The 71147-nt window shown below is 48.4% G+C and overlaps 2 protein-coding genes and 1 pseudogene across 3 annotated transcripts in view; 1 reads left to right on the top strand and 2 right to left on the bottom strand.

Moving 5' to 3' along the window:
- Positions 1–10415, bottom strand: part of Mpc1 (mitochondrial pyruvate carrier 1) — an 11742-nt gene extending 1327 nt beyond the window's left edge. Inside the window, exons 1-2 of the mRNA XM_032894686.1 lie at positions 10225–10415; positions 2773–2776 (exon numbers count right to left, since the gene is read on the bottom strand). Of these exons, the coding sequence (XP_032750577.1) occupies positions 2773–2776; positions 10225–10295 (75 nt within the window). The 5' untranslated portion in view covers positions 10296–10415. The remainder of the gene's footprint in view (positions 1–2772; positions 2777–10224) is intronic.
- A 19811-nt stretch (positions 10416–30226) lies between these two features.
- LOC116893508 lies at positions 30227–30792 on the top strand (annotated as a pseudogene).
- A 5643-nt stretch (positions 30793–36435) lies between these two features.
- Ccr6 (C-C motif chemokine receptor 6) lies at positions 36436–58852 on the bottom strand. Of its 2 annotated transcripts, none has more exons than XM_032896340.1 (2): positions 58594–58852; positions 36436–37656 (listed from the first exon to the last, which is right to left on the bottom strand). In XM_032896340.1, exon 2 carries the CDS (start codon positions 37648–37650, stop codon positions 36550–36552), a length of 1101 nt encoding a protein of 366 aa, XP_032752231.1. In that variant the 5' UTR covers positions 37651–37656; positions 58594–58852; the 3' UTR covers positions 36436–36549. The 2 variants fall into 2 exon arrangements, with proteins under 2 accessions (XP_032752231.1, XP_032752230.1); XM_032896339.1 differs by lacking the exon at positions 58594–58852 and adding an exon at positions 49434–49556 and having other exon boundaries at positions 36460–37656.
- Between the last annotated feature and the right edge of the window lie 12295 nt (positions 58853–71147).

Here is a 71147-nt window from a genome sequence, read left to right as displayed (position 1 = left end):
ACATTACAAGCCAGCAATCTCTCATTACCCACTTAGGGAACTGAAAAATGATAGCAACTTCTTACATCATCTATTCCCACATACTTTAAACCTTGTTATAACTATTGTCTTTATGTTTCTATCTGTCAAAATGTGTTTTCCCAAATTTTCATTAAGTTATTAGTAAAATACAGAGCTTAAGTTGGATAACTTTTCTTTCCTTTTTTAAAATTAAGACTTATTTGTACATATGAGTGCTCTATCTGAATACATGCCAGCATGCCAGAGAGGGCATTGGATCCCATTACAGATGGTTGTGACCACCATGTGGTTGCTGGGAATTGAACTCAGGACCTCTGGAAGAGCAGCCAGTGCTCTTAACACTGAGTCATCTCTCCAGCCCTGGCACTTTTTTCTAAAGAAATGATACATTTTTATTTTTTTAAAGGATACATTTTTAAAGATTGATTAATTTTTTATTGTTGTTGTTTTCTTTTTCAAGAGCTGGGGCTTCTTCTCTGTGTAGCCCAGGCTGTCCTGCAACTCACTCTGTAGACCAGGCTGGCCTCAAACTCAGATCCACCTGCCTCTACCTCCTAAGTGCTGGGATCAAAGGCATGCTACACCATCATGATGTGGCTTGATTTTGTTTATTTGAGACATGGTCTTACTATGTAGCACTGGCTAGCCTAGAACTTACTATGTAGACCAGGCTAGCACCAACTCACAGAGATCCCTGTTTCTGCTGGGATAAAAGGCACACACCACCATCCTGACTTAGAAGATGTTTTAAAATTTTTGTGTGTGTATTTGTGTGTGTGGGAGGGGTATCTATAGAGCTAAGTGTGGGTGCCCTTGGAGTTCAGAAGAGGGCATCAGACACCCTGGAAACTAGTTACAAGTGGTTGTGGGCTACCCACCATGGACACTGGGAACCAAACTCAGGTCCTATGAAGAACACCTGCTTTTAACTGCTGAACCATCTCTATAGTCCAAGTAAACACATATTTTTTTAGTCTATACATGAACTTGGAAATCTACAGCCAGAGTCCCACACATGAAGACTGTTTGAAAATACTTTTGAAGTAATATTTTTAAAAAAGTATATCACTTTCCATTCTAAAACAAAATTAAGCCATTTAATAGCAGCCATGCCTAATTTATTTTCATTTCTGAGGAAAGATGTATTAAACCAATGGTTTTTGTCAACAGAATTAAAATTGTTGCATAGAGTTTGAACACATTAAACAGTGAGACTTGCCTTCTGGCTGCCATAGATTGTGACAGATACAGGCTGTGAAATACATTTGCAATCTTAAAAATCCTGCAGGAAGTGGGGAAAAGGGCAATACAAGAAAAACAATTTAGGAGTACATTTAGCATGATACGAGACTACACTGAAAGGTAAGCTAGCATGTTTAAATGTAAGGTCTGAGACTCAGGCATAGCAAGGACTGCCCAACTTTCCTCCTTTCTTTCTCTACTGGGTCTATTTCTATCTCTCTCGTTAATCTCTTTCCACCACTCTGCACTGTATGATGGTCTTGATGTCTACTTTACCATGCACAGATTGTGATCAAAGCCTGTACATTTATTCTAAGAGGGGCTTACCAGCCCTGACTACCACTAGGTATAACCTGCCTTCTGCCAAAGTAGGGACAGACAATGGCACAGATCTGAACCCATCTAGAAGCCTGAAGGTTTCCTACTTAAATGAGGGCAAATTCAAGAATAAGAAGTTTTCAATTATATGATGATATAATTTGAATTCTGAAAGCTAAGAAACACCCAGAGAACTTTATCATTGAACTACATTTAAACACATTCCCTAAAAACACAAAGGGTGCTAGGTATGACGGTATATGCCTCTAAATCCAAGCACTCTTGGCATCTACAGCAGAAAGATGGTGAGCTCAAGTCAACGAGCCAGGTATGGTAGTGCATACTTAGTCCTGGCTTTGGGAGGCAGAGGGAAGGGGAATTTCAGTTTGAGGCTAGCCTGGTCTATATATCAAGGTCCAGACCAGCCAAGACCAACCGTGTCTCAAATGACTAACTGGACAAACAAGCCGATAAATAATAAGTCAACTTGATCTACACAGTCAGTCTCTGTTACCAACAAACACACATAAGGCAGAAACTATTTCAAAAATGAATGCTTACAATGTATATTTGTTTTCTTTCTTTTTTAAGATTTATTTATTTTATGCATGAGTACTCTATCTGCATGTACATCTGCATGACAGAAGAGGGCATCAGATCCTAGCACCATGTGGTTGCTGGGAACTGAGCTTGGGACCCCTGGAAGAGCAGCCAGCACTCCTACCGTCTGAGCTATCTCTTCAGCCCTATAATGTATATTTTCTATCTGGTACAAAATTTTAATTCTCTCTTCCCTGTTCTAAATAAGTGTCTGGTCTAGGCTGTCAGAGATTAAAGTCAATTTATAGAAAAATAAGGGATTTTTGTCATTAGTATTTATCAATTACATAAAAAATGTTTTTACTTTGCAATTTTTCTCTCTGTATCAGAAAGCAAGCCATGGGAACAAGTTCCCTGCTGTGGAAAGAACCACCTCAGTGTGCTCCTTCTCTGATTGGCTGCCAGTTTCTGAGGTGACTATTGTTACAGAAGTATTGCAGGCTCCTTTCTAAACACAGGAGAGCTGTGGTCCACAGAGGTGGGACCCAGAAAAGTGCTTCACCTACAGCTTACCATCTACCGTGGGAGTCATCTCTAACTCTATGAAAGCAGAAAGTCCACAAGTGCCCAGAATGGCTACAGTTTTCTTACCGTACTATTTTGTGGAGTCATCAAGTTTCACACAGAAGAGACATGGAGGGAATAAAACAAAAAGAAAAAGAATCAGGCACTTCTAAATCATTCTAGTTCAGTTCAAACTCACATGCACTTAAGTTTTAGTCGCATGCTAGACACAGTTTGTTTTTGTCCGAGAATATAATAAATCATAGTTCACAAGTGTACTATGACACACTAACCCCCACACAAACAGTTTTTTAAAAGGAAACATATGTAATAACAGGAGAAATTAAATTTTATTCTATGAAAATAAGCTTCATCTTTAGATCTAGAAGCATAATAAAAATACAATGTGAATAAACACTTGGGCTGTATATGTAATTAAAATTTTCTGCAAGTCATCTTAACAAGACCAGGGTAAGGGGTTCACATCTATAACTCTAGCACTCAGGAGGTTCAGGCAGGAGGATTGTCAATTAGAGATTACTTAAGGATACAAAGCAAGTTTGAGACTTGAAGTACATAGTGAGACCTGGTGAGAGAGTGTGTGAGGGATACAAATTCTCAGTTATCCTAGTATGTAACACTTTAATCTGAACATGTGTCACCACCAAAATTACAATGAGCTATATACATACTTTTTGTGCTCATTGTTTGATGTCTAGTGTCAGTGTACACTTCATGAATATCTCAGTTTGGACTTGCCGCCATTCAAATGCAGGCCAGTGTGGCCAGCACAGCCTTGGAAACACTGCTGAACTTTTATAGAAATGAACTTTCACTGTCACATAAAGTTACATAAAGTTTCACTGTCTCACCAAAGGTCTGTATTCTTCTGACAACTGAAATACCTAAAGTGGCACCTGGTGTGCAAAGCAATTGTTGAATAAATTAGTGAATGCATGAAGCTATGGTGGTATTTTCCTAAATGTTGACTTTTCTATCTTTAAAAAATAAACACAAAACTTATTTTATTTTCTGAGAGACTGGGTTTCTCACTGTTCTAGAACTTGCTTTATAGATCAGGCTGGCCTCCAACTCAGATATTTGCCTGTCTCTGCCTCCTGAGTGCTGGAATTAAAGGTACGCACTACCACCAGCACCACCACTACCAGCATCACCAGCACCACCACCAGCACCAGCACCAGCACCACCACCACCACCACCAGCACCAGCATCACCACCACCACCACCACCATCACCATCTGGCTTAAAAAAAAAAAAAGATTTTTAAAACAAAAGTTTTGTAGGGCTGGAGGACAGATGGCTTAGTTAAGAGCGTCTGCTGTTTTTACAGAGGACCTAGTCCCTAGTACCTGTATACAGGCTGACAACTCTAACTCCAGTTCTAGAGGAGCCTATGCCTTCTTGTGGTTTCATGTGGGCACCTGCATACAGGTGGTACATAGATCTACTTCTGCGGGCTCACAACCATATACATTTTTAAAAAAAACTTAAAAAATAAAACAACAAAAAAATCTGAAAAATGAAGGCCAGAGAGATGACTCAGCTATTCTTCTAGAAACCAGAATAACTAATGTTCTGTAATTCTAGTTCCAGGTGATCTAATACTCTTCTGGACTCTGCAGACACCCACACATTTAGTATACACTCATTATAGACTCACATAGAACAATTTAAAAAGTACATTCTAATGTTCCATCCCTCAGGTACATACACTTTATGCGTTCTGTATATATGAAAAGCATACTTGTCCCTCCGGCCATTATATAACAGTACATGCTCCAGACAAAGATAAATTTATAAGCAACATACACATTACAACTTGACTTCTGTGGTATAATGGCAAGCATGTCTAGTTTCCAAATTATATCTTAGAGCAGTAATGATAATCATGTGGAAAATAAGCTTGAGTTTCCCTTTATTGATCATCTGATTTACTTCAGTTGAATATGAAAAAACCGCATTGCTTTCTTGGGTTGACACAGTGAACTCCAATTGTCATTGTAGAGAAACTGTTCTCTGGACTTGGAAGCTCTCTCAGACAATGTCACCAGTAGTTCTTCTGCCCTAAAAATCCTCCACTTTCTTTTTGCCCTTAACTCCTAACCCCTTTCCTGACTCAAATTTTGCCTTTCTCAGAATGTCATGCAATTGAATCCATTCTTGTTTGTTTTTTTGTTGCTGTTACAAAGAACATAGCCAAAAAAAAAAACAAAAAAAAAAAAAAACCCAACTTGGAGAGGAGTTTATTCCATATCATGGCCTACAATACACCATGAAGGGAAGTCAGAGCAAAAACTCTGACGGGAACCTAGAGGCAGAAACAGAAGCAGAACCATGGGAACACTGGTTACTGGCTGCCCTCCATAGGTTGCGCATTACTCACACAACCTAAGACCATGTGCCCAGGGGTGGCACTGCCCACAGTGGGCTGAGCCCTCCCGTATCAACCAGTAATCAAGAAAATGGACCACAGACCATTCTGATGGAGGAATTCTTCAAATGAGGTCCCCTCTCCCCAGTTGACCCTAGTTTGTGTCATTAGGCCTGAGTAAGGGTTCCCACAGGCCAGATTCGGCTACTTACAGCTCTGAGAGTCAACTAAAGATATGACATGAAGCACTTTATTCCATATAGCTGAACAGAGGAACAGGGGACTATCGTTTTAAGAGTGGCCAATAGGTTGAAGGTTCTATTGGTGAAGGAATAAAAGCAGAGACAAGATGCATTCATAACAAGCGGATGGTCAGTTGTGTTCTGGTTGAACGTTTTCTCAGGTCTGCCTCTGTATTGTCTTGCCATGGAAAATTACTGTGGTTGGTGGAGGGTGTTCAGCTCTGGCCATGAACTAATTTCTCCCACTCGAGGGGGTTAGCCTCAGTTCCATCATTGGGTGAACTGTTGGCAAGTCTCATTGTTCCTGAATTTTTGAAAATATCTTAGTTCTCCTGATCTTGGTGTTCTCAAACTTCAGAGGGGAAGAAGAAAGATTAGGTCACTTTAGGATAAACCAGCCTTGTATTACTAGTTTTAGACTAACACTCCTTAAATAATTAACATGTTTACTTGCAGAGCTGGGCAGGAATCTGACCTCAAGTCTAAGGTGGCAAAGAAGATGCATGCAATACCAGGCAAAGATGTATTTCTGTGTGTGCACATACATGTGCACATATGTGTACACCAGAAGACAACTTCAACTATCATTCCTCAGGTGCTCCCCATCTTGGTTTCTTGTTTGCATTGGCACGGAGCTTGCAAAGTGGACCTGGCACACTGGCCAGCGAACCCCAGAAATCTGCCAGTCTCCTGCCCCAGTCTTGCAGTAACAGGGGTGCCACCGTATCCAGGCCAACCCCCTTTTTGAGACGGGGTGTCTATGGTAGTTTGAGTATGCTTGGTCCAGCGAGTGGCGCCAGCGAGAGGAAGTGTCACTGTAGAGGTGGGCTTTGAGAGCTTCCTCCGAGCTGCCTGAGGATGCCAGTCTTTCCCCAGTGGCCTTCAGATAAAGATGTAAAACTCAGCTCCCACGGCACTATGCCTGCCATGCTTCCCACCATCCTGATGACGGACTGAACCTCTGAAACTGTAAGTAAGCCAGCCCCAATTAAATGTTGTCCTTTACAAGAGTTGCCTTGGTCACGCTGTCTTCAATGGAAACCTTAATTAAAACAGTCTCATTGTGCACCCTTGGCTAGTCTGGAATTCATAGCTGTTGTACACACCAGGCTATCTCTGAACTTGAAGAGACTCACCTGCCTCTGTAGTACTCCCAAGTACTAGGTTTAAGGAGGTATGCCTCCTACCCAGCTTCACGTCAGCTCTTTTTAATGTTCTAAAGATCAATTTTGTCTTAGTTAGCATTTGTATTACTGTGATAAGTGATAAATCACCATGAATACATGAGTACACATCCAGGTAATGGTCCATCATCCAAGGCAGTCAGGGAAATTCAAGTAAAGCAGGGGCCTTCAGTAAAGGGAGGAGCTGGTGCAGAAGCCAGTCATGGAGGCGTGCTGCTTCCTAGCCTGTTACCTCTGGCTTGCTCAGCCTGCTTTCCTTTAGAGCCCAGACCCACCAGCCCACAGGTGGCTCTAGCCACAATAGACTTGGCCCCCCTACATCAATTACCAATTAAGAGAATGCCTTACAAGCTTACTCCAACTGTGTTACAGAGACATTTTCTCAGTCAGGTTCCCTCCTCCAGCTTCTATTAAGTTAACATAAAAACTAGCCAGCACAAAATTCAACTATCACCCCAGGCGAACGCAACCTTTTATCCTGCTTTCAGTTGCCCACTGGACAGCTATTTGCAGACTAAGAGCTTTCAGCAAAAGCAACCCTAAATCCTGATTACAGACTCATGTATTATTTGCTATTTTCAAATTGACTTATTTCATTTAATAATCTGAGCTTAAATTTCCTACATGTCTTTTTTATTTCATAGCTCATTTCCTTTGGGCAGTAAACAATATTCTACTGTCTGGATGTACCATTAACCACGCACCCACTCCCAACAAGACAAATTGTTTGATGTTCAGTTTGGGCAATTATGCATAAAGCTGCCATAAACAGCCAAATGTAGATCCCAGTGTGAACATAAATCTTAAGTTCTCCATTTATATCAAGGAGTATGATTTCTGATGTACAATTGGAGGTCAAGTTTTTCAAGAAAGGCTGAGCCATCCTCCAGAGCAGCTGTACCATTTGTATTCCCAGGAGCAGTGGAGAGATCTTGTGGCTCCAACACAGCTCCAGGGCTTGCACGGTCAATGTTGAGACCGTGCCCAATCAATACTGGGCAGCTATTACAGTAAGTGCATTGCCATATTTCAATACTTTGATGTGCATTTACATGATAGCATGGACTGAGCAGCAACTTTTTGTGTGCTTATGTGCTGCTTTCTGTGCGCCTTTCCATGGTGTCTGTTAAAACATGTAGCCCCTTTCAATATAGTTGTCTTAGGAAGTCCAGATATTTTGGATAATAGTCCTTTATCAGTCTTTTTCAAATACTTGTTTTCTTTTTTTTTTTCCGGAGCTGGGGACCGAACCCAGGGCCTTGCGCTTCCTAGGCAAGCGCTCTACCACTGAGCTAAATCCCCAACCCAAATACTTGTTTTCTATTTCACATTTTAATTGTTTCCTGACACCGGGTCCCCTCCTGTAGCCCAGGCTCATTTGGAATTCGCAGTCGTCTCACCTCTACATCCTGAGTATGGCATTTACAGGCACGACCTGAGTGTACAGCTGAGCACTGTAGTCCTAATGAAGGCTGGCCCACCCATTCTTTCTTTCATGGATCATGCCTGTGACAGTCTATCTAAAGAGTCATTGCCAAATCCAGGTAATTTAAATTTCCTATAGATTTGTATTCTATAGTTTGCGTTTCATGTTTTAACCTTTAAGTTGGGTAATTTTTTTTGTTAAAGACATAGGATGTGTCTAACTGTTTTGTTTTAACTTGGATGACCAGTTGCTCAGTGCCATTTGTTGAAGGTTATCTTTGTTACATTGTTTTGTCTTTGCTCCTTGGTTAATGTTTGGTTGACTGTACTTCTGTGTGCTTACTTATGACCTGTCTGTTTCTGTGCCACTGACCTGTTTGTCTATTCCAGTGTTAGAAGCACAGACTACTGCACTGATTCTCTAAGTCAGGGAGAATGGACATCTTGAAAATAGTCTTTCCATCCATGGACATGAAGTAGTTCCTCTCCACTTGATACCTTCGTTATCTTTTATGTTTTTTTTTTTTTTAAATAGCTCTTACATATTGTTTTGCTAGGTTTTTATCTACATCTATTTCATTTAGGGACAAGGTATGTAGCTTAATGGTAGAATGTATGTTTAACATGCACAAGGCCCTGGACTCATCACCCTCCAGCCTTTGAATGTGATAATGTAAATTACATTGTATTTGAACTTCAAATTGCATTTATTAGTTGAAAGTATGCAGGAAAGCAATCGATGCCTGTTCTGGCCTTCACAGGCACATATACTCAGGCACACATCAAACACATAAAATAAACAAAACAAAACAAAAACAAAAACAAAACCGAGGGCTAAGAGTATATATAACTTTGTAGGCCTTGAAAGGCACAGGACCCGAGTGAAAAAAGAACTACTAAGAAAACTATTAGAGGGTTGGGGATTTAGCTCAGTGGTAGAGCAAAAGGCCCTGGGTTCGGTCCCCAGCTCCGAAAAAAAAAGAAAAGAAAAGAAAAGAAAAAAGAAAACTATTAGAAACCTAGAAAGTTCTTGATTTGAGAGTCTTATAAAAAACCAGGTGCAGCAGCATGGTGCGCTGGGGGTTGAAGGTTCAAACTGAGTCCAAACATGAAGGTAGGTCCCAGGAAAATAGAAGCTCCTCTTCTCAAAGGAAAAGACATACTTATCAAGATGGTGAAGACTGATGGGTAAGACAGTTATAGAAACTCCACGCACTAAATATATACTATTAACTACAATACTACAGTAGACCAGCTGGCCTTGAACTCAAGAGATCCTCCGGCTTCTGCCTCTCTTGTGCTGGGATTAAAGGCATTTGCCACCACTGCCAGGCTCAGTATTGACTACTGAAAAGGAAATTAAAAAGCAGCACTCCACTTATCTAACTTTAAAAATCACAAGAAAATAAAAAACTATGTTTGGAAATACTGTAATATTTTTTAGTTTTGTGAGATACTTATAAATAGAACGAGGCACTGCAAGATTATAACTGAAAAACTCTGGAAAGGGCTTCTTTAATCTCTCAATGTCAAGCTCCTCGGGACACACACCTTGCAAATAAAAGCCCGCTCTCAGATGCACTGCGTGGTTGTGACTGATCAACAGTGGTCGTCTCTTCCCCCTTCCCCACGCACCCATCAAACGGAAAAAAATAAATAAATAAACGACCTCGGTGCTGCGAATTCTAGCTCCCATTACCCGGCTCCCGGCACATTCCAGCACCGCTTCCGCCAAGTCTCGGGCCCGTGACGATGGGGAGACGAAGAGGGGGGATGGTAGCACCCAGTGTCCCCACGTCAACCCATACAAGGGCACCCTGCCTGTCTGCCTGCCCAGGAGCGGTATTCGCCGGGTCACGAGCCGCAGCGGCGTCCCTGCAGTCAACACCGCGTCCTTCTGCGTCTGTCAAGGACTGGAACTCCGTTCCCTGTCACCTGCCATTCCCTACGTCGTCCTGCCCAGAAGCGTTGTCCCCTCGGTCACCTGCTGTCCCCTCTGACACGGATTGGGGCGGAGTCCCCACAGTCTTTCAGTTCGCGGGGCAGAAGCTCTGTACCCTGTCACCTGCCATTCCCTAGGTCGCCTTCCCTAAGAGCACTGTACCCTCAGTCACCTGCTGTCCCCTCTGGCACGGGTGGGAGCACCGTCCCTTCAGTAGCCTAAGTCATGGGTGGAAGCGCCGTCCCTTCGGGCACAGGTAGGAGCGCGTTCCGCCGGTGCACGGCTCTGCTTGGCACCTCGCCGCAGGGTTGTCCCACGGCGGTCGTCTCCCCCACAACCTACCCGGACGCTCACCTCATGAGATAGTCCCGGAAGTCCTTGCTCCGGACATAGTCCGCCGCTTTGCGCACCAGAGCTCCAGCCATGGCCGTGCTGTTGGCGGTGAAGCCGCTTCCTAGACAGATGACACCAGGGTCCACCCGGCCGGCTGAGGCCCTCTGCGCTCTCACCCCCGCTCCTGCCTCACGACAACCAGAGAAGCCTTACGGCCGCTCGGCGCTCCGCCAATGAGGACGCGCTAGGCCGCAGCGCGCGGCCATGATTGGCTGGCGCTGTCGACACACCCCTCGCCTGCCCTCGGGGCGGCGCGCGCCGCGGGGCTGCCGTCGTAAAAGGCCCGAGCGGCCAGGACGGCTGGCAGTTGCTAGGGGCTGCGAGGGTGACACTCCTCTGCCTGGGGGCCCTGGGCAGGCAGGCATGCGGGGTTTCTGAGGGGCGCGGCGTGCAGGTCGGGCTCCCGTCACTCCGCGCCGGTCCCTTTGCCCCACGGGCGACTGCACAGTGGCAGTGAGATTCTGCAAACCGGTGGCTACCGGCTTGGGAAGAATTCACAGAGTGCAGAGGAGGGAGGCAGTTAAAAATAGCTGGGAACCTCAGTCTCCAGAAGTGTGACTGCCCACATTGTGGAAAGCACAGGTTACGTAAGTCCCCCCCGAGCCCGCATACTGCAAGAGCGTTTGCTGGGACACCGGCACAGACTCAGAGCCACGCCCCAGACATGGCGGGGGGGGGGCAGAATGCAGAGCGAGTTGAGCTGGAGGAAATGAGAAGGGCCTGGCCACATTTCCTGTCACCACCACCAACCCTGAGGAAAGGAAAAGCAGTCGAATTCCTTGGTTTTTAAATCAGATCGCAAGAAGAACACAACTGCCTTCAATCCTCACTATGGAGAAAAGCCGCTCTTAGCCACACCTGAGTAGGCCTCCCATACCTGCTCGTTAAAACCTGTCCCCCTGCAAAAGTCTTTGTTTACAAAAAGCAGACTGAAAAAGACATCCTCCCCCGCTCCCCCTTTTAGGGCTGTACAGCAGGGACTGAAGAGTTCTTGCCAGGTTTGCTCCGGAAGCTCTGGCTAGGTTCCATCCCAGGCACTGCCATAAACCGGGTGGGGTGGTGGGAAGTTCAAGGTCACCACTGAGTCCTTAGGGTGGGGGTTGGGATGAACGCTATTAAGCGAATGGTAATCTGTGGGTTTCCCCCTTTTGCGTAGAGCAAATATGTGCAGCTTTTCTCAGATTTCATTTTTGCCGGTTTATTCTAACAACCTTCTGAGAGAGTAGAAGGGGACTCTTAGGAAATCCGAACTTGAAGCTGGATTTGGTGGCACTTGACTTTGATCCCAGCACTGCAGAAGCAGAGGCAGGAGGATTTGAGTTTGAGGCCAGCCTGGTCTATAGATCTAGTTCTGTATCCCTGGCTACTCAGAGAAACCCTGTCTCAAACAAAATTAAAAAAGAACAACAAAAGCACAATGTGGGGATTATGTCCCCAAACAAGGAAACTTGGCTAATTAAGAATGCTTGGGGGCAGGGGGGTGGGGGTGTTGGGGTTGGGGATTCAGCTCAGTGGTAGAGCGCTTGCCTAGCAAGCACAAGGCCCTGGGTTCGGTCCCCAGCTCCGAAAAAAAGAAAAAAAAAAGAATGCTTCTGGGGAATATGGACTCTGGAAAGCACTGGCAGAAATGGATATAGGAAGGTAAACCAAGCACTCACGGGAATGCTTAAATATTAATAATGGGCATTCCCTTTGCCCCAGCAATTTCCTTTCGAGAGCTGTCCCTGGATAGGCTAGTTTGTGAAGCTTGTTTTAATATGGAAACAATCCTCAAGGGGCTCCAGCTTGTGTGGGGATGGGTAACTCAGCAGTGAGATATGGAGAAAGGAGGACCAGGAGTTCAAGAATGGCCTGGGCTCCATGACATCCCGTCTCAACTAGCTGCAAACTAGTAATAAGCCAGGCTCGGAGGTGCACGCTTTTAGTCCTAACAGGTGGGAGGCAGAGGCAGGCAGACCTCTATGAATTCTGACGCCAGTCTGGTTTAGATATCCAAGAAAACAGGAGTTATTTATGTTTTGGTGTTAAGTAATTATAGTATTTATTTGCAGGGAAAATGTGGTGGACTGTTGTGTAAAGTATACTACTCATTTGTGCATAGGGATGTCTGTGTGTGCAAAGATATTGGGACAACATTGCAGTGGCTACCCCTAAGTGTAACAGAAGGGATATGAGATGGAGAAAAGTAATTTTTTTTTCTTATTGTATAGCCCTGTCTGGCCTGGAACTCATGACAATCCTCCTGTCCATCCTCTGAAAAAAGTTTTCTTTACAATCCGGGCATGGTGGAGAACCCCTCTAATCCTAGAACTCAGGAGGCACATCTCTGAGCTTGAGGCTAGCCTGGTCTACATAGTGAGTTCCAGGACAGCTAGAGCTTCATAGCGAGCATGTATGTATGTATATATGTATGTATCCATCCATCCATCTCTAAATAAATAAAATATATATGTTTCATTGTATGAATAGAATAATGCTTCTGAGTGTTTTCTAGATTTATAAACACATTTGAGAGACTAAGCTGCAAGGATGGGAAGTTAGTTCACACCAGGTCGGGCACAACTGTAAAATTCTAGGTAGCTTAATGTCTGAGTTATGATACCCACAGCAACCAAGAAAGTTCTGCTGTAGCCTATGCCTATACATGTCAATACCCTGGTTGTTGGGAAGCATGAGGGAAGGTACTGGTTGTGGGTGGAGAGAGATGCTGCCAGAGCCATGTGGGTTACCTCCCTGTGAGCTATTGACCCTAGGAGGCCCTAGATGTTCCACAACTGATCAAGGCTATTGCCACTGCTACTGGTTGCTTGCCAGAGTTAGATAGTAAAGTCCAATTGCTGGAGACACCACACACTTTGGTTGTAAGACTTGGATCTATAAAGCTGGAACTGAACTAGAAATGCTCCCTATCTGCTGACTAGCTTTCACAGTGCTAGAAGGTGTCCTGACCACTGAGGAGATTTATGGTCCAAAGCTCTACTCAGCTGCGGACACTGCATGCTGCACCATGAAAATGCCACACAAGGTATGGCATGTCATAGTGGTACGAATTTTCATGGGCACAACCAACTTTCTGATTGGTCTTGAGGACCGTGTAAGCTCACACAAAAACATATGGCTGGGATCATAGTGTGCTAGGTCACTTTATGTCAACTTGACACAAGCTAAAGTCTGAGAAGGGAACCTCAACTAAGAAAATGCCTCCTTAAGATTGGGCTGTAGGCATGCCTGCAGGGCACTTTCTTAAGTAGTTATTGGTGGTGGACCATTGTGGGTGGTGCCATCCCTAGGCTTGTTGTCCTGGATTTTGTAAGAAAGCAGGCTGAGCAAGCCAGTAAGCAGCACCCATCCATGGCCTCTGCATCCGCTCCTGCCCTTGTAGAAATTATTTAATCTCAATCCAGCTTCTACCCTGCCTTTGATCATTCAGTTCCTAGAATGATTCCACACAACTCTTATTATTATACTAAGCCTTAATCAGCACTGGAGCTGGGCAGATATCTACTCTCTATGCTATTAGAATCTATAATCTCATTAATAACCTGGGATTATAATTCACCATGTTTTGTCTGGGCGGCTCAACTTCAATTGGCCAGTCCTTCTTTTATGATTCACCTAACTCATGGTGTCTTCCTCCTCTCCTTCTCCTCATGGTTCTCCTCAGACCCAAGCCCAGGAACCCCAAGCCCTGCCTATCTCAATTCTGCCCAGCTATAGGGTAGAGGCATCTTTATTCACCAATTAGGGATAACTTGGGGGCCAAGATCACTTGGATCTACATGGGAATTCTCTCATCTTTGGGGGCAACCAGGCCTTGGGGGCCAATATTTAGCATTATAGTACATTGCAAAAGACCCAACCTCAACAGCTCCTGACCTGTTTGATTGAGTTCCTGTCTGGTTTCCTTCAGTGATGACCAGTCACGTGGAAATGTAAGCAGAATAAACCATTTTCTTCACAACCTGTCCTGGTGCTTCATCAGTGATGTCTGCTTGCAAGACAACATCGAGAGTGGGTCTGCTGACTGACTGTTTACATTGCCTTAGGGGAGGATGGGACAAAGAAAGTCACTGGAGCCTCCCAGGAGACTCCAACTGCTCCTTCCTGTCTTCTTGCAGCCATTTGTATGCAGTTCTGCCTTAACTGGACTTCTCCAGGTCTCAGAATGGGGTGGACTATACAGGCTGGAGAAAGGCAAGTGAAGGAGGACCCCCATCTGTGTCACTGTGGGGAAGCTGTCATCCTCTGATACTGTTTCCTACACTCACCCATGCTTCCTAAGTCCAACAAACTCATTGGTTCCCAGGTTGGACTTAAGTGGAATTATACTTATATTGTCTTTAGGGCCTTATAAGAAGAGGTAGACCTAGTTTATATCTCCCCAGGAAAGCAATTCTCAAAACACCAGCACTGACCTAACTTCCTTCTAACTAGTCTTACCCCTTAAAGATTCTACTGACTCCATAGCAGAAAGTTGGGGTCAGAGCTCTCAACACATGGACCTCTGGGACCTTCCTGATCCACGCAGTTGCAACCAATTCACATTAGAGAATAGAAGACAAGTGCTTAGTGACATTACAGACAGAAAACACCTTTGAGAATGAGTATTGTTGACAGGCTTTGATAGAACCACATGCATTTTCTCTAAGCTGTGAAAGTACATGGACATACACTATTGCAAACCTATGATAACACCTACCCCATGGTATTGAAAGAGCGTACCCCTAAACGGGGGACATGTCTCTCGCTCCAATTGTGGGATGGGGTGCCCCCAGGAACCACGAGTAGCCATTCTTGATGTAAAAGCACGAGGTAGCTTTTTATTAATGAGATCCCGGTCTTAAGCGGGATCCCGGTCGACACGTGATCTCACACTGAGACAGAGGGAATCACCGAGCTTCCAAACTCGGGGTTTATATAGGGGCATTCATGGGGTTACACATGATTGGTCAATTCAAATGGTGCACAGTTACTTTCGGCGCGAAATTACATCAGCAAGGTGTACGTGCTCTCTAGCAGCTTGGCAGGCAGGTGGGGTGGCTCATCTCACTCAGGGAGGTGAAGGAAGGGGAGGGGGTGGCTACAGATGGTCAATGTCCTTGGGGCTGATAGCTGGTTTGGCAAGTCCTATCTCTGGCTCTCCTTCAGGCACGTCCGGCCCTGCACATCCGGACTCTGACAATGAGTAACCTTTTTAAAACTCTAGTTCTACAGTATGATGGGGTCAAGTCTATGCAGACTAGGAGGCAAAGGTCCTTGGTTAGTAGTAGTACTTTTGAGACAGGGTCTCAGGCTGACATCCAGTCATGTAACCTAGGACGACCTAGAGCTTCTGAATCTACTGTCTTTATCTCCCAAGTACATGCCTAGTTTATGCAGTGCTGCGGATTAAACCTAGGATTTTGTCCATGCCTAGCAAACACTCTACTACTGAGTCACCCCAGTTAGTCCTCTGTCACCAGTGGCATTATGAAGAGCTCCTATGTACTTACCAGCATCACGCATGTGAGGTTTCCCCACATCATGACAACTCAGAACATGGCTGTAACCAAGTGCCATGGCTTCTTAAGTAAAACTAAACTTTTATAGGACGAGTGAGGAGATTCCCCTGCAAGGGCTCTTAGACTGACAGCTGCTGGGCTTGAACCCAGGACCCTGTGCATGCTAAATATATACTCGTCATAAGCTGCACCCCGAACCTCAAAACCTCAGTATATATCTGGTGTTTAAGGACCAGATCAGGATCACTGGTGAATCTGTCACCTCATGCATTCATCAGCTCTGTGTGTCAGAGTCTGAAAACATTTTCCTATGTCGTTAAAAATGTTTTTATCCAGGGATCATGGTGCATCCCAGCAGTGGGAAGGCAGAGTCAGACAGAGCTTTAAAATCGAGGTCAACCTGGTCTATATAGTTAGCTTTGGACCAGCCAGGGTTACACAATAGATTCTGTCTCAAAAAAGGGTACTTCGCATAGTGCTGGGAGAGCGCTCAGGGCCTTTGTCGTTGTTATGTCCTGTGTTCATGTCCCCAAAGGGAAGTAACTGTGAAATGACCGGTGTACCTGTGTTGTTTCTGCTTCCTTCAGCTCTTCCATATCTGCTGCAAACCATCTGCTTCGCCCATGAGAACACTTTAGAGCAAAGTGTGGCCTGAAGGATCCCAGACTAGAAAATAAAGCCACTTAAAATGGGGGCGGTAAGTTGCTTGTGCCCTGGTGAATTATTGCACACACACTTGCCTTCCTTCTCTGTCTCTGTCCCAGGTTCTTGTTCTTACCCCACAGACACGTCACAAAAGAAGGCTCTCTCAGGCAGGCAGCTTTGTGAATGAATGGCAGAGAGACAAAAGACCCCCAAGCACCCCCAGTCCACGGTCACTATGGAGGAACTTATGTACTAGTCAGTAAATGCTAAAAATCCCCCATTGAGAACTCAGGGGGACTAGATCATGGCACAGTGCAGGCCTCTCATCCAAGCCCCGTAGTCCACTTTAGTTCCCACCCAGACACGGCCAGTGTCCTCAGGAGCTCAGGCAGAAAGGGGAGCTTCCTGATCATGTATGTAGGAAGCCTGCTTGCATCAGAATGTTTGTTAGTGGAGTTTCTCCAGGAGACTCGGTGATCTGAGGGTCTGAGAACAGTCTGCATCCAAACTTCCCCAACCCCAGAGCCAGTCTGCAGAGAACTTCTTATAGGTTGGGGTTAGTGATCCTGTCTCCACCATTTGATCTTCCTGAATGGGGGCAACCCAGAACGCTCAGAGTTGCCCGCAAGTGGAAGCCAATAAATCCTATGGGGCCTCGTTTTCCTAATCTACGAAATGGGCACAGTAACTCTTATGTTAGGCCCTATGGGTTACTGAATTCTTAAGAAAATACATAGGGCTCTCCGTTTAGCGCCATCTTCCTTGAGACTCCTGCGCCATGAGAGCGAAGTGGCGGAAGAAGAGAATGCGCAGGCTGAAGCGCAAGAGAAGAAAGATGAGGCAGAGGTCCAAGTAAACCATCTTGTGCACCCATGAAGCCTGTGGGAGCAGAAGTAAGGGATGCTGAAGCCCGGAACGCTGGGACAAGTAGTTGGACTGTATGCTGCTGTCGGTAATAAGTCTCAGTGGACCTGGAACGTCACCTCGCCGAGATCAGCTGGGAAAATGACTACCTTCCTCACAACCAAAACAGTCCCGCTGGCCCTCTGCCCTGGACCTTTGGCATTCTAGACTAGTTCTGTTCTCTCTTGTGGCCAAGTGTAACTCGTGTACAATAAACCCTCTTGCTGTCAGCTGAAGAAACAAACAAATAAACAAACAAACAAAAACCAACATAGGGATAACATCCACGACAAATAGAAAACCAATGATAGAGCATGTGCTTATGGTGAATTGGAACCCAGTTTGGTTCCCAGTACCAACTTGACAGAAAGAAAAGGAACAAGGGCTTGGTGCTGTCATATACAGCACAATATCTCCCTGCCCCTTCCCTCCTCTCTAAGGAACCTCAGGCCACTGTACCTGCTATCCTCCTCTGGTTAATAAGCTGGGTCACAGCCCTCAGATGCTGCATGCATTAGCTGTCCTCTCACAGGGCAAAGGGCTATGGATGGTGTCCCTGGTGATTCCTGACCTTGGGGAAGGTCGGGGCTGTGGCTACTCTTGCTGTTTGTCCTGCTCTGCATGATTGCGTCTCTTGCACAATCCCCTGTTTCCATGCAGGTGACAACCAAGTTCCAGGAAGCCAGATCAACAGCAAGTGACATGTCTCTGCTCACAGAGCTTCCATGAGGGGGCAGAGTCCCCTGGCTACAGCCAGTAGGAGCAGGGTCTGTGGTTGTCAGAGTGCCAGACATCCCCCCAGTCTGCTCAGCATACTGACTGGAATTCTACCAGTAGCAACCGAGCAAGCAGGATGCCGTCTTTTAGGGGTTCCCAGTGGCCACACATAGGAGAATGTGAATATTGAAAAGAATATTGAAGCACTGACATAAAATTCTGTGAATTCCTGGGCCTCAAAGGGAAGAATAACAAGACTGTAGGAGGGGAGACAATGTTTTCAGGTCACCTATCTGTTAAGGGAACCATATCTAAAATGCACAAGGCGCTCAAGAGTGAGGCAACCCGTCAAATCATAGCAGAGGGCATGGAGGCCTTCCTCCAGGGTAAGCCAGCGAGCACAGGAAGGTGCAGGTGCTCAGGGCTCCAGGGAGCTGAATTGAACTTTATTTTCCTTTTGTCCTATAGTTTCCATACATGACTCAATCCAGATGCTAAATCTTAACTGACAAAACTTGATCTGAGAAGTCTTTCAGAACGGAACCTAGCCATAAAAGCATCCGGTGCAGTCGTATCGACACTCTTCTTCAGGAGAATTGATACGCTTTGAAGCAAACATGAGACTTTTAAAGTCACAGCACTTCATGTCAATCCTTACCTTCTGTCCCCTCCTCTCCCTGTCCTCCTCCTCCTCCTCTCCCTGTCCTCCTCCTCTCCCTGTCCTCCTCCTCCTCCTCTCCCTGTCCTCCTCCTCTCCCTGTCCTCCTCCTCCTCCTCTCCCTGTCCTCCTCCTCCTCTCCCTGTCCTCCTCCTCCTCTCCCTGTCCTCCTCCTCCTCCTCTCCCCTGTCCCTCCTCCCTCTCCCTGTCCTCCCCTCCTCCTCTCCCTGTCCTCCTCCTCTCCCTGTCCTCCTCCTCTCCCTCTCCCCTCCTCCTCCTCCTCTCCCTGTCCTCCTCCCTCTCCCTCTCCTCCTCCTCCTCCCCTCCCCTGTCCTCCTCCTCCTCTCCCCTGTCCTCCTCCTCCCTCTCCCTGTCCTCCTCCCTCTCCCTGTCCTCCTCCCCTCCCTCCCTCTCCTCCTCCTCCTCCCTCCCCTGTCCCTCCTCTCCCTCTCCCTCCTCCCTCCTCCTCCCTCTCCCTGTCCCTCCTCCTCCCTCCCCTGTCCTCCCTCCTCCCCTCTCCCCTGTCCTCCTCCTCCCTCTCCCTGTCCTCCTCCTCTCCCTGTCCTCCTCCTCTCCCTCTCCCCTCCTCCTCCTCTCCCTGTCCTCCTCCTCTCCCCTCCCCTCCTCCCTCCTCTCCCTGTCCTCCTCCCCTATTTCCCCCTCCTCCTCCCCCTCTCCCTCCTCCTCCTCTCCCTGTCCTCCTCCTCCTCCCCTTCCTCTTCCTCCTCTTCCTCCTCCTCCTCCTCCTCCTCCTCCTCCTCCTTCTCCTCCTCCTCCTCCTCCTCCTCCTGTCCTCCTCCTCTATTTCTCCCTCCTCCTCTCCCTCTCCCTCCTCCTCCTCCTCTCCCTGTCCTCCTCCTCCTCTCCCTCTCCTCCCCCTCTCCCCCCCCTCTCCTCTCCCTCTCCCTCCTCCTCCTCTCCCGTCCCTCCTCCTCTCCCTGTCCTCCTCCTCTCCCTGTCCTCCTCCTCCTCTCCCCCCCCCCCCCCCCCCCCCCCTCCCCCCCCCCCCCCCCCTCCCCCCCCCCCCCCCTCCTCCCCCTCCTCCCCCCCTTCCTCCCCCTCCTCCCCCTCCTCCTCCCTCCCCCCCTCCCCCTCCTCCCCCCCCTCCTCCCCCTCCCCCTCTCCCTCCTCCTCCTCCTCTCCCTGTCCTCCTCCCCTCATTTCTCCCTCCCTCCCTCCCCTCTCCCTCCTCCTCCTCTCCCCTGTCCCTCCTCCTCCCTCTCCCCTGTCCCTCCTCCTCTCCCTGTCCTCCTCCTCCCTCTCCCCTGTCCTCCCTCCCTCTCCCTGTCCTCCTCCTCTCCCTCCCTCCTCCTCCCTCTCCCTCTCCCCTCCCTCCTCTCCTCCCTCCTCCTCTCCCTCTCCCTCCTCCTCTATTTCCCCCCCCTCCTCTCCCTCCCCCTCCTCCTCTCCCTCTCCCTCCTCCTCTCTCTCCCCACAGGGTTTCACTTCTCACCACATAGCCCAAGCTGGCCTGGAACTCATGATCCCCTGTGCCTGCTTTCCCAGTCCTGGGATCACAGGCCTGCACCGTCACATCCATCCGCTCTCACAGCAGCTCAGCTGCATCAACATGAAACCCACGGACTATTACACAGCTGAAGACCAGCTCTTCAGTCTGGGGACCAGTTTGAGTGTCTAATGCACACAGTGCTGTCTACCACAGTTAAAGCCTGTGCTCATGCTGAGGTATGTGAAGCTGCTCTTACTGACTTGTGTCCCAGCAGTCTTAGTGGCAAAGGCATCCTCATAGCTAACTCGGTCCTAAATGAGCTTTCTCGGGATACCCTGTACTCCTGTTCAGTCTTTCCTGTGTTCGGGGATTTGGTAGGCAAACGTCGCTGCCATTGTCACCTTTGATTTCTTGTATTTGTCAAACAAATACATTGCAGAAATTCTAGAACTAGACTCAGAATAAATCCTTATAAAGCTCTGTAACAGGACCCCAGGTCTTAGCACTTCTGACTCCATGATGGAAGCACCCTTCAGGCCATAGAACTCAGCATACGGATAGCACCACCTGCCAAAATGAACACAAAGACCTAATCCATCAAAGTCCATAGTTCTGGGAACGTGTCTACCTTGCTCTTTGGCTTCTGTAGTTCCGCTTCTGGAAACTGTTCTTGGTAGCTGAGGTATGTCAACCCAGAACATGGTTTTGTGTTTAAAAGCTCACCCCGAGAAAGGCTTGGTGCTACATTGGGATCCCGAACACCCAGTGTTGTTGCTGGTTAATAAAGACTATCTATTGGCTTAAATTCCCAACCCAACGGTCTTCTTGGGCGACTCATATCAAATTCATTAACCAGTACAATGGCCACATTTCCCCCAGAGCTCCCGGCACAGCTGACAGTCAGCACTGGCCCCCAGAGACATTACTCCTTTAGCGTGTATCCTCACTGTGGGGTTTCAGGTAAGTCCAGCGTGTCAACACAGCAGGACACCTCTGTTGGGACAGAATCAGTCTGTCCACCTGTAGCTGATGTGCTGGAAGGTCCCGGTATCTGTGCTCTGTTAGGCTGTCTTCAGCAAGGTTTCTGTCCATGCCAGAGAGCCAGCGTACACCTGGAGTGTGCTGGCCTCAAGTCTCCATTATCCAATTCAGATTTACGTGGCGTAGTTTAGGCACGTTTGGGATGTTGATGCTCCAAGCCATATTCAAGGAACTTACCAAACTCCAGAGGCATAGAGGCTAGGCTCCCTCTCCTGCAGTGCTGTCCCCTTAATCAGAGGCTCCAGCCTCTGCTCTGCAGGGCACCAGGCAGAGCATGCTGGTCTTGGCACAGTCTGGCTTCAGCTCTGTCTTCTGTTCCCAAATGTAGGCACGTTCCACCACACCTGGAATTCTCTAGGAATTTCTTATCACAGTAATTGTATCTTCCTCCCCCTGCTCAGATTTGCCTTGGTTGAAGCCTTTTGCATTGTTCAAGATGGCACCGTGCCCCTTTAGCAGGAAGCCACAGAGCCGCATTCGGTTCTGAGGACTCAGCCTCTGTGGGTCGGTTTTCTAAGGGTAACAAAATCAAGGATGCCTACATTTCCAGCCGGACTCAGTGTGATGTAGGAGGACAGCTGACCTGGCCACCTGGCCCTGTGTCTGGAGGCTGAACCTAGAGGAGCGCAGCACCATCCACAGTGAGCCACATACTTGGGAGCGTGGCGGTCTCACCTGTTCTCCAAAAACAGGTCGAAGTCTGACTGGGTTAGCTGAGCTTACTCAACTTCAAAGGCACTTCCACGTGGAAGGCAGCCCTGATGACCAGAGCGGCTTATCTGCAAGCTAATATTTGCTGTGTGCTCATCAGTTGTCCGAAGGGGAGCCGACAGACGGCAGCCACATTCCAACATCCCACTAGTGAAGAGTGCTGCCCATGCCCTCCCCTGTCCCCTGGACCCCTTAGCTCTGAGAGAGCCTTGTGACTGCATGTCACAGCCCTCCTCCCAAAAGCACCTGGGACAGGATTTCATCCCCACAAAGGCTTAGGGCTGCCGCTTTAGCCTGAGATACCAGCCCAAGCACACACGTTTTCCCCCCACACGACTGATGCCAGGTGCCCATGTTAGGTTTCTCGGGGACTCTGCGGGGACTGAGACAGGAGCAGAAGGCAGGGGAGTCTTTCCTAACACATTAACTTCAGATCAGACCCATATATGGCAGATCCTTGTCTGATTTTTTATCTCCCCCATTCACGTTTAATCCTCCCTCTGCCTATAAGTGTCATCAGACATCAAAGGCTGGTGCCAGGTGGCTTTGCAGCCAACACATAGATAAGGGTTCTTCAGTGCTCACATCCCAACAGAAACAGAGAAGCTGAAGGGGGAGGGGTGCATCCACCCCAGGCTCTGCTGTACACCGGGGATGAGGAATGACGGAAAAGAGACTCATGGGAGGTAGACAGGACAATCAGCACGCTTCTTTGAGGACGTGAGGCTCAAACCTTGAGGAACAGTGCTCAGAGTCATGGGAAGTGGTGTTAAGTAACTGGCAGAGCCATGGGGCCACAGGGACAGGCATCTCACTGCGGGGAGGGACATGCTATGAGGGCTCCATCAGGGATGCAGGACAAGCAAGCACAGAGCAAGCTGGCAGGAGCTCTGGTACCTACAGGACAGCGCTGCTACAAGTCTCTCTTTGGGTCAATCAGCCCCAAAGCTTCAGAAAACACCATGTTCCCTTCAGCAAGTAAAATAATGGTGTATCCTGTTATACACAGTGCTATTACATAAAGGCCATTTTTCTACAGATCTATATTGTACATTATGTAGATTCCTTCCATGGCTCCCTACTCTTTCCCCTTTCTGTTTTTGAGAACTAGCTTCTGGATTTTTCCCAGGTCCCGGATGACTCTGGAAGCACAGTGGTTGTGCTTTTAGACCCGGCCTGACAGTTGACAAAATGCAGCAAGTGCACTTGGGTTTGCATGTGCCCGGCAGGGGTGCCTCTTGACTGGGGTGTGGATATCTTGGCTTCCAGCTGACCAAGTCTCCAAGCAGAGCTTCCTGATGTGAGAAACAGCCTGCGCCCTGGGGAAGCTGCCTACAGGCCTTTCCCTGAGGCCTCAGGAGGTGAGCACATGCTCTGACAAGGAAGCTGGGTCTGTAGCCAGCTCTGCATAGCGAGCATCCCAAGGTGCTGACCTGTGGGCTCCTGGGCTCCTCCACAGTGGAAAAGGGGAGAGGACTCTCCCTGACCTGCCTTCCTGGTAGTAACTTACCATCAGAGACATCTACAATGCCATGCACAGGAACCGGAAAATCACACGGAAAGTCTCTGCTATCTTAGGGATCTGGAATTCCCCCCAAAGACTGGCACACAATAAAGGCTTTTAGTCCTTACTTTGGAGCTCTGGGGAGGCTACGGAGGGTTTAGGAAGTGGGGTGGAGATGGGAGGTTATTGGAGGCATGCTCTGAAAAAGGTTATGAGATTCACAGCCCTTCTTGGAACGTGCTCTGTAGACCAGGCTGGCCTCGAACTCACAGAGATCTTCCTGCCTCTGCTGGGGCTAAAGGCATGTGCCACCACTGCCTGACATTTCCTGTCTTTAATATGTCGGTTTCTGTTATTTTATCATAGTCACGGGATGCTAACACAACTCCCAAACAGGTCAAGTGACAGGTGGGAAAAGGAACACAGGACACGACACTGTTCAACTGGGAATACCAGTGGGCCCTGGGCCCTATTTAGGGGATGAGGACCATGTATGGAGCTGTATGAGAGATTTCTAGGACGTTACAACAAACTCCCACGAGTGGATGGCTTAAATAGACAGACACATTTCTCACAGTCGGGGAGGCTGGAAGTCTACAGTCAAGATGTCAGCTGGAATATTACTTACTTCTCTCATCAACTCATTCATGATACCTAAGAGAAACAAAGAGGGACAGCTTATTTTAGCTCATGGTTCAGCCTGAGGGGCTCGATCACAGAGACAGGAGAATGGAGTGAGATGACTCATGTCACATCAGACTCGGAAAGAGCGAGACAGGCCAGATCCCAGAATAGGTGTCACCAAAGTCCTGCCTCATGTCACCTGCTTTAACCAGACAGCATTGCCAACTGGGAACAAAGCAGGAAGCCGTGAAGGACATTTCAGAGTCAAACCATTAAGAGCAGCAGGGTTGGGTCCTCCAAAGCTCCTTCCTTGTCTTTGCTACTCTACACAGCATAAATTGTATAAACGTATCTGTATAAGCTGTCTCTGTATCCAGACTTCCTCTAAAAACAATCTTTAGATATGTATTTATTTAATATTTATATTTATTTGTATGTGTGTATGTGCACTTGTGCATGCAGGTGTGGGTGCCTTTACTGTTCTGAGAGGCCCGGACTGAAGTGGGCAGTAGCCACATGTGGGGATGTCATCAGCTCACACTGGATAGAGACCACGGTTCTGTCAGAGTACTGAAGCAGATATGACCGCTGAGGCCACGCGGGAACTGAGCGATTCACAGAGTGCAGAGTCCTATAGGCTGAGCCTCAAGTAACACTAGTTCTTTACAGCCACACGGCCCCGGGCCAGATTTCCTGCCTTCTGAAAGTTTTACAAGCTACTTGTAGTCTTTCATTGTTCCTCTTCTGAGAACAGCTGGAGCCGTTCCTGCCCTGTAAACCCTGAACAGAAGATGGACAGCGCATGCGCCACCTGCCACCCTGGGGGCGGGGACTGAACTCTCACCATCCATGCTGTCTACAACAGTGGCCACAGGCCTGAGGTGAATAAACATTGGAATGTGTCTGGGTAGCCATGAAAATAAAATTGGAATCGCATTTAAGAAATTTCGATGTCAACATCCACAGGTGGCACACGGGGACTGTGTGGGCTGCCAAACATGAGCACTGAAGCGCACAGTCGCAGTGGACAGCCTTAGTGAGGACTGGACAAGGCCACAGGTAGACCAGGAGCCTGGACCTTGTCCAGGATGAGAGCCGTTGAGGGCTGGGCAGAATGAAGTGGAATGCTGAGTTGGTTATGGAGTAAGTTTGAGGAGACCCAGGTAAGGCTGCTGGCAACACACACAGGCAGGGGTGGTAGGGCAGAGGCATGACCCAGTGACCCAGGTCAGGAGATACCAGGACACCTTAAAGCAAATCAAGGTGTCTTGACCCACAACAGAGTGCCCCTGCTATTGAGTAAGGGGCCATTCTTGTCACAGACCAAGGGTACCCAAGAAGGGAGGAGGAGACCTGTTCAAGGATGGATTGTGGCTGCCAATCTGAGTGATCTTGACTTAATTGTTTTTTGTTTAAAAAGCAAGCAAACAAACAAAGGGGAGAAGGGTATCTCAGGACTGACAGACACTACTGTGTCTTGGTGGTTGAGTTCCAAAAAGGCTAGCAGAAACCAAAATTTTTCAATCTCTCCAAAAAAAAAAAAAAAAAAAAAAAAATTGTGTTCAGGGACTGGAGAGATGGCTCAGCGGTTAAGAGCACCGGCTGCTCTTCCAGAGGTCCTGGGTTCAATTCCCAGCAACCACATGGCAGCTCACACTTGCCTGTAATTCCAGTTCCAGGTGAGCCAACGCCCTCACAAATGACCAGCCCTTGGTGGGTGTTGAGACCAAGGGAGGGGAGATGGCTCAGCAGTCAAGCCTGGGGACCTGCTGTGATCCCAGGAACCCACGTGAAAATCTGTATGTGGTAGCACCTATTTGAAATCCTGGCCTGCCTGCCAAGGTGAAAGGTGGAGACAGGAGAAGCTGCCAGAGTCACATAAGCTGAATTGCAGCAGAAACAAGATAGATCCTGCCTCAAAAACAAGGCTGAAGAAGGAGAACTGGCTGACCTTGTGCGCGTGCACACACACACACACACACACACACACACACACACACACACACACGCTCCTTTGGTTTAAAATCAAACATATTTATTACAGGGCTTGGAAAATGCCTCTAATCCAGTTCTCAGGAGGCTGCGGCAGAAGTTCAAGGCTAGCCCGTGTTACTCGGTGAAGGAGATCCTGTTTCAACAAAAAACAAGAAACAGAATAAAACACCTCTCCTCTCACGCTTCCCTGAAGTCCTTATACAGCAGCTTGCCTGTTAAAGAAGGCATCTAAACCGTCTCACTCAAGGCACAAGCAGTGTTAATGCCTTGGGTTCCAACGATGCCACCACCACACATTGATCATCTCAACGTTTTTCACCTGCGCAGGTCTATCAAGCGATCTATGATTCTCAGCTTCCCCCAGTACGGACCATCAGAGTACAAAGTCCATGTTCTGTTCAGATCTCAGGGCCAGCAGTAGCCTGTCCAGGCTGTAGAAGGAACCAGAAGCAAACGCTGGCTGGCAGTGTCCCTGGGGGCTCTGTCTGGCACAATGCCCTTCTTCCAAGAGAGCTATTAAAGGCTCCGGAAGGCTATATAAATACCAGCCGGTCTGAGCAGGCAAGCGCTGCTCTGTGGACGTGGACTTAGCGCCCTCAAGTGGCAGATTTAAATTGCAAACACACAGAGGCATGGTCAAGTTCCAGAAAGAGATCCACCAGACAAAGTCCAAGAAGGTCACTTTATGCGCCTGAAAACATCAAAGTCCCACTTAGAACTTGTGTAGCTAATGGTCAGGGACAGGAGGTCAATGGGAGACACCCACTCCATGTCTCTCATGTACACATGTGGGCTCTGGTGCCCAGATTGAATTCCAATCACCATTCCCACAACCGGGAAGTTTCCAGGTTCCTCCTACTGAAATAATGACAAAGGGAGGGAGGGAGGGAAGGTGAGATGGATGGACGGACAGATGGACAGACAGGCACAGACAGAGAGCCAGACAGAGAGCCAGACAGACAAGGACACACACACACACACACACACACACACACACACACACACACACGGTGGAGTTATAGCTGTACCATTATAGATCTTGTTGGATGCCTCTGTATTCTAGAATTTAGGACATCCAGGATTTTATGAAGTTAAACAGCACAGGTACAAGCATCGTGTACTGTGTTGTCTGAGGTGGAACCCTATACTCCTGTGAGTAAAACTCCTGTGAGTTTCTGTAGGAAACATGAACATGTGGGTTCCTACGATGACCAAGGACAAAGACCACCAGCTACCTTGTCACTCGGTCAATCTTGCTGCTGTAATGTAAATTGTATTGGTAAACTATCATAAGCTATTGAAAGTTGTTGAAAGTGGACTTTTGTCCCTATAACCAACCCCTCCTGTCCCGAGCCAGGCTGCCTGGGAGAGGGAAAACCGGCAAGCAGCAAAGAGCATGGGAGACACTGAGTCCTTGAGACCATTTAGGACACAGGCTTTTTCCTGCAGGGTTTACCATGCTATAAAATGCCTACATCAGATGACTGTGCGGAGTGTAGGAAGATACAAAGAGAAAACAATGGGAAGGACACCATCTGAAGGCCAGCTGAGGAAATGCAACAGCTTGGATTCATAGATGTACAGGATCACTAGTCCAGCAGTTCAGAAAACCGCACACAGCCCGTGACTCATTCGGGTGTTAAATTAGTACAGACCACCCATGTTAAGAGAAATGTGTGCTAAATGAGAGAGCAGCAAGAGCCCAGAAAGTCAAGGTTTTCTCAGTGGAGGAGGCATGTGGAAAGGAAGAGAAACTGGGCAAAGCACAGACATGTCTTTGAACCTTGGCAGCCATGTCCCTATTGTACCTCTGGGATGTAAAGAGGTTTTAGAACCCTTCTAACTTTCTGTGAGTTCCCTGACTTGAGCTGGGATCTTGAGCCCTTTGTTGACAGTGGGTTAGTAGGACCTGGGGCTGCATATTTTAGCCAGACTGGTGGTCTGCCGGCCACTGTCGAGGCTGGGGTGTTGGCTGCAGAAGCAGGCTCACTCTGGTTCCTTTTTCATCAGGTTTTCAAGTCAATAAACTCTCGAAGAGCAATGGCAGCATCGTTTTCCTCTCTGAGTCCAGCCCCGGATACATAAGTACACGTTAATTGACCAAACTCTGAAAGGCAAGACCTATTGTTCTTTTTGCTATTTGTTTGAGCCTGGGTATAGTGAGAACTTTGGTTTCCTTAAAAAACCTAATTGCGCTATGTGAATATATTTTTGTTTTAATTCCTGGTGTGGGGCTGCTTCAGTTTGTCCACAGACGCTGACTATGATTGTCTTGTGCTCTGGGAGGAGTGTGATTTTTGCCACCTGCAGATAGCTGACATTTTGAATTCTGGGGACTCTTCAGAGGGTATAAGAGCCAGAGCCCCGAGAGGGCCTGGGGTAAGCCCTGAGGCAGCTTCTGCTCCCCCTGTTCCTGCCCCCTGCTGTTGGAGTTTGTCAAGGGGTCATGAGCAGAGAGAAGGGTGTGGGCAAGTGGACTGTGCCACCAGGCAGAGGAACTGGTATGGCTGAAACAGGTTCAAAAACCCCAGGAAATCTCATAGTTGAGAACAGCAGGCACTAGAACCAGCTCCCAGGGGACCTGGGACATGTGCTGCCTGTCCTGGAACATACAGCCATGACACACCACTGGGACGACCATGACAATCATGTTGCACAAAAACCTAGAGCTCTCCATGCTAATGAGGTATCTAGAGAGCCCCAAGTGTTCAGGCAATGAGCCTCCCTTCCCGAGCAGCCCTTCCCATAAAAGGTACTTAGTCCCTGGGTCACATACATAGCATTCATATCCCACATAAAAATAAAGCAGTTCAGACAAGCAAGGACCATCTCCTTCATCGAGGATTGCCTGGGGTAGGTCAGGGACAGTTCGTTGTAAAGAACTGCACCCAAATCTCCCAGAGAAGGCTTCTCTCTTTCAGCCCCTCAGTATTCTCAGAACTCACTCCAAACCAAACTGGAACTGGATACTGCCCTGTCCGGGAATCAGCCACCCATTTCCTGCCTGGCAGGAAGGGGAAGGGCAGAGCCTCAGACCACGGTTCTCAACTCCTCTGGTTCCCAGCAGCATCTGGAGATTGAGAACCACAGCATCCTTCCCAGCCCCCGCTGTTTCTCACTGGGGGAAACACTGGCTGGGACCCCCTACCTTGGACTGCATTCTGCCTTCCCTGAGCAGCGTGCCAGCTTTGCGCCAGCATTGCCAGTGGTGAGGCGGGCAGGCAGCCCCACAGGAGAGAAGTGGGAGATATCCTGATGATGATGATTGGACCATCCCTGAGGAACTCAATGCCCCTAACCAGCAGGACGTAGTCTAAAGAGGTCTATGCCCCCTCTCTCCTCTAACCTTCTTTCTCTCCTACCTAGTGTCCAGGGGTTGGAAGGGATTAAGGTGGACCGATAATAGAACTCAATAAAATAGCTAAAGAAATAAATATGCTAACACCTGGACCCCAAGCTGGCTTTGAATTCACTACATTCAAGGCCAAAGGATGATGTTAAACTCCAAATCCTCCTGCCTCCACGCTCTGAGTGCTGGGATTATAAACACATGGCCCTGTGCTTGTTTGGGCTTATGTAGTGCTAGAGGTTGAACCCAGGACCTAGTGCCTTCTAGGCCAACACTCTATCAACTGAGCTACACCCCTGCCGGATTCTGTCATCCTTAATCAGGTCAAATGAAGTTACCCTGACACAAACTGACAGTTGCCATTTCTCTGGGAACCTGTAGCTGCAGAGAGGCTACACACGGACATTTTAATTCTTCTGCGTAATGCTGGTCACGTTTCTATAAGCTGATGACATGTATAAAAATCACGGATCTGGGGAATTAATTTTCCTTTTGCTTTTTAAGCAAGTCACATCCCACACCTGGTAGTTTGTTTAAGGGTTTGAAATATCAATCAATAAAGGTTACTTTGTTGCTTTAGCAAATGAGTCTCATGCAGGCTTCAACTGGACAGTCCCTGAGGGCATCAGCCACAAGACACAGCATGGCTCAGAAAGGAAAAGGAAAAGGAAAAGGAAGCACTTTGTCATTAAGGCACAGAGTGCTTCCTGCTAGCTTTTCAGGAACAGGATTTGGGGAAGGCATTTCCTCTTAGAGTGGGGTTTGAGGTATGAAAACAGATCTCCCAGGAAACCGTAAAGGCCACAGGTGAGCACGGAAATTACCGTGGTGTCTTTTCTTTCATTGCGGGTCTGCAGCCCTGGGTATGCTCAGGCTACAGAGGAGGCTTGCTTCTAGTGTCCTCTGCTGTGCTAAAACGAAGATCTGGTTGGACCCCAATGAGACCAAGGAAATTCCCAATGCCAACTTCCGTCAGCAGATCAGGAAGCTGATCAAAGATGGGCTGATCATTCGGAAGCCTGTGATTGGCCATTCACAGGCTCGCTGCCAGAAAAACACCTTGACTGGATGGAAGGGCGGGCATATAGGCATAGGGAAGCGGAAGGGTACCGCAATGCTCGGATACCCGAGAAGGTGACCTGGATGAGGAGGATGAGGAGGATGAGGATCCTGCGCCGGCTTCTCAGGAGATACCGGGAATCTAAGGAGATTGATTGACCGCCATATGTATCTCAGCCTATACCTGAAGGTCAAAGGGAATGTATTCAAAAACAAGCAGATTCTCATGGAGCAGACCCACAAACTGAAGGCAAACGAGGCCCACAGAAGCGACTGGCTGACCAGGCTGAGGCTCGCAGGTCTAAGACCAAGGAAGCACGAAAGCATCAGGAGGAGCGCCTCCAGGCCAAGAAGGAAGAGACCAAGACATAAAACTTCCCTCATGTTTGTGCATAGTAGCCTGGCTATGGCTTCACGTGGATCAGTCACTAAAATAAAACAAGCTTTTAAAAATGCCCACAGGGGGCTGGAGAGATAACTCAGCGGTTAAGAGCAGTGACGCCTCTTCTAGAGGTCCTGAGTTCAATTCCCCCACAACCACATGGTGGCTCACAACCATCTGTAATGGGATCCAGTGCTCTTTTCTGGTGTGTGTGAAGATAGCAACAGTGGACTCACATCCATAAAATAAATAAATCTTTAAAAGAAAATGCTTGCAGAGGGGACAAGAAGCAGAGAGAAAGACCTCAAGTGGGAGCACCAGCCAAGCCTCAACCTCGCAGGCGGTTTCTGCGAGTGCCTGTAAGTTTCCGACTCGATGATGTCACCTGTTTCCTCTCTGTCTCTGTCCTCTGGTTAACTGTGTTGGGTGTCATTAGCACCCACGTTGATGATGTCTTTCCATCTGTCTGTTGCTTCTCTCAGTTAACTGTTGAGAGGCAGAGAAGACACACATGCGACGGTTGATGAGGTACATTCTCAGCCTGAGTCACGGCCATCTGGGCGATGTTGAGGAGAGGGTACTCCTGTGCATTGAAGGGGCAGCTGCAGGAAGACGTCACAGAGCAGCTCAAATCTCCAAACTGCTCCTTGGCCTGACTCCAGGTCCCAGTAGACCTCCGAAGCTTTTCCCATCATCCTCTTGGATGCCCTGCCCTATAGTCCTGTGGGAGCTAATTCTCCACCATCTCATGAGTTGGTGTGACTGTGATCACATGACTGAGTCATTTTTGCAAACCTGAGACAATAAAGTTCATGGAAAAGGGAAGCTGAGATGAATTGCCTTTCGGGAGGTTTCTTTTATTGGGGGAGTTTTAGGCTCATGCCACAGGAGGCTGTGACGTTGAAGACTGTTAGGAGAAACAGACACTGTGAATAGTGTGAAGGCGGTCCTCAAGTCAGAGAGCCCTCAAATCCCTTTAGTTCTGGGTTATCAAGGAGAATTACAGGTTCAGATCCTAAAGGGCATTAGGAGACCCATCACCATCAGGGAACAAAGCAGGTCGCCTGCTTTTAAAGAATGTTCTGTTGCAGAAGATACGATCTGTACCACAAGACCAAGCCTACATGCTTGCTGTCAGGAAGCCACTAGTAAGGGCTGATATGACTCTGGACTGACTCGTGTTTGGGCAGTAGGCAGGGAGGCCAGAAGGGAGGTGGAGAGACTTCAACGGAGCATAGAGCAGCAGGGTTTACTCACTCATTTGTGTGCCTTGAGTTTTGAGCGAGGGGAGCTTGAGTTAAGTGGGCCTGTGAGCTAACAGGAAGGGCAGGACAAGAGCCCCTGTTCAATGCCCCTGCTGCTCTCTGTCTGTCTGACGGTTCAGCAGGCCACCCGTGTGTTCCAGGTGGAATGTCTGCATGGAGTCCTCATTTTCTCAATCCCTTCTCACTCTCCTCACAAGCAGCCATTCTCACAGACTTAACCTCCCTCTATGCAAGGTGCCTCTCCCCAGCGCTCCGCCAGCGCCAGCACTGTCTGGCACAGAATGTGCACTGTTCCACAGCTGCCCTGCCTTTCTCTCACCACACGGAGCACACGGGTGCCAGAGCAAAGACCGCAGGTTACCCGCTTGCAGCCACTGATGGAGGGTGAGAGCTGGCGGTCTATGGGAGAGGCAGAATTTGCCCCTGTTCTGCAGGAAAACTCAAGGGACCTGCTGTTAACATTAGTTACTCCGTGCCCTTTCCTCTGTCTCCATCCCTTTACTCAGCCAATTTCCCAGAATGCTGTGGTATCTGGGATGGGACCCTGAGGATGTGTCCTACCAGAGATGGGGTGGTGTCTGAGACAGAGGTCACCCGGAACCCCAGAGGGCAGTACCACCCCAGCCTTGCTGTTGTCCTTCCCAACAGAGAGATGGAAACTATCCAGCGCTCCTGTTTTAGGCTTTCTGCTGCTTGCAGGCCTGCGTACCTCAGCCACTGTACTTTGTAGTGCTCTCTCTTACCCAAAGGACCCTAACAGACATGAAGCCAATGCTGTAGGTTCTGAAACAGCCTTCCTCGGGACAACGAAAACTGACTACCGAGTGGTCTCTGACTGAAAGAGGAAACACTCCCATGGACAAGTGTGACCACTGGCAGCCCACAGGAGAATCTGGTAGGCGTCCCTGGTCCCCATGGCATGAAGGTATTGAGGACTGGCAGAGCGCTGAGGATGGCCCACCTTAGCAGCAGATGGAGGAAGATGGGGGACATTAAGTGTGTGGGGATGGCTGCTAGTGAGGGGAAGGAGATGCTGGAGGTGAGAAAAATGCAGACTCAGCACACAGACACTCAAGTGCCACAGACAGAGGCTGCCACTCTCCGTGTGACTTTCCTGAGAGACTTGTTGACAGTAAAGAACAAGTCTGGAATTCAGTCAGAGACTGAGTCTGCGAATGGACGTCAAAGAAGCCCAGGGTACCTCACTGTGGTTAGTCCCTTCCTGGGGAGTCAGAGGTTGCAGATGCAGCTGAGGGGCAGAGTGTGTCTCCTGTGCACACGAGGCCCAGTTTTGTACCCAGCCCTGCAATAGGAGAAGGGGGAAGATGAAGAGTTGGGGTGCTGGTTTGTGGAGTATAGGGCCCCACAGTACAGCACCAATCCCTGGTGATGTGGCTGTGCAGACCCCTCCATGGCAGTGGGTCTATGCAGCCTTCCAGGGGGCACTAGAGAACACATTGCTGACCTCATCACAGTCCGTGACGGTCTTAGGGTCAGAGCAGAAGAGCGATGAGTATTTTTTAGTTTTATCATTTGCTGTTATGTTTTGATATAGAGTCTTACTGTGTAGCATAGGTTGACTTGGAACTACTGGTGATTCTCCTGCCTCAGGTTTACAAGTTGCTGGGACTACAGGCAGTGCTAGTATGCTCCTTTCTTCTTCTTCTTCTTCTTCTTCTTCTTCTTCTTCTTCTTCTTCTTCTTCTTCTTCTTCTTCTTCTTCTTCTTCTTCTTCTTCTTCTTCTTCTCTCTCTCTCTCTGTCTCTCTCTGTCTCATTTTCTCTCTGTCTCTGTTTTTCTCTCTCTGTCTTTCTTTCTTTCTTTCTTTCTAATCTTAGATCGTGGTTTCTAGTCATGAAGGAGGCAGGTAGATAAGAGGATAACGGTGCTGAGTTAGCTGTTGGAAGAGCAGGACCAGGGTGTGGTTTGGGCCCTGGGTCCTCAGCTCCCCCAATACCCAGCAGCTCCCTCTGCTTTCCACTAAGTGCCTCAGCAAGGAAATCTGTCCTTCTCCACCTTCGTGAACACTTAGACTTGAAGTAAAACAAACAAACAACAACAACAAAACCAGAGCTGAATGCTGTGGGCAACTGACAGAGGAATCCATGCCCAGGAGGTCATCGGAGGATTTAAGGATGGTGGACTCTGTCACCCAAGGGTGATCCACTTCCTTTTCTAGTTATCTAATGAGAAACAAAATAATTAATACCTAAAACCAAAATGATTTCATAGTCATTTCAGCCTTGAAACAAAGCACTTTCCATTGAGAAAAATACAAATATTGCTTCAGGGACACCATGTGTGTCTATCAGTTTGAACTGTTGTCCCAACAGAACCTAGGATCACCCAGGCAGAGCATTAGTGAAGAGTTATCTAGATGGGGTTGGCCTGAGGGTGTGTGTGTGTGTGTGTGTGTGTGTGTGTGTGTGTGTGTGTGGTTAGTTAAGTGTGAAGACCCATCCTGAATGTGGGTGGCAGCATTTCATGAATGGGCAGAGGCTCTGGTTCTCCTTCCCTGACTTCCCTGCCACAATAACGGGCGGGGACCTAAGACTGCAAACTGAAACGATCTCTTCTTCCCAAAGTTGCCCTTGGTCCCTCTGGGTGTTTTACTACAGCAACAGAAATTAAACCAGGACACCATGACAACTGGGGTTGGGGGGCACAGTCTGTTCCCCATTTTCTTAATGGTTCTTAAAGCAAGACAAATAAAAAGACTCAGAGTTATTAAGGCTTGTACATAAGTTTATATTTTAATGTGGGAAAAGGCGAGAGTACACTAACGAGTTATGTTTCCAATGCCGGCTGGGGAGATGGTTGAGGCAGCAAAGCACTTGGCTTGCGAGCACAAAGACCAGCTCGATGCCTAGAATCTACGTAACAACAGAGAAAGAAAAACCGATGGTGGTGGTGCATCCTTTTAATCCCAATGCTAGCAACGGTAAGTGGACCAGGCTCCCCTGACCTGCCAGTCTAGCTACACACACACACACACACACACACACACACACACACACACACACGCACGCACGCACGCACGCTCACACACGTGCATACACTCACTCACTCACTCACTCACTCACTGTAGATGGCAACGGAGGCGTTCCGACAGTTCACTAACCATCCAGCTTCCGAACCGTGCATCAGAATAGATCACGTCAGTGTCCTGGCACTCACAGCAGCCTCTTTTGTGATGAGATTTGTGTTTCCGCATCTCCAGTCATATTGGCCATCTGCTCACACATCCCTTTAAGAACGAGAGTACCAGGACACCTGGTTTTATGACTCACTATGACTTCGGGTAGAGTTGCCTTAAGACCAGTCTGAGAGCCAGGCATAGTGGCACAGGCCTGTAATCCTAGCTATTTGAAGAGCTGAGGCTCTGGGATGGCCAAGTTCAAGACCTGCCTGGACACCTTAGCGGGTCCCTATCTCTCTCTAAACAAAAGATGCAAAAAGGCACTGGAGTATGGCACAGTGGTAGCACAATTGCAGAACATTATGTGAAACCCTAGGTTCATTTCCAATTTACATAACAAAAAAAAAAAAAAAATCCACTCGGTCTCGGAGGCCAGCATGCTTCCTGCTGTTCTTGAAGCTTGGAGTAACTTGAAGCTCTCGGTGACCAGGATCTTCACTTCCATCTCAGAACCGGAAGAAAAGCACTTTCAACTACAGACAAGCCAGGTTTACTCCCCCCAACCTCCCATCCCATGGGATGAATGGTAAACTGTGCGAGAGTCTGCTAAACCCAGAGCCCAGCCCTGAGCAGTATACTCGCTTGCATCCCCAGACTCCGCCCACCTCAGAGGGGAAAGGGGAACCACAGAGAACTGCTTCCATTTGTAGAAGCAAGCTCACGTGCCAGTAGCAAGCCCAGGCACCCCACTTCCTCCTTGGTTCGTGCCCCCCCACCCAGGTTGATGTTCCAGTTTGTGGATGTTTGTCCCCCCACCCCTCCTCCTCCACAGCCTAGTGCTTGCTGAGAAGATAAAAGGGAACTGGGTACGGGATCTTTGACTTGCCATCTGCCTGATATGAGTTACAGGGTGGGGGGTGGGGTCGGGGTGGGGGGGGACTTTTGTTGATTTCCCAAGGAACATCCTTGTTTTGTATTAGGGGCACTAGGGGTCACTGGGTCTGTGATCCCCTTCATGAACCTTTTGGAGTATGTTTCCGTTCATAAACGCTTGGCAGTAATCCAGCAGTTCCCACGTCTTATTTTGTGAAATGCCAACCCTGGGGAGCTACAATGTTTCTTGTCAACCACACCTGGGAGAACTTGACTGACAGCGCCACGGGACCGGTTCTGATCTTGCAGGAAGTCTTTGCTGCATTTCCATAGTTACTGTATATATTTGGATATGGTTTCTTTTACTTTCTTTTTTTTTCTCTCTCTTTTTCTCTCTCTTTTTTTATTTTTTCACATGTAATAGCAACTTTCACAAAGGCTTTCGGGGCATGCTGTTTTGTGCTCTCGTGTTACATGGTAAAGGACGATGCGTTGTCATTTTCTACAGTCTCACTGGTCTGCCTGGAGATGTAGCTTTCTGAGTAAACCCGGGCACAGAAGAAGGTAGGCACCTTGCTCTTCCTCCTCATACACCACACATCCTTCATGATCTTCATGAAGTAGCTTCTGAATTTCTGTCCAATGAAGGCATACAACACGGGGTTGAGACAGCAGTGCAGGAAAGCCAGGACCTCAGCCACGTTCCTGGCGTAGGCCAGGGCTTTCTCGGCGCTGCAGCTGCGGCCCATTTTGCCCGTGTTGGCTGCAGTCACGAGGAGGACCATGTTGTGAGGGATCTGACAAGCCAGGAACACGAGAACCACAGCGATCACGACTCGGATGGCTCTGTGCCTCTTGGAATTCTGGGCCTGCACCAAGGTCTTGATGATGAACAGGTAACAGAACACCATAAACAGCAAAGGGATGAAGAAGCCAAAGAGCAGCTCGAGTCCCATGCCCAGCAGTTTCCACGTGATGGGCTCCGAGACGAGCTTGTACTGAGGCTCGCAGACCTCACGGCCCTGCAGCTTGTACTGCTTGTTGAAGAAGAATGTGGGGCTTGAGATGATGATGGAAACGAACCACACCGTCAGACAGATGACCTTACTGTGCGTCAGTGTTCTGGAGCGTACCCGGAAAGATTTGGTCGCCTGGACGATGGCAATGTACCGGTCCATGCTGATACAGGCCAGGAGCAGCATCCCACAGTTAAAGTTGACCGCATACGTGCCTTTCATCAGTTTACACATCGTGTTGCCAAAGATCCAAGTGTCAGTGGCATGAGTAACTGCCCAGAATGGTAGGGTGAGGACAAAGAGTATGTCTGTGATGGCCATGTTCAATAGGTAGACGTCAGTCATGGACCTGGCTTTCTTGTAGAAGGCAAAGGTTATCACCACCATAATATTGCCAAGGAGGCCAAAGACACAGATTAAGGAGTAGGCGATTGGCACGAACACCTTGGTGAAGTCTCTGACCTCTTGCAGATAGCATGGCTCGGTCTCTGGATACATGGAGTAATCTGAGCCGGTATAATCTTCCATTCCGTAGTTGGCCTCGGTGAAATTCATTGTTTCCTGGAAGGCAATAGAAATCGTGACAGCACATTTCCAAGCAACCATACCTAGCCAAGCTCGTGGTCCCTGCCAAAATAAAGTAGATGCTCGCTCCAGGTAGGAATGGTTCTCTGAGTGGGCGGGAGAGCCAGCTCTGATGTGGAAAGTGAAGCGGGCAGTTCAGCCTCAAGCTCGCTAGCACAGATGTTAGGAGAGCAGAGGTGAAGCTAGGGAGGAGGAAAGTCAAGGTGTGCAGTCATGCTGTGTTCTGGAACATTCTACCCCATCAGAACACACCGCAATGGACGTTGCTTGATGCGAAAACATCCACTTGACAGGCTTTCCCGGTCCTTACTGGGAAAAGCCTGAGAGAAAACACTGTGGGCTCTGTCTCAGTGACTCGGGCCAGCTTTGGTGGTTCAGAAACAGCCATAAAGAACACGCAAATGAATGAGCCTGACCGGAATTGGTTAGCTATAGACTGTGAATTGCCAGTCTATAATCTTTGGCTTAAGAAAAGTCATAATAGGAAAAAAAATTGATCTGCATAAAAGTCTTCACCCAAAATTCCAGTTAATTGTATACAAGAAACTGTCACAGAACAAAAACTATAGTTATCTAGATGTGAATAGAAGCTCGTGATTTGAAGACTAGAGAGATGGCTCAGTGGTTAAGAACACCTGCTGCTCTTCTGGAGGACCTGGGTTTGATTCCCAGCACCCAACCACATAGTACCCTGTCAGGGGCTCATAGTAATAACTCCAGTTCTAGGAGACATGGTGCCCTCTTCTGGCCTCTGAAGGAATCTGCATGCATGTGGCATAAGCTTACTAGGATGGACATCCTGAGTAGACACAGGCCTTGTGGATCAAGCCATTAGGATTCTGCCCTAGCAAGAAGATTTAGAAACTGAAAGCTGGAAGCCAATGTGGTGATGCATGACTGTAACCTTAGCACTCAGGAGGCTAAGGCAGGAGGATAGTGAGTTCAGAACCAGTCTGGAATACAGTGAGACTGTCTGGACAAACCAAAACAAATAGCAAAAGATAAATTAAGATCCAGAGGGAGAAGAAGAGAGCGGAAAGGATGGAGAGAGAGTAGGTGGGAGGGAGGAAAGGAGGGAGGTCAGGAGGGAGGAAAGGAGGGCAAAGGGGAAGGAAAGCAGGAAGGGGAAGGAGAGGGAGGGAGGACAGGAGAGAAAGGAGGGGAAGGCAGGAAGAGGGAGGGAAGGATGGAGGAAGGGATTACAAAGAACCCCAGAATATTCACGAACAAGATTTATATGTTGGAAATTTTAATAGCTGAGAGAAGAGTGCACAGATTTAAGAGAGAGATGTCTAGCATTGGACTGAATGGCTCTCTATTCCAATGCATTTCTTCACAAGTGAGTATGTAAGCGCAACACAAACTGTCAAAGCTCTGGAGGTTTTTACATAGAGCAGCTGGCAAACTGATCTGATTCTATGGCGAATTCAAGAGAGAAAACAATTCAAGAGTTGGAGGATTCACACGGCCTCCTTATAAAACTTAGGCTGTCTCAGTGTCAGGGTCAGGGGATGTTGACGAAGGAGAAGGCAGGAGCCAGAATCCATGGGACAAACACAAAGCCCATACATGAGCTATATATAAACAGTCAGCTGGTTTTGAACGAAGTACCAAGGTAAGTCCATGGTGGAAAAACTACCTTGAAATAACAGTACTGGTATAGCTGGATATTCTGTGAAGAAGCTGTGTCTCACCCCACCCCTCCCACCACAAGAAAAGTAAACTCAAACTGGTTGTAGCTAAATGCAAGAGCAGAGACAGACAACATCTAGAGGAAAACATAAGAAAACCTTTGTGACCTGAGGAACAGAAGAATCTTCTCACATAAATTATGAAAAGCGGGGTCTGAAGAGACGGCTCAGTGGTTAAGAGCACTGGTTACTCTTCCAGAGGAACTGAGTTCAATTCCCAGCATCCACACAGCAGCTCACAACTGTCTGTAACCCCAGTTCCAGAGGATCAGACATCCTCACACAGACTTACATGCAGGCAAAACACCAATGCACATGACATAAAAATAAATTATTTTAAAAAGTGGGGAGAGGGGTTGGGGATTTGGCTCAGTGGTAGAGCGTTTGCCTAGCAAGCGCAAGGCCCTGGGTTCGGTCCCCAGCTCTGAAAAAAAGAAAAGAAAAAAAAAAGTGGGGAGAGCATGTATTGTAAAGTAATGATAATACTTTGTACTTAATCTGCTCTTTGCAAAATACTTGAAATAGTTGAATTGGAAAATAGCATTTGCAAGCCAATATCTGGTCACATCTTTATGAAGAATCCCAACTACTCCACACATGAAAGACACTAGAGACAATATGGGATGGTCAATCTACACACAAGACGTTGGCTATATTCATTATTGGGGAATACCAAGTCACAACCCCCTGACATACCACTGAATGGATGCTCACAAAGATGGCCATAGAAGGCAAGGGTGTCTGCAAAGACATGGAGCAGCTGCAGATATCATCCTGACTGCGTTTAGGGGCACGCGAGGTCACACAAACATATGGACCAAAGAGTTCATCTCATGTAACACTGGCTGTGCATTGGCTGCACGACTGGCTCCTAGCATTCACCCAGGCAAGAGGTGAAAATGCTAACTAACTTGACTTTTTAGAGAAGGTCCTTCTAATAGCTCTAAACTGGGAAGAACCTAAAGGTCGAGGGGAACCTGAGTGACTCATGTGTTCCCACACAGTAGAACGGTCTGCTTCAACAACTGTGTGTCATTATGCCCAAGTAACGGTACTTTGAAAACAATCGGGTGTTCTTTTACACAAATGTCCTCTCACCGACAGGTCGTGGTAGAGAAGCTCAAAGGACAGCTACAGAAAGTGTATGGGCCAATAGGATGGAGGTGGCCCTGAAGGGTGGGATTGGTATAGATTTTGGGAGGGTAGGGGGCTACAGGTAGTAGGAAGCACTATAGGAGGCTTGATGGTTCAGGGTAGTGCAGAGGTGGTTATGGGGCAGTACTGTTGGCGAGAGTTAGTGAGACCAAAACAGGGGAGTGGTCAGGTTGGCTCCTTAGTTGGAAGGGTTTGGGTAGAGACGGAGTATGGTGATTTCTCCCCATGTACTTTGTGTTGGTGGGGAAAACTGTTGGAGTGAAAGACTATGAAGGTCAGCCAACCACACTGTGTATCATGCCTAGCTAGCCTCTGCATGTAAGGAAAATATTTACCTGCACTATGAGAAGTCACACTTTCTGAATTCAAGTATAACCAGTTGGAGAATGGAAGCTTTAAAAAGTCTCCTGAGGCTAGGCACTGACCCACGACATAGAGTAAAGATGAGTCTGAAGGCAGTCAAGAAGGTACCAGGCAATGGCAACCACCACAGTGTCACTCAGGCCTGTACAGCTAGCTCCTGACAGCTCCTGCTGAAGGGATGGCCAGTGACGGCCATGGCAGTTCCTCATGGTCAGGAGGATCTGGGTCTATGGCTGGTTCCCAAGCCAGGCCCAAGGGCATCAGTAACAGAGGAAGACAATTGTTCAGATGCACATTATATTCAAGAGAGGGTGTCTTAACTTGCTTTTACTGATTAGAAAGGCAAAACAAGTCCAACAGACCCAGGATTTGTAAGTTTGCCCCCATCTCGGCTCAACGCGATGAGTGTGCTGGGCCAGCACCCTGGAACGCCGAATAACGCTGATCTCAGCACTGCTGGGTTGGCAATCAGCACTCTTGGAGAGAAAGATAACTGTCATGTTTACTTGAATGCCAGACTCTCACAGTACCTGGAAATGAATCAGTCTGTCAAACCAACCACTACGGTTACCACAAGAATGGTGCATGCTGTTGCTAGGAAATTGCACTGGTTGCGGATTGGTATCTGGGCCACCACAGCATGTAGAGTCCAGATTACAATCCACCCCCATACCTTGATCTGAGCAGTACTGCGTTCGCTGGAGACGGTCCTCCCTTTTCTGTTAGGGGACTTGGTGTTTGAGGATGAAAAGATGTTGGTGAATTCTTAACTCAATGTTTCTTTCTGTCCTTTAGAGAATTGAGAGCAAAACAGACTGTCAAGATAGCAAGAAGAGAGCTGCTGGAAGCCCAGATCCTTCAGCCTATTCTTCTGTGAACCTATAAACAACAGTAGTCAGGCTGCCCACAGCAATACCTCTCTGGGTTGTTTCTCAGGCTCAGAGCGTCCTCTTTCACACATCCACTCACGGGGTCTTACCACATGCAAACTATACGTATGACATCCGATTCGCAACATGTGCTGTGGTTGTCCTTGGTGTTTAAATGTTCCTAAGCCAGCAGTTCTCAAACAAGTATGTATAGAAAGAGTCTAAAGAACAAATCGTTATTAAAGGAATCTATGAAAAACTGCCCCATGTTATCTTTTGGAGAGAAACCTTGGGGTTTTTTTCAGTGAGAGTACTGTTAAAAGTCACAGCACTTTGCCCGCTGTCAGCCACCTTGAGTAAAGTGTCACTGTTTACCACACTCTGCCTGCCTCTTCTTGGCCTTTCCCCACTCCAGGCCACTGGGGTCCTTCGTGGGACACAGTGTGGCCCCTACAATGTGTGCCAGTGAAAATATCAAAGTGCTTTAACACCCCAAAGATTCTTCCTCATCACCAAGTCTCCTCGAAGTTTATTATATCTTCAAAACACGAGGGAAAGTTTCTCAGATTGCATTTTCTTCTGGTCTGCTCTTTAAAATTGTCTCACAGACACTCAGAGAACATTTTTCTTAGGCTGCCCACTCTGTGAGATGTCAGGGAAGGCTCAATTGCTGTCAAAAGCTTCAAAAGTCAAGGCTTAAGAGATGGCTTCGGGGTTGGGGATTTAGCTCAGTGGTAGAGTGCTTGCTAGCAAGCGCAAGGCCCTGGGTTCGATCCCCAGCTCCGAAAAAAAAAAAAAAAAAAGAGATGGCTTCACCATGAAGCAAGAGGACGAGAGTTTGGATCTCCAAATCCCTTATAAATGCCAGGTAGGTATGGTGGCTTACTGTAACTTCAGCCTCCAGGGGAGAGATCGGATCCCCAGAGCGACTGGCTAGTGAGACTAACCAGGCTCCAAGTTTGAGAGACTCTGCCTTAAGGAGAAGATGGAATAGCAGCTGAAGAAGATTCATGACATCAGGCTTGGGCCTGCACACACATGTGCCCGCACACGTGACTACACATACGTACCTGCTCCACACATGTGAAAAAGTAGGATAAAAGCTTTCCAATTTATCTGAAGACACAGACAAGGTAAGAGTCACCACTGAGCATGGAGTCAGGACTCATGCAAGCCTATCATGACGGAGTCTCAGGCGCCAGGCTTCATGGTCACCACACCACATGTCTGCTGACTTGTAACCATCAAGCTGGTCCCAAGCCTGGGGTAGTCGTGGTCACAAGACGACAGATAAAGGGAAGTGTGACAGACTTTGCAAATCTATGACTAAACCTGAGATTTGAAAGCTATCAAGAGAAGGAAGCGTAGTCTGTTGTGATGGCACAAAGAGATGGATGGGCCACCAGCTGGGCAGTGGGATGGGCCGCTGCTCTGTGAGTGCGGTGAGGATCCCCGGGGAACCTGTTCCCAGGGGCAGACCCTGGCTGACATCGAGGCCGTCAGCCGAGAGCTTCTCATCCCTCACATCAAGTGTAAGAACAAAGAGAGGAAGCGCATTCACTGTGTCTGAAAACGTCCAGAATCTAAAAACATAATAAGGCGGACGACCGAAATCAACGTACAGCTAATGTGGGCCGAATCAAACAGTGCCTTCGTTGGATCTAAAGTGCACGATTCAGTTGTGGAAGAAGCAGAGAAGACTCTGCAACTAAGCCGTCTCTGCTGCCCTCCTGCATTAACATTTAAACAGCGAACAGCTCTGAAAAAATCTGAGTTTCGACAGAGCAGGACATTAGCGTTTATTTGATAGGAAGCCCACCAAGCCCATCCCAGCAGGCACGGCTGACGAGCACAGCCACATCCTCTATGTCCTGATGAGGTTTGTTCTGCTGCTGTGTATTTTAATGCTACATTCTATACCGGAAGTGCAAGTGGATGGGCCACCAGCTGGGTAGTGGGATGGACCACCGAATTTTTGTTGTGTAAACCTCGTTCCTTAATGTAAAGCTATTGGTTAAATAAACATGGTTACAGTCAATTAATGGAGGGATTAGAGGTGGGTGGGTTTTTGAGTTACCTGGTTGGGTGTGACAGGAAGGAGGAGGAGGAGGAAGAGGAAGGGGAGGGGGAGGGGGAGAGGAAGGGGGAGGGGAGAAGAGGGAGAGGGAGGGGAGAAGGCACCATGAGAGGAGAGGAACCATGAGTACACGGCCAGGAGAAACAGCAAGTATCTGGGGTACACTGCTGGGGAGGTAGGTAGCCAGGCCAGCAGTTAAAAAAAGGTAGATTAGGGATTACTCCCCAGTAATTGTCAAAGCCAAGAAAAATAACCATAGTCTGACTCTCATTCACTTGTAAGGTAGGCAGGCATGTGCTTAAATTGGTTGCACTACATTGTCTCCCTGCACTTCGGCCACTCAGCCTCCACACTTAACACCAGCTGCTCAGAGGCAGTGCTCGGACTCACCAGTAATGCTGTGCTCACAGATCGGAAGAGTCTACTCCTCAGTCTCTGGAACCTGTGAGCACATCAGTTTACCTGGCAAAGGGACTCTGCAGACGCGAATAAGCAAGCCTGCGTGAATATCCGAACGGGACAGATAGAACTGCGGGTACTTGGCCCTCAAGATTCTCTCGCCTGAGACGGAAGACAGGGAAGCTTGGGGTAGGAAGCATCTGTGCTGCTTATGTTGAAGGCAGAAGTAAAGCCACAAGCCAAGCGGGTTTCCTGGAGAGGCTAGCAAGGGCCCTCCCTCTCCCACAGCTGTTGTGAAAATAGGAGTCTGGGTCCTGCCACAGGAACTGAGGCCTGCCCACAACAGAATGGGTCAGAGGCGCAGATCCTGCATTAGAAGCCCAGAAGAGAATATGCCCATCTGCCCCACAACTGAGGTTGGTATCAGATCCCTGGCTACAGAACTGAAAGGGAGCTTGGCCACCATGAACTGCCAACTTGGTGGCAGTGATAGGAGACTCCTAGCTCAGCAAAATAAATGTTTGTTTAGCTTTTAGGCAAAAAAACCACTGAAACCACCAGGCTCAGAATGAGGTCGGTACCAGATCTGCACCTGGCTCTCTGGCCAGATTTCCACCGTGATTAGAGGTTGAGGGAGGAGTGTGGGATCCTTGGTGATTGAGCAAGCCTGATAACGTGTTGTTCAGCGTCAGAAGTGGAGGGTCAGCTAGAGAGGGCATCCGTCATGGCTCAAGAGATGGTGACTTGAAAGAGGGGCTTCTACTCCATGCTAAAGCAGGACTCTACCTGGGATTAGAGATAATGTGAGTGACACGAAGAATTTCAGACAGTTCAACTGCAGCAACACAGGCCCCTTGAGACATGGTGACCCCCAGTTTGAGGGGGTAAGTTGAACACAGGATGGGCTGGAACTCTTGGACCAAGAGCCCGAGAGAACAGAGACTGTAGGAGATGGGTGAGCATGAGTTAGAGCTAAAGGTCCCGAGAGACCCAGGAGTCCTGTCTACAGATGCTTATCAGCAGAGACCCATGAGCCTAGACTTCTTATTGCATACATGTCTGGAGTTTATGGGTGATCTGAGCGAGGTCTCATGGAGACGGAAGGTAGTTACAGGGGCATCTATCTGGTGAGGAGTGGGGATAACATGGGTTCCTTTTCATTTCATGAACTCCGTTCATTCCCCATCATCTGTGTGGGGTAGGGGTGGTATTAGAGGGGGTTGGCCCTGCTCTGGGAAAGAACTTCTTCCTTTGTTAAGTGCCCACTCATGCCTGTAGGTTACTGGAAAGCCTGCTCTCGTGTGAGGACCGTGCATCCTCTGCATGTTATTTTTTTTCCCTTTCAAGCTGCAAGGCCTTAATTTTCTAGGCATCTCCACCAGAAATCCATTCACATGAGAAGGACACATGCTCAACTCTGTACAGCCCTGGCTTAACTTCATATGATAACTCCATCCAAGACATCATCAGCGTCACCCCATAATCTCACATATCAAAAGAAGAGGTAGGGGGAGGTGTCTCAACAGTATTTTAGGAGATACATTGAGATACCAAATGGCACATATGACTAATGCCCAGATACTTATGCATGCATCCTTGGCTGTCTTACTCTCTGTGATCCATAGAGAATCTCCCACCCAGACCTCCCATGTATCTTACTTCCTAAGATAACTTTAATAAAATCTCCATATCTGTGTCAGATTAGCTATGCCTGAAGTTCTTTTCTGTGTCAAACTCATAAAACTTGATTTGGCATCTGTGGAGGTCCCTAAAAGATTACATGCATTCCTTGGACTGCCAAGGGTGACACTATGGAGCTGTATCTCTGTTCCCTCACCGCTGACCAACCTACTGCCTATGGGACCTTTTCAGTCAGTGTTCTCTGGAGGAATCTTAGAAAATACTGACCTCAAAAGGCAGACACAGAGGCTCCTTAGAGCCTGTCCCTGGGCTATGGACTGCAGTGACTTTCCCATCTCTTTCAGTTCCACCTGATTTGGAAAGGAAAGCTTCACAAGTCACAGTGACTACCTCTCTTTGACATACCGGCCCCTGTTACACCCTGTGTGTGCTTCTCTGAACTGGAAAAATCAACTTCTCCTCAAGCTGTGTTCACTCTCTTGACCAGCTTCTATGGATTGGCTCTAGAATCAGAAGCCAGCCCCTGGGGACAGCACGGCTTTGAATGGCTTTTCAGCTCTTTCAGAGGCACCTTCTCCCCTCTTTCTGTTCACCTTCTCTCTGCTCTCTCTTTTCTCTCCTCCCTCTTTCTTCTCTCTGCCTTCTCTCTCTCCTCCCAGCACCCAAATGACTAGGTTAGCTCATGGCTTTCGCATTTAAGGTTTGAAACCACACAGGAACACCTCTTCCCCTTTCTGATGGAAGAAACAGTGCCAGAGTGGAATTTGTGCTTATGGCCTGGGCCAACCCTGCTTCTGCTCTGGGTTTTAACACCACAGAGGTAAATTTTTAACCTCATAGAAAAAGAAACTGCTACTCGAGGGAAAATTGAACACCAGTAATACTTTCAACACAGTGTAAAACTAATCTTTAACATACACATGGTTCCCTAGAACTGTTTTCATCATGGATTCTCTGCAAAGAAACTTTCTAAAGGTGACTTGCATCCCACTGTCAGGGCCATTAGAGCCTCAGCTGGCACCTGAGAATGGAATGATAATCCTGGGAGAATGGTTACAACTGGCTTTGAGATGGGACAGAAAAAGGCAGTCCAGAAAGAGGGTGAGGAAGAGGGAGAGGGAGAGGAAGGGAGAGGGACAGGGAGAAGGGGGTGGAGGGAAAGAGTGTGTTGCATGTGCCCAGATCTGTATGTGTGTGCATGTCTGTTTATGTGTATATGTGCATATGTGTAGATGCATTGATGTTCATGTGTACAGGTATGTAGGCATGGATTTTTGTACATGCATGCACGAATCTTCATGCATGTGTCTATAGGCCTGTATGTGATGTCTATACATGAGCATTTCTAATGGTGTGTATGGATAGGTGCATGTCTGTACATATGAATATATATGCACACATGTACTATACTGACCTAGGACTGTATGAATGAGTACCTATGCAGAAGTGTGCCAAAGAGTATGCATAGACAAGGTGTGTGTGTGTGTGTGTGTGTGTGTGTGTGTGTGTGTGTGTGTGTGTGTGTACAGCTGTGCACAGGCTGCAAACCAAATTCAAGTCATATGTGGGGCATCGAGATCACTGCTTTCTGTCTGTTACTGCTGCAACCTTACTCTTTCAGGCCAGTAGCGTGTTAGTGTCACAGTAGATAGGTCATGGCCCATCTGAGACTATGAGCTGTGTTTAACCCCAACCCCCACCCCTACCCCCATCACCCTGTCACCTACCATCTGGGTCACTTTGCCATGCAATTCCTACAAGAGCTTCGTTCCGTCATAAGTTTTCTTACTACAATGCTGGGTATTTGGTGTGTGCATTGAAAGTTCACTGGAATCACCAGCATGCTGGCTTCTCTTCTCTACACCTCAGTGCAGCTCGCACTCTACACTGCTTTCTTCTGCTTTCGAGCTGGTTAGGAGGAACCCAGAAGGTATTTTCCAATGATTTGCTTCCTTGTCTGGCAGCTACCTTTATACTCTACATTTTGTTTGCTTTGTCTTTTGAGGTAAAGTCTCACTGTTTGACACAAGATGGAGTTATACCCACAATTCTTTGTCTTTGTTTCCTGAATTCTGGGAGTACAGACTGATGTTATATGCACAGCTAATAATGCCTTTATTTATTTGCAGGATTTAAATCTTTAACTGCTTCAAGAATCGCTGGAATGTAGGTTTTGTGTCTGTTTTATATTTAGGGGGTTGTGGTCTCCACAGTGCCCCGTGATACACAGACTTGCATTGCCTAAAGCTCCCACTGCCTCTGTGTCTTAGGGTTTGATCTCAAATCTCTCTGTGTACTGAATTAAGTAAAGAATTGCATTCTTAGGGGCCTAGAGAGATGACTTCATTACTAAGAGCAAGTACTGCTCCTCCAGAGGACTAGAGTCCATCCCCAGCACAGGTTTGGCAGATCTTGACAACCTGTAATTCCATCTCCTGTGGGATCTGCTGCCTTTGGCTTCCATGGACACACACAAATGCAGTCATGTCCCCGCCCACATACACACATAACAAAAAATAAATAACAAGTCATAAGGAAAACATTACATTGCTGGGACAAAGTGCAGCTAGGGTAGGGCCGTTGTCTAATCTTCCTGAGGCCCGTGCTTCACTCCCAGCATGACAAAAACAATAAGCTGTTCCTGGTGGCGCTTTGCTGTGATCCTAGGTCCTCAGGAGGGTAAGGCAGGAGAATAGCCTGGGCTACAATGTGAATTTGAAGTCAGGCAATACACCCTAGTGAGACCCTGTCTCAAAATAAAGCAAAACTATATCTAGGAATATAGCTCACTGGTGGAATACATGTCTGGCATGCACAATACCCTAGATCCCATTCCTAGTAACACACAGACACAGACACACACTCACATACATGCACACACATGCATATACCACACACACACCACACCATACCACATACACATATACATATACATACCATATATACACACATACACGACATATGCATATACACACACCACACATATCACACACCAAACATACACTGAACATACATAAAACATACACCATACACACACCATGTACTCACATATATACACCACACACACCACACATACCACATACACACACACCATACACAAACCACATACACACACACACCACACACATCATACACATATACACCACACACCAAACATACACCATACACACACCATGTATACACACATGTATACACCACACACAAACACACACACACACACACCACATACACACGCACACACCACACATATCACATGCCACACACCTACACACCCTTCTCTCCAGGCTAATGTCTCTCGGATACTTCCTAAAGAAACCAGCAGTAACCATACCATCTCCAAAGCTCTGGTGTGAGGCAGTGACAGTAAACTTCCCAGCAAGCCATATGGAAAGAGCCAGTTTCTGGAAAACATACTCCTCTCCTAAAACCACCCAACAGAACCATAGGGACAGAAGCTTGGTGTGCCCACATCCCGTAGGAAAGCATCCTTGCCATTGGTGAGAACGTCTGAGAAGCTAAGACATGTCTGCAAAACGTTGGGAAGGGATGCATGCTCACCCAAGGAAACGCTGAGCTCCGAAGTGGGCTGGCCAGGGACCCCCGCCTCAGTGCTTGTCCAGTCCTAAGTGTGGGAGGACTATTCTGTTGACAGGCACAACCAGCGGTGCTCATTGAGAGACGGGTAGTGAGATGCTAGAATTGCCAGAAGAAAGTCACCAACTCACCACTTCCTATTTAAAAGCAACGCCTATCTGCCTGAATGCAAATGGTTAACCATGTGTAGCCTGTAAGTTGGAAAAGAATTATTAAATACCATCACCGTTACCATCACCATCACCATCACCTGACCAGGAGTTGTCAAACCAGGGCGGAAAAAGAGGAGAGAAGAATTTGGTTTTGTGGTTTCGCAATGGAAGAGAGCCTTTGTGCTGTTTTCCACCTGAGGTGTTGGAGTCCCTATCAAAGTCTCCTGGGACTGAGGATGCTGGGGCCGCCTGGAGGCAGTGTAAGCATTTGCAATGTTCAGAGGCTGAAGATAGGGTTTAGAGCCTGGGTTGTGTCCTGCTGTGCCCCCAGCAGTCCTGCAGCCACAAGAAAGATGGTGCTTCACGCTACAGCCAGCTCCCACAGTGGCGCCTACCTCAAGCACTGAAGAGAGTGGTAGAAGGGTTTGCACAGAGAGATGGAGGAACAGTCGTGCAGTGAGATTGAAAATCGGGATCCCTAAAGCAGAGCCTCCTGTCTGCATGAAATGCCTGGTGAGGGTTCCCATGACTGCCCTGTCCTTAGCCAGATCTTGGGAAGCAACAGGTGAGGGCTCACCTTAGGAAACTCACTTTCAGGTGTGTTTGCCGTGGAGCTAGATCCTCTGAATTGAGGCACTCCCTCCTGGAGGGGAGAGGGAGGATCAAAAGATTCAAAAGTAGACAAAGTTTACAGTTGAGGAAATTCCTGAAATTTACAGGATTCATAAGAACCCTCTCCAAGGTTATGTGCAGAGTGACAATTGCTGGAGGGAGGACACTCCTGGCTGGGAACTCCAAGGCCATCCATGCCTCAAGGGAGGTCCTGGGTACAGTTATCTTTGAGCCACATAGCCCTTCTTTTAAAAAGCTTGTTTTTATGTGTATGTGAGTACTCTGCTTGCATGTGTGTCTACATACCGCATGTGCATCTGGCGCTCAAAGAGGTCAGAAGAGGGCATCTGCAGACCCCTTGGAACTGAAGATATGGACAGAGGTGAGCTGCCATGTGGGCACCGGGGATCAAATCCCAGGGGTCCTCTGCAAGAACAAGTGCTTTTAACCACTAAGCCATCTCTCCAGCTCCACAGGGTAAAGAGATTTTTCTTCTCATCTCCAGTAGTTTAAATACAAGAGAAGCACAGACTCACAGAACTGTGAAGTTGTTCACACCTCAGTGGCCAGGAAGCAAGTCCCAGGAAACGCTGAACATAGCACAGGGGAGACACAGCGGTCAGTTCTGAGCAGGGCTGGCTGACCCCTACTCTCACTTCCTAGAGAGGCTGACCACGTGGCCTCGCCACCCATGGCCCGACTGGCTCAGTCTGGATACACTTCATTTTACACCTTTCTGCACCACAGAACCCTGAACTCAGCTTGAATGTGAGAGGAAAACTAGAACCTTGCTCTGCCCTGCTCCACTCCTCCACGGAACTGGCTGTCACCATGGGATCTTTGCCCACCCAGCGTCCTGCTCACTGCCAGCACTGCCAAGCTTTTCCACTGAAGACTTCATGGAAGCCTTGCCTTTGCCTACAGGAAAGTCTGCTTGCCTGCCCTTGGCTCTCCATGGGAGGTGAAGGGTCTGCAGACCTTGTGACCACAGCTGTCCCCTGTTCTTTGGACAGACACCCTCTTTTCTGATTTCCTGTCCTCTGGCAAAGCCACGGAGTATTCCAAGTGGCCTGGGCCTCTTGCCTGTAGGAGGCCTGTGCTGTGCCTGTGTCCTTCCATACCTTGAACTATTATACACCCCTCCCCCCATAGGAAGGAAAGCTAAAAGCCCCTCCCTCTGCCCTCATTCTTCCCCCAGCTCCGGCACCCCTGGGACATCTGCTTCTTTCTGGAGTAGAAGCAGGTCTCATTACCCCTCAGGGAATTCACGGGCTGCACGGAGGAAGAAGCCAGGCTCCTAGGATTCTTGGGGATGTGTGAACCTGGCCTGTCTTTCCTCCCAGTCCTCCCCATTCTTTTCATGACCTTGCTTGTCATGGAGGTGAGACAGGATCTCACCCTGTAGCCTTGACTGTCCTGGAATTCACTGTGTAGAGCAGAGATCTGCCCGTGTCTGCCTCCTGAGTGCTAGGAGCAAAGGTGTGCACCCTATACCTGGCTGAATAGGCTTGCCTGAAAGAAATAAAAATCAATAAAACAGATGTAACTTTGCTAAGGACCAAAAAGAAAAAATATTAAGAGAAATCCTTCATTTGGGGGGCCAAAGTAATGTGGTAAAACCACCACGGAAGCCTATCTTCTTTCCCTGAAAAGGGGGACTTTTCTGACCTCCCTTCTCCAAGAGAGTAAAGTGAACCACAGAATGCTGCCCCTCCCCCAGCTCCTACTTCCCCACCCTCACCCAGCTTTCTAGGGCTCTCAACCCACACCAGATGGCTTCTGTTCAAATGGCCTCTGCTCCCTGGCTTCTGTAGACGGTGTAGAGCTGTGGTCTGTCTCTCGAGCTCTACGGTGTTTTGTGTGTTCTCTGGCTCAGTAGTTCTTCCACATCGCAAAGAAAAACCCACACTATACATCACCCTGAGAACTGTCAAGTGTGTTTGTTTTTATCTGGGAATGCCCCACGACAAGCTCCACCCACAGATGGGAAATGCCACAGCACCTCTGCGCAGATACTCTAAGGTGCATAGACAGTAAGTCCCTCTGTCGGCAACAGTGCAATGTACAGCAGCACTTTCCATTCCCTACGGGATGCTGTCAACGTGAACCTTTCATTTGGCACAAAGTCCAGAGACAGCTGGGGGGATTGATGGGTTGCTAGGAAATGTGTTTAAGCTTCCATCTTCCAGTAAGCAGGACAGGAATTGAGTGTCATCTAAGGTTCTCAGGTGGAGGACATCAAAGAATGTGGGCCTGCAGACTCTTGGGCACTCCTGACCCAACTAGGCTCCCAAAGCCAGACACTGGTTGTGTCTTAGGTCTGCCTCTGCATGGGTAAAATAAGGCTGGCATCAGTAAAGACTCAGAGGGACTCCGGTGACGTGACACAGCTTTGCAGTTATAACTGAGTCCCATGAGGGGCTACGGGAAGAGAGGGGTGTGTGTGTGTGTGTGTGTGTGTGTGTGAGAGAGAGAGAGAGAGAGAGAGAGAGACAGAGAGACAGAGAGACAGAGAGACAGAGACAGAGAGACAGAGACAGAGACAGAGACACAGAGAGAGCGTGAGGGCCAAAGAGGTACCAACTAAGGTCAAAGGGCAAATCAAAGCAAGGGAAAGGAACCAAAGTACTATCCAGAAGTCCAGGTTCCTGGGATGGGGGTGGGGGCTGGGAAAGGCAGGAGAGAAAAGCGATTAAAGGAACATCTGTAGGGTGGAGCTGCTCATGAAAGGCAACTGTGTGTCTAATAGCTCGGGCCCAGCAGCGGGAGAATCTCCTCTTGCTATGAATGTGCGTGAGGAAGCTCTACTTCAGGGAAGGAGTGAATGGAAAGGCCGGCAGGGACTCCAACAGGAGACTGCCACAAGAGATTTGTACACTCACTCTTCAGTGTCACCCTGCAATGCCATCTCATGCTAATGCCATCTCATGCTTTGTATGGCCTCTCACTTTTCATACGGTCTCCCAATCCGTTCTGGCTTCAGTCTCAGCTGCAGAGGACAGGGATGTAGAGACTGTCCAGGAAAGAAAGACACACAGAGAGAGACACAGGGAACAGAGATGCAGAGCTCATGGTGTGTGTGTGTGTGTGTGTGTGTGTGTGTGTGTGTGTGTGTGTGTGTGTGTAGAGCTCATGAGACCCTGGGGGATAGGGGCACACAGACTGGGGAGAAGATTGCAGGGAACAAAGGCAAGGAGACCATGGGGATGGTGATAGAGAGACAGTGGGGAGAGGAGCTGAAGAGACCTTGGAGAATGAACACATAGAGTCCATGGGGACAGCTAAAGGACTTACTATCCCCTGATGAACATCTGTCATCCAATAGGATGCAACCCTTAACCAGTAAGAACGGTGCAGCAATTCCTGATCACTTCCCCTCTGGTTCTTCCCTTTCTGGAAGCTGGCCTCGAGTGACTAACGCCCTCTGGGTTTCCTAGAACTTCCTGGGATATGTAAAGCTCAGTGTTAAAGCCAAGCTGGAAAGGGGGTCCCTTCCACCTCACAGTGATGTTAGTATTGAGGACTGGGACTCAGGCAGTCTGCTCCTCTGCAGGTGAGGATACACTCAGTGGAGTGAGGGAGCAGGAGAAGGAAGTCAGACTCCATGGCAGGGGGTAGTGACCATGGAGGAGTGCAACTGTCCTGTATGTGGAGGATAATCCAGCTCCCCACTGCACCTTGGGAAAACATGGGCCAGTGCCTTCAGATGGGAAAAGACACATCACCTGACACTCAGAAACGGAAGGCACCTCTTTCTCCTGTCAACTGCCACCACTCAACAGCTGGAGAGGAAGGCCCTGTGGACCTGTGTTCCGAGGGATGGTAAAATAGACCTGAAAATTAAAGTGCTGGAGCTGGGTGGGAGGGGCTGTCTGTGTGGGAGGGGCTGTCTGTGTGGGAGGGGCTGTCTGTGTGGGAGGGGCTATCTGTGGGAGAGGGGCTGTCTGTGGGGAGGGACTGTGGGAGAGGGGCTGTCTGTGGGGGAGGGACTGTGTGGGAGAGGGGCTGTCTGTGGGGGAGGGGCTGCCTTGGGGCGGGGCTGTCTGTGGGAGAGGGGCTGTCTGTGGGGGGGGCTGCCTTGGGGCGGGGCTGTCTTAGGGGAGGGTCTGTCGGTGGGGGAGGGGCTATCTGCCTTGGGGCGGGGTCGGGGCTGTCTGTGGTGCTGCAGTGCAGGTGTTCCTTGAGAGACAGAGCAGGTTTGGCATCCTTTCTTCTGATCACAGGAGCTTCCCTTTTGTGGAGCTGTTCTAAAACTTAGAGAGACACCATGCTTATGGCTATTGTCCTGCACTGGGTGGGACCTGGACTGGGTAGACCCTATCTGGTCACTGTTTCCCAAGCATGATCTCCATCAAACCAATAGTTGGTTGCTCTTTATTGAATAGGACATTTTGATTTGATCATGTAAAATTACCAAAGCCTTTGAAAACAGTTTTTCGACGTCCTGAAATTAAACTACTCTGGCTGGAGTGTCAAACATACAGCTTAATTCTCACTTAAGTCTACAAGTAAATGTAGGAACTGATAAGCCACACCCAGATGGACATCCGCCAGGAGTAAGCGCACAGGACCATGATGAGAGATTTTGGGGTAGTCTAGGTCCTTAAGAGCAGCTTGGTGTCTACATCTCTACTTCCTGGATGTCCCTGGATGAGACTATCAGTCACACAGTGAGCCAGCTGTCAGAACTGTGAAACGCCTAGGTTTTTGTACACCAACACCCACTGCTGGAAACAGTACTCACGTAGGAAACCTCCCCACTTAGAAAAGTTAGCTGAGCAAAGGGTCTGGGTCTTCCAGTGGTTTACTGCAGGGCTCCCTGACCCAGATTTAGGGCCTTCAACTCCATTCTGCTTGCCGGAAAAAGCCACCCTGACTTACAGAGATGGGTGGCCCCCACTTCAGCGTCGAAGGGCAAAAATGTCATAGCAGCTGCCAAGCATCACAGACCCTGTGGACTGAGACACTCGCTCCAGCGAGGGCTGGCTACCCAGATGCGCCCATGGATGCATTTCTGTGGTGATGACACCTAAATGTACATGCTGGGCTAGGAGGCCTGGAGAGAGGCGGGAACGGTCCACCCCTGCCCTGCCATCCTTACTCCCTCTAGCCCTGTTGGGCTAAGTGGTAAGCCCTACTGAAGCACAAGGTCGCAGTTATCAAATGTCCTACTAACTCCTAAAGACAGAGCTCCTGGCCTAGGGCCTCAGAGTCAGGCGCAGGGAGCAGAGCAAATGTGAGTTCTGTTGCTGTGCCCCATGGAAGAGAAGGAGCTGAAAGGAAATACAGACGTGGCCACAGGGCAGCCCACACTAAATACTAGGTCCCCTTGTCCCCAGGGCTGTGGGGAGCCATTTTTAGCAGTGTGGCTGTTTGCTGTGGTGAGTTTGCCCAGCCCTACCCTGGTCCTGGATGGCTATCCTGTCCTACCCATGAATGTCTTAGAACACCACCCCTAGATTTCTCCTTGGCTTTTAAGGTAGACATCTCTTCTTCTACCTGCCTTTCGTTTTTCTTCTCGGTTTCCCCTCTCTGCTTGGTCCTCTGTAGGGTTTTTACTGCTTGTCATATAGAAACATTTTTAACAAGTAAGAGGAAATGTATGGTTGGTGAGATTCATTCCTTGGCCGTGGAGTGTTCTTTACATTTCGTCTCTTGTGGTCTAGCCTAATCTCCAGCCGGCTGTGTAGCTGAGGGTGACCCTTTTCCTGATCCTCTGGTCTTCGCTTCTGGAGTGCTAGCATTACAGGTGTGTGCTATCAAATCCAGTTTCGTACAGTGCTGGGGACCAAACCCAGGGCCTCTGCCCCGCCCTTCCTTAGATTCTGAATTCAATCTCTCCCTTTCCCTCTCTCTTCCTTCCCTCCCTCCATCCCTCCCTCCCTCTATCTGTCTGTCTGTCTGTCTTTGCTTTTCAAGACAGGGTTTCTTTGTGTAGCTCTGTCCATCCTGGAGCTAACTCTGCCTCTACTTCTCAAGTGCTGGGATTAAAGGCGCGAACCACCACTACCTGGCCTGAACTCAGCTTCTTACCATGACCACTGAGCTCTGAACCACTCGCTGGGAGTTTGCTGCATTGTATTTGGCAACACCAGTGATGACTGCTGGTCCCTGCAGACATCGGTTCCTACCTCACTGTCAGTGAAGGCTACCCATTTGAGCATCTTACACACTGGCCGTGAAGCCCCACAAGGGAAAACCATGCTGTAACGTAACACCCGACTCAGTTCCTTCTAGCCTTGTCTTGCCTTCCTTGGCCTTCGCTCACAGGCCAAGGACAGGTGAGCATCTTTTCTGCGGCTTTGAAGAAGTTTCAAGCTCCCAGGACTGTGAGTCTGACGCAGTGGCCCTGTGTGAGTGTATGGAGTTGGCGTGCCTGTGTTAGCAGGTTTCTGTCAGCCTTTGCCAGTAACTCAGGGTCTCTCTTGCCTCATTACTTGGCATTCCCATGAACTCTTTATTTCTTGAAGTTCCAAGATGAGACATTGGACAGTCCTATTTATCAGAACTGTGCCTAAAATAAGTCAGTATAGATGAAGGTGCATGTCCCCTGGGAGATGCGCCCGGGCTGAGGGCAGGAGCTTGCGGTATCTATTTTGGCTACGATCTCTCTTTTTCTGCTCATTTCCTCTTTCTGGGACTGACTTAGAAGATATTATTAGGTAGGAGGTCTCCAGGTAAGCCAGGGCTCAGGAGGCCTCAGCAGGGACATCCGATGCTGTCATGGCCACAGCACAACACCATCTTTAAATGACACTAACCCAGAGCACCAAGAAACCCACAAGTTTGTCACTTTCACTTGGAAGTCGACGTTATCGGAAGAATGTCTTCTGACCAATCGCGCCATCCTGACTTCTCCTGAGAGTTGCGCAGAAGTGTTCGGTGGATTTGTGCATTCTATTTGGTGGGCTCCAGGCTCACCAGCTGCTTTTTCTGTCGGCCTGAGACAGAGGCTTCTCCTCTGTCCTGGCTTTGCCCCTCTGCCTCAACCCTTCCCTACTCTTCTGGGTCCATTTCCTCTACTGAGCTTCATCCACTTTCGGGGACCACCCTGCGGCTCACCCTGCTGCCCAGTACAGCCCTGGGTAACAAGGACCCCAGAGTTTGCGTTTGTGGAATCTGCACTTCCTGTCCTTGTTACAGACAGTGCTTCTCCAGAGGGGTCTCTCGAATTGCAAGTGTTCCCATGCTTCTTGGCCAAGTGCTGACTGCCTTACAGTAGGGCTGTGGTGACTCGATGCTGTATTCTAGGCGTGCCTGTGTTAGCAGTTTCTGTCAGCCTTTCCCAGGAACTCAGAGTCTCTCTTGCCTCATTGGTTGGCATTCCCATGGACTTCTTGCTTCTAGAAGTTCCAGGCTGAGAAATCAGACAGCCCTGTTTATCAGAACTGTGCCTAAACTAACAGTCAGTATAGATGAAGGCAGACTTGAGCATCTCCCTTGGAGAGGCATCCAGGCTGAGGGCAGTACAGCAAGCTCCCAATAAGTTATCCAGAGCTCACTAGTCGACGGTAAGAAACTGAAGTCAGGCCAGGCAGTGGTGGTTCACGTCTTTAATCCCAGTGCTTGGGAGGCAGAGGCAGAACTAACTCCTGGACAGCCAGAGCTATACGAAGAAACCCTGTCTTGAAAATGAAGAAAGAAGGGAAAGAAAGAAAGAAAGAAAGGAAGGAAGAAAGGAAGAAAGAAAGAAAGAAAGGAAGAAAGGAAGAAAGGAAGAATGGAAGGAAGGAGGCAAGGGAGAGAAGGAGGGAGAGGAGAGGAGAGGAGAGGTGAGGAGAGGAGAGGAGAGGGAGGAGAGGAGAGGAGAGGAGAGGAGAGGGAGGCAGAGGCAGGGTAGAGCTCTTGCCTAGTGGTTCAGTTTCCAGCAGCTCAGAAAACCTGGTACAGGGTACATGCTGGTAACCTCAGCATTTAGGAGATAGTGGCGGAGGATCAGGGTTATCCTTGGCTACATTGCAAGGTCAAGGCCAGCCTGGGATATTTGAGACCTTGTCTAAAAATCTAACCAAACAAAAATGCATCCTATTCTATCTCCTTGTGGGGTAGAAAGGGCAGAGACCCTAACACCTGGACAGCTGAGACTCAGACTCCTTTCCTGCAGCATCCAAGGGCATGGCTCCTTCCCAACCCTAGACGTGGTTGGAGTAACATTTGACGTTCTAAGCTCCATAGAGTACTCACGGCACCCAAGCGAGCACCTGTCTTTCATCTCAACAGGACTGAAGGAACCCAAGTTCATAAGCACCCAGGACTTGGTAATGTGACCACCACAATATTCTCCTGCCTTCAAAGCCTACCATTTACAACAACAGCAGAAACCTAGTGTTTCCCAGAGTCCAAGATGAAACAAAACTTACCAATAATGTTCCGGCCCACAAACCGACAGCTGCAGTTTCTCTCTTAAAATTCAGATCGCTTAGATCTTTGCTTCCTCTCGCAGGTGTGAAGACCCTGGCCCTAGTCACAGGGGGATTGAAAGTGATGACTTCAAACTGCAGGTGGCCAGAACAGGGTCTGCCCTTGCAGTTCTGCTTGGGGCTGGACTCTTCAAAGCAGCGTGTGGCTTGTTCTTCGCCCTCCCGGGGGTGGGTGTCTTACCACAAGTGTTCTGTCTTCAACACACTGCAGACCATGTGAAGCTAGCCAAGGTGAAGGCAGGAAGGCACCTTATGTAACTAGGTCAATGATTTCACTGTGACATGCAAATTTTTTTTGTCTCAGAATTATTAGTCTGTGGAATACTTCTTGATTCTTGGAAATTACATATCATCTAGATAATTGCAATGTTCTTTGAAAGGGGGTCCTGTCCACCTAGTGGACTTTAGTCAGCTACCTACATTTTTGCTACTGGAGGAAGGAAGTATGAAAACCTCAGCGCCCCCAGGACAGTCTTTGTTTGGCCCTTGGTGGAAAACACCAGTGATTTCTGGTAAGCAAGGTGAGTGACAACCCAGGGCTCTGGCACCCATGCCTCTCCTGTCCTTGTCTCAGCAACATCGTAAAAGGCCACCAATGATTGTGTGGCACAAAGCAAGGCCACTTTCCATTTACTCCCGACAGATAATCTTTTTAAAAATGGATATTATTACCCTTGTTTCTCAGGTGTGGAAGAACCAGCTCTATCGCGTGTTGAGTCATCTGGAGTGGTGGATTCGGTTAGTAAGGCTGCTGAGGACTTTTTCTATGGAGCTGAATCCATTTCTCCCATCACCAGACATTCATTCAGGGCCCAGGGAGAGGAGAGAGAGAGAGGAGGAGGGGGGAGAGAGAGAGAGAGAGAGAGAGAGAGAGAGAGAGAGAGAGAGAGAGAGAGAGAGCAGGAACCAAACAAACAAAGTCCTTGACCTTGAAGGATTTACATGCTGATCAAAGGATGGCTAGCATGGTGAAATCAAGTTTGCCCAGTATGGCGGCCTTGGCTGTGATGTAGCTAGCTAATGGACTGTGTTATATACAGTAACCATATGTGAGAGGGTCTCTGATGGAGAAGAAGGAAGTGGTTTTCAGGATGGGGGCTCTGAAAGAGAACTCTGGCCTTGGAGCCTAGAGTGATGTTAGAAAGCTGGGACAGAAGCAAGGCAGTAGCAGGAACGGGGCCCTGGACACTTCCCATCTCTACACAGATGCAGGAGACTGCCCTTCCCTAGAAAGGAACCGTGGGTTCACGCTGCTTTTGAAGCACCTCGAATTCACATGCAGCTGGGGGAGACTTTCGGTTCTCATTATGCCGGCTTGCTTGAGTTTCTATCATCTGGGATACTTCATCATCTGGGTACATGGAAATGAACTGAACTGGCCGAGGTGGGATGTCCCTGGCATCACGCAGACAACCCTGGCTCCTCACTGCTTATAGGACTACAGAAGTCACTCTTGCCTTCTGATCCACATGGCTCAGAGGAAGGAATAAATGATACAGCCTCAGGTTGGCCTGAGTTCTAGATGATCCCAGATCCCACATCTGGAATTGATTCATCATCATGAAGAAGACTGACCTTAACCACCTCTGATTTCGACATGGCATATCTGATGCCCTCATTCCCATTGGCTTATATCTGATGGTCTCATTCCCATTGGCTTATATCTGATGGCCTCATTCCCATTGGTTTATATCCAATGGTCTCATTCCCATTGGCTTATATCTGATGGCCTCATTCCCATTGGCTTATATCTGATGGTCTCATTCCCATTGGCTTATATCCGATGGTCTCATTCCCATTGGCTTATATCTGATGGTCTCATTCCTATTGGCTTATATCCGATGGTCTCATTCCCACTGGCTTACATCTTATAGTCTCATTCACATTGGCTTAGGGAGAGCCTGATAAGAGGCCAGCCTTGAGTGACTGACACAAAATAAATAAGACTTTCCATAGTTGTCTAAGTTCAAGCTTGCACAGCTTGTCTCTGAGGCTCAATGGCAAGCTACCTGGGGCTCCATGAACCTCCTGTTTTCAGGGCCTCTCAAAGGCCCCGGTCAGGAAATCACAGTCCAGGTCTACAGATGTTGGGGTCGAGCTTTTGCTGATATTTATAGCCTGTCCACTGACGATCAACAACTGTGAACCTGAACCCCATTAAACACACCTTGTTACCACATAACCATGGGGTCTCAGGGTTGCCACACCCAACACCACTTCCTCATTCATTAAAAGCGGCCTGCTCAGGCTGGTTTGGAAGCATCAGTAAGTCACCCACGGTATGACTCTTACATCTAGCGTGTTTTCCTCTAGCTCAACCCCAGCTCACAGTTTCAGGGAAGTTCCTGGGGGCGATGGACATGGTGGGAAGGCTATGGCGTATCACACGAGTAGCACCGTACCGGCAGAACCGGAAGCAACTTTAGCAATCCAAGAGCATCTAAGGTAGAACACGGGCACGGAGTCAGCTAAGGTGACATGGCCCACCGTCAGGGAAGGACCTCAGAGCAAGGACTGCTCAGGGATGATGGACAAGAGTGACCTTGTAGGCCACAGGAACCCTAGTGTTCAGTAGCACCCTTCAGGAAGCCCCGAGCAGTCAGCTAGACTGAAGTACCTGCTCTAGGGGTGGCCAGCCCGTCCCATCAGCCCCACAAAGGCCAGTGACTCGATGTAAAAGAAAGGATAAGGTGGTCTTGGGCTCAACAACACAGACATCTCAGTATGGAGGTTGGTTAACATTTCCGCCCAGTTTGTCATACCTGAGCCCCATGTGGTATAGTGGCTTGGGAAATCCCAGACGCAGCCACTTAGATCTGGGTTCAGACGCGAAGAGACTAGCTTATGACTTCTGTTTCTCTGTTGGTTTTCTCCCTGCTGTTTTCATCCAGAGTTCTGTCAGCTTGACCGTCTCTCACTTACCGAGAAACCCAACTCAGTGTGAGAAGAGGGAGCCCAGCAAAGCGGGAGTCGCCGGTCCCACAGTGCACCAACTCGGTGCAAGCAGCCGCTGCAGAGCCGGCTAGAAAATGGCAGTGGTTTCACCAGCCGGACATGCCGGTTTCTATCTCAGGGGCTCACAGAGGCAGCCCAGCCTACTCACACACAGGATAGCTGTGGGCTGCAGGACTTGCTCTCCACAAACAGAACTGTGGGGATCGAGAGTAGAAGCTTGAGGGGTCCACTGCGGCACTGCTCGTTAGCTTGCCGGACACCTGACAGAGAGTGTCTCTTTAGACGATTAGACAACGTTGACATTACTGGTCCTGACCCACTGGACTGGTGTCCTTGTTAGAAAGGCAGTGGTAGCTCTGAGGTGGCAGCACAGCCGATGAAGGCGGTTGCTCGACAGACATGACAGTCTGCTCTGATACTCAGATGCGATTTTCTGACAGCCAACATATGCCCTGGTATGGCTGTGCCCAATAAATAAATGTTAAAGGAAGAACAACGAAGAGGAGGAGGTGGCTGGAGAGCTGGCTCAGTGGTTGAGAACAGCTCCACAGGTCTTCCAGACGACCTGGGTTCTATTCTCAGCACCCACATAGGGGCTCACGATTGCTTGTAACTCCAGTTCCAAGAGATCAGTACGTCCTCTTCTGGCCTCCACAGGCACCATGGACATACACAGTGCACAGATACACATGCGCGTAAAACACTCATACTCATAAATCGAAAACAAAGATGGTGGCATGTTGCTGCGTATTGTCCTTACACAGTATAAGGTTATAAGGAAATTTCTGGGCCCCCCCTTTAATAGGAACTTACCCCTTTCGTGAGGCCCTACTTTTTTTATTTAGTCACACCTCATGTGAGTAACTTCCTAAGCCTTGGGGGTGAGGACTTCAATACCTGAGTTTGGGGGACACGACTAGTAAAACCATAGCATTTGTGTGGCAGTTTCGTACGGCATGAGGATGAAGGTTTAGCCTCCCAACAGGCAAAAAAGCCCCTGACCTGCCTCCTCCCAACACGTTGACTGAGGGCCAGAGGAACAGAAACTTGTCGGCAACTACAGAACCGTAGTGACATCCTGCCCTGCCTGCCCAAGCTGCTGGCATGGGGCCAGCGACTCCAAGTGTGTGAATGTCCCTTACTCCTCATCAAAGAACTGAGAGGGGCCTCTGTCCTTCGATGTAGGTGGGCTCTGGACAGAGGAGGAGAAAGGCAGCTTCAGCCGCTAAGAGTTGAGCAACCCTAACTACTTCTGGTACATAGAGCTCCATGCACACACCTCCCAAGGTCATTGTTCACAGTCCAAGCAATATGGTGTCATCACCACCTGCACAGACTACCATCAGACGTCACATCCCTCCCGACACCTGCTGTGCCTTTAAGGGAACATTGTACATCCTCAATTCTTTGTCCCAGGAACGCTTTCGCACACTGGTGTGTAGGCATAAACTTTCTGCAACTTATATTTAATAAGGGTTCAACCTCTTCTCTAGCTCACTGCCACCCAGCAGAGGTCATTAGGATAAGAGGGGACTGGACCTGTTCAGCAATAGTTCTTTGGGAGCGAGCTTTATCTTCTTGGGCAGCAGTTAGTTCAGTCCTGGAGCAAACACCAAACACGATTCAGCAGCCTCTAGGCAGGCAGACACCAGGCACAAACCAGCAACTATATGTAGTTCAATCCTGAAGAAATCTCTGGGCTGGCCAACCAGCCTGAGGCAAGGCTGTTGAAGCAGCAAGCGGCCGCAGGAACCTCCCAAGCAGTTCTTGGGGAGTTTCTTCTCTCCATGGCAGTGTTATCACAAGTTGAGCTCAACAATGCTATGTAAGGCGAACCAATACATGTGCATCTGTAGTGAAGAACGGCGAAGCGGAGCAAACCAAACCAATGCTCAGTGCTCGTCTCCCACTGTCCGTGGGGTCATATTTATACTCCTTCATCAAGGGTCCTTTCACATGTGTGCTGCATCCAAACATCCTTTCCCCTTGTTTGCTTTAGCAAGACATCCTTTCACCTGTGTGCCCCAGCAAGCCATCATTTGACATAACTAACTTTCCAAAAAATGAGAAACTTCCACATCTCTGGTGTCAGCTAATGGTGTGGGAAATCTACAGCATGGATGAGGACAGTGTAATAGTGCCTGCTGTTTGAACGCATTCTTTAAAGATCTGTGTGTCAGAAAATTCAAACCAACAGTGTTGTACTGAGGTACTTGGATGGAGGTAGAGCCTTTGAGGGTAAATGAGAGGGGGACCTGCCCCAACCATGCTTTACAACAGAGTGGAGATATGACAGTGCAATTCACATTTTATTATTAAGGAAATGGCAAACATAAAAAACCAGATCATTTGCCCTGGAATCCCCATCCCTGAAAAGTTTGAATTTGTGTAGTGCATAGATTCTCCTTCTGGGGAGATATAAAAGTGTTTTTTTCATGGTCGTACGATTATAGATTAAAAGCTTATTTTAACAGTTTCTGAGAAGGTTTGCTGTCGGTAAGGATGCTAAAAGGTGTCGCAGAGACCCACAGCAGAGAATTCAGTCACGGTACCCACTTGGTGGAAGAATAAAGACGGTTCCCACCAGGTGTCCTGCACTGACCAGTGACAAGAGGGGGAACCTAGAGAGCAAAAGGTTCTTTCTATTGCCTTCTTCGTTTCCCTGAACTTTCAAACAGACGCTGAAAATGGCCCCTTCACTCCCCCTATGCCATTGAGATGCTCATCCAGGCAGCCAGCTTCTGACCTCAGTCATCCTGTCTCCCATCTCCAGGACCATGGCACAGGAGCCTGCTGCCCAGTGCTATGGTGGGCTGTGCTGGAGACCACAGAGCATCCCCTCTGGGTGCTTGATGGGCACTGGCATAAATCCCTCTTCTCTCTCCATTTGTGGTTCCAAAACTTGGCTGGGTTCCCTGGACTAGCTAGTGAGCCTTGCTGGATGGCACTCTTAAAGAGTCACACACTTCCCTGATCTCCTCCCTGATCCCTCAATACCTGCCCAGTAAGGATCTTGCTGTCCAATGCCAGGAGCTGCTTCTAGGCAACCTGTAACCAAGACAAAATGTCAGAGATCTGTAAACACTGTTTCATCCTGGGGTAGCGTCGTTCCTTTTTATTGTCCTAATACATACACTAAAAATGCGTATAGCAAGGGTCTACAATGAACATTTGCTTTGATTTGCTGGAATGAGCAGCAGTTGAGAGTCCAATTCCTTCCTGCTTGCTAGAGAAATTCATAGGTTTAGAAGGAACAAAGTATCGCCAGAAAGAACCAAAGTTTCCACCAGAAGGAACTTTTTTTGTGGTGTAGCTCAGCCCTAGCATACATTTTTAATCTAAGAGCTAAATAAAGTTAACCCTAGGTCAAGAGGCGGAGCAAGTCCCAGCCAACAGGGAGTGAACATAAGTAAACACTGCGTTGAAGGGTGTTTAAGACAGCGTGGAGGAGGAAAAGTTTTATTTCCTCTGGGATGTCAGTGGAGTAAGAAGGTCAGCTGGGTGCTTTCTCTGCCTCTCTGAGCTAGCAGGCTTTCACCACAGCGTCTGGCCCTGAGTCTTCAATTGGTCAAATCAAATGGTTGGGACTTCTGTTTATGAAACAACAGTGACTTCCTAACAAAAAGCAGTTCTAATGATCAGAATAGAAAGGTTTTACCGTCCATCCACTCTTTCTTCTGTCTGCTAACAAAAGGCGTAGATTAAAGACTTAAACTCCTTGAGCTGGATGCCGCCATTTCTGTCCCCAGACGAAATCCCATTCTTTTTCAGAATTAAGTTTTTGAACCACCCTTACCTTAAGCCGTTCAGATAAAAGGTCCTCTGAGCCAGTCTTTGGTATGCTCCAGGAAGGAAAAAACAACCCTATAAATTCAAATAGAATGGAAACCTAGTAAATACTAACCAGTGGGGGGTTGATCGAGGCTCCAAATATCCAAGGTTATAAGGACAACAATAACAAAATAAAATAATGATTCTCCTGGCACACTCTTGAATCCCTAAACATGTCGGTTTCATTTCTTCTTCTCTATGTGATGGTTTCCTATAAGTCTGCTTTCTGTTCCTCCTTTTTGATGGACGTCTTTCCCTGTTTTCTTTCTCACCAGCGTGTCTTACAAGTCCAAATAGATGGGACATACAAGCTCTCTTTGGGAAACTAGTACGTCCTAGCCTGAAAGCGCTCACGGTTGAACTCATCTGCATTATGGCAGGTTCTGAGAGTGTTGGCCCCCTTCACAATCTGATCCCAGTGACTGTCAGGTGTGTCAACACCTGCCTCATTGGATCCCCATTGGAAGACGCTTCCTACCAGAGTCAGAGACAAAAGGTAACTCCGTCTCCACCCCCACCCCACTCTGATTTTCTGTCTCTCTCTGTCCAGCTGTGAAGACCACAAAGCAGGAAAGTTTCTTGATTATTTTACCCCCGGTCTTCACCTCTTCAGGAGACATCATGGTGGGGCGATTGCTTGTTCTTTTAGGTGAGGCACCATGGCTTGCATTGAACATGATCACTTGATAAAGGTTCAGTGTCTGCCACGCTTCATGGTAATAACAAATATTTTATAGAGAAAAGCATTGGAATGATGAGGCTGTCTCTTTCCTCCTCACACTTCCACAAGCCACTCCAGGCACACTTAGATAGTTGTTGAGTTCTTGTAGGAGACACGGAAGTTTTGTGCTACATGGTGGGTACTAGGGGAGCCTGGAGTGTTCAGCACAAACATTCCTTAAAGGATGATACTTGTTATTCACTCAGAAGGCAGGGGCAAGCATGTCTAGCCTGGTGATCTTTGCACCATTTCTGTGGCCAGAGACTTTTCTAGCACCAGACCCTTCCCCAGACCCTTATAAGTACCCCCACCCCCAGTCAATCTGTAGAAGCCATGTCTATGGACTTTACTGAGTTTCAATGTCGCCACACCTGATCTGTATTTAGCTTGCTGTGTTCCTCAAGGAGAAGAGTTTTCACCAAATTGTGCTGCTTAAATATGTCTAAAATAAACCACTCAGGGTCAGCCTCCATGGCTTGTCTCTCTGCAGCCCTTTAAGGCCACAGAGAGCCCCAGAAGATCGCTGACCCTGCCAGCTCTGCACAGGGGGCATCTCCTCCCCAGCCTTCCACAAGGGAGCTCTGAACTCTGGGTCAGAAACCTTCTCTTCTCCCATCTGCCAGAGGGACTCATTTGACTCTGTCTTAATCACTTTAAATTGTCTGTCATCTGTGGGACACTCAGTGCAAACATATAAAGTACAAAAAGGCTAAGGGTAGCTTAAGTTCCCCTCATGATAAATCTTGGGCAAAACTAATGGAGTGTCACTGAGTCACACCAAACTCAAGCCTGGAATCAATTCTTTCCTTCCCTTCCCTTCCTTCCCTTCCCTTCCCTTTCCAACTTCCCTTCCCTTCCCTTCCCTTCCCTTCCCTTCCTTCCCTTCCTTCCTCCCTCTCCTACCCTGCCCTACCCTACCTACCCTACCCTCCCTTCCCTCTCTACCCTTCCTTCCTTCCTTCCCTTTTGCTCCATTTTTCTTTTTGAGGCGGGTCTTATGTAGCCCAAGCCGGACTCAAACTTGCTATGTACCTGAGGATGACACTGAACTCCTGCCTTGTCCTCTAAGTGCTCAGATTATAGGCATGTGATACCCAGTTCAGATTTTTTCCCTGCCAAAAAAAAATTTAATAATAACCAAGACACTTCCAGAGTGTAGTTTCACATCTGTTTCAGCATCAGGATGGCTCTATGGAGTTCCCTGCAGGACAGTGTTCCCTTGAGGACCTCCCATTTGCTCCCATGAGTCAGTCACACACAGGGTTCAGGCTCCCACAGGACAACTGGGGATGGGAGGGACTCGGAGCTAGACCCAAAGGTCCCTAGGTCCCAAACAGAACACGATGAGGAAATGCATGGGCGGTTCTGACTCAGTGCCTAGAAAGGTTTTAGTGCACACTGCAGACTCTGTGGGCTTGTAGCAAAGGTAGGGACTCACCTTTTTGAGTCACCGAGCAGCTGGCTTCCTTCCTGGGTAGCTCTGAGCCCGAGTGCAACGGAGATAATGTGGTCAGCGCACAGCTCTGTTGCCAAGAAGCACATCTTGATTTTGGTGGACCACTTCAGATTCACTTAATAGCCTCTGGGTAGGGCCAGGAAGATGTCTTATTCGGTAACAAGCCTTCCACACAAGCATTAGTACCTGAGTTTGGCACCCCACACCCATATAAACACTAGGTAGAAACCTACGTAAATGCTGGGTGCAGCAGCCTGGAATTGGAGTTGGAGTGAGCACAGAGATACATTCTAGGAGCAACTTGGCCAGCCGGCCAGCCAAGACAATTGTTAATATACAGGTTCAGTGAGAGACTCTGTCTCAAAAAAATAAAGTGGAAAATGGTTAGGAAAGACACTGGCTACACACACACACACACACACACACACACACACACACACACACACCCCTCTTGGGCAGAATGGTAGCTCTCATGAGGGAGGGTCTTTGGTGCTGATTAAGCTCTCTCACACTGATACCAGCTCTCGTACTCGGGGGAGGCTGAGGCTGGGAACCTGGGTCTCATTCTTTATACCACGCCTCAATCAGAACACACGTCAGGCTAGGCTGGACTCCTTGGGGCTGCCATAGGAAAAACTGTGAAGCCTCACTCCCAAAGCACAGGGATGCTGGACCCTATTCATCATCATCACCAAGACTGGGGAGGGCCAGACCTGGGGAGTGAGCATCTACTGATTTCTTTACTGATGAGAAAATAAACTGGCCCTGGGCTAGCATAGACCAGGGCTGCCTCAGAGGGCGGTCTGAATGCTCAGTCCTTTGGTCTGAAATGAGTACACTCGGTCTCCAAACTAGAAAGGTGGGGGCATCCTGGAAGCTGTGATGAGGTTTGTAGAGTTGTTTTGGGGGAAGAAAACAGCCTGCTCTCACTTCCCCTCGTATGTCTAAGGGTTGTATACCAGGAACTGAGCTGGGCATGAGGCACACAGAGGAGAGGCAGGTTTTTCTTTTAGTAGATACAACTTTATTTAGATAGGGGGAGTGGTCCAGTGAATGGAACTGATCGCTAGTGTCTCATATTCACTGTCGTGGGATAGCTGAACCTGAAAGTGCTTTGGCAGAACACAAGGACAAGGATCCCTCGTGTCCCCATTGTGATCACTGTTTGCAGGACACCGAATGTCATGTTACAAACATGAGTTATGGAGAGCTTTAGTGAGAGGTATGTGGCTGGAGGGGCATCACACAGAGTTTGACTCACATATGCAAGGTTTTGGGTTCTATTCCCAGCACCACACAAAACCTCAAGTCAGAGATATCTAAAAAAAAAAAAAATCACTCTCAGGTTTCTAGGTGCTTAGCAAATTGTCCTGTTATGTTGCGGCGTGGAAAAGTACACAGTGTCTAAATAGCCCAAGATCACATGAGACACTGGTGCAGACTGGAAGTGAAAGAGGTTGTGGGGTGCTACTCCATGCAGATCACAGAGTTCTCATTGCTGTCAGACCACAAGCCCTGAGAAGACGGCAGTGTGCCCTCAATTCCAGTACATCCACTGAGTGTATGCTGCTAAGTGTTTCCTTCACAGAAAGAAATGACTTGACTTTTGGTTACTGTACTGGCTGGTTTTGTGTGTCAACTTGCCACAACTTGGAGTTTTCACAGAGAAAGAGCTTCCGTGAGGAAATGCCTCGGTGAGATCCAGCTGTAAGATATTTTCTCAATTAGTGATCAAGGAGTGAGGGGAGGTCCCAGCCCACTGTGAGTGGTGCCACCCCTGGGATCTATAAGAGAGCAGGCAGAGCAAGCAATTCAGTAAGCAGCGCCATCCATGGCCTCTACATCAGCTCCTGCATCCAAGTTCCTGCACTGTGTGAGTTCCAGTCCTGACTTCCCTTGGTGAGGAACAGCAATGTGGAAGTGTAAGCTGAATAAACCCTTTCCTCCCCAACTTGCTTTTCGGTCATGATGTTTTGTACAGGAACACAAACCGTGACTAAGACAGTTACTATAAAAACAAACCCTTCAGAGAACCAGGATTAGAAGTCAGCCTGTAAGATGTTGGGTTGTATGGAAAGAGCAGAAACCCAGCCCTGAAGAAATCTACCAGACTCTAGGAACTCCCTGAACTCAGCAAAATGGTGTAGTGATAGAGACAGGAGAGTGTCCAGATAAAGAAGCCATCCTTCGATGCCGAGGACCATCTGATCAATCAGAAGGAACCTTAGAATAGATGATGGCTGTCAGAAGAAATGTAAAAATTGTCCTCATAAGCCAGTGAGGAAAGCCAGTTGTCAGGAGGCCTTTGGAGGTGGTCTGGTCAGAGCTGCCTTCTGCTTGACTTTGATTTTGCAAAACCTTCAACCTCTCAGGGGAAGGCAGGAAATTCTGCCCCAATCATGGAGCACCTTTTGAGGGAACTTTATCAATTCCTGAAAGCCGATGGAGGAACTAAGCCAGAGGGAGCGGAGAGGCGGCAGGACTCAGAGGCCTTGGGGAGTTAGGTGAGGTTCAGGTTCCCTGCAGAGACTGCTCAGAGGACTCATGTCACCCAGCCTGAGCCCCTTGGGAGCAGATCTACTTACCCAGTATATCTGAAAAAATATGATGGTACGAGATTCCCACGGAGAGTTCCTCTGCCATGCCTGTTCTCAGGGACACAAAACAGTAGCAATGGAAAAATAGCCTGACTACCATCCCCTACCTCCTGCCCTCACAGTCAAGCGAGGGGATGGACTGGTGTCTCCTGTCTACATATCCAAGCTTCAGTTGACAGGACAAGACTCAGGGTCCCACTTACAGGGATCTGAGCGTGTGTGGAAGAGTGGGTATGGGCAGGGCAGGAAACAGTGACCATCTGTGGCAGAAGACTGACCAGGAAGTCACTCTGAATATTAGGAGAGACACCAGGATGGACTAAACGCTAAGCTCACTGGCTCTTTAGGGGAAAAGAGCACCAAGCAACAGTACTTGCCCATTTCTGTGGGTTAAGTAACCCACCAAGGACTATCTCAGGCACTTAGCATGATGTTACTGTGATGGGACTCCTCCCCCGCTGGATGGATTCAAGACCACCACCTAGGGACTGACAACCTAGGAGAGGAAGACTCCATGTTCAGAGAGCACGCTCTGAGGATACACCTGACGTGATATTCTGGGACAACATCCAGAAGACAATACCTGCAAATAGGTCAGCTGCTACTTAAAGTGGGAGGGACAGGAAGGAGCAGGGTCTGTGAGACGCTGGGACAGGGGACAGGAAGGTGCAAGGTCTGTGTGACTGTTGGAAAGGGGCAGAAAGGTGCAGTGTCTGTGAGATGGGAGGACACAGGTAGATGGTAGGCTGGAGGCAGGGGCCAGGATTTAAATACTCTTTCTTGATTGTTTTGGTTCTGTTGGCCTGGACTTGTTAAAAGGGTACTGAAACCAGTCCCAAAATGAATGCATTTAGCCGTATATAAATGATGTCAGGAGATCCGACATTAAAATGTATGGCCTCCCCCCCAGAGTGAAGACAGTGAGCATGAGTCT

This window comes from Rattus rattus, chromosome 2 (assembly GCF_011064425.1).
Source record: "Rattus rattus isolate New Zealand chromosome 2, Rrattus_CSIRO_v1, whole genome shotgun sequence".
NCBI lineage: Eukaryota > Metazoa > Chordata > Mammalia > Rodentia > Muridae > Rattus > Rattus rattus.
Note: the sequence above shows the minus strand (reverse complement) of the source record. Positions and strands in the feature narration are given on the sequence as shown.

What these genes read in the sequence shown, in the direction of transcription:
- Ccr6 (XM_032896339.1), bottom strand. Translation starts at nt 49,547, where the DNA reads ATGAGCACCGCTGGTTGTGCCTGTCAACAGAATAGTCCTCCCACACTT. An exon ending in GGAGCTCAGCGTTTCCTTGG is followed by an intron (nt 37,657 to 49,433) that starts GTGAGCATGCAT and finishes ATTGCCTTCCAG; the next exon opens with GAAACAATGAATTTCACCGA.